We start from the raw sequence: 72,089 nt of genomic DNA on the forward strand, positions 1-72,089 counted from the left end.
GTGTGCATGCCAAACATTGATTAATAAATGAGATAGGCTATATGAATGGTTGAAACTGTTACTGTATATAGCCTCAGAGAAAACATTTGTTTGTACTACATCACACATTTATAGGGGATGTAGGCCTACAATAATTATGAGCCCCATGAGCCCCGGGGAGGGTAAAATGCGGGAGGTGGGGTGGGGCCAAAGATTTTTGGCAGGTCGAGGGGGGTGAAGGGGTAGCAATCATTTTTTTTCGGGCCGGAAATGCCAGTCTTAACTTAAAGTTTGACCTTTGACTGGCTACACCATTAATGGTGCATCACTGTAGCATGTAGGGGCTTTATCCGTCTTCCATAGGCTGAGATGCAGCGACATTTCCGTATTTTTAAACATTTTTTGGCAAGTTTGACGTTTTGACCTCCTTAACGACCTTTGACCCCAATATAAAAAAAACCCCATATACACCGAGAAAATGCATTGTTACAGTTTAAATTAAAAAAATCTGTTATGCTTAGTTATGGAGATAAAAATTCTTGAAGTTACTTAGCTTAAAACCGGAAATGACGTCTAAATGACCTTTGACCAAAATAATACAAATACCATGCATACGTCGGGTAATACTAATGCATATATGAAGTTTATGTCACTCTGGTCTGGTTACGTTTTGAGATAAAAAAAAATGAACATATTTGATGATTTTTGGTTTTTGACCGGAAGCGACCCCTTATGACCTTTGACCCCAAAACAGTAGACACCACAAAGACCCTGGTTAGTAGCAATGCATGTGTGCTAATGACAGCACTCTGCTATGTAATTTGTAAAAACAGTGATTGTTTGAATATTTTTAGCTTTCAGACCGGAAATGACCCCCTTAATGACCTTTGACCCCTTATCTGTGAACACCCTATAGACACAGACCAAAGTCAAGTCACATGACCTAAGCATGTCACCATCACATGGTTTTTGTGGAAGAAGAAGCATTTTAGAGTAAAAATCACATTTTTGCCATTGTGAGCAGGTCAAAGGTCAAATGGAGTTCAATGTCATGTCATATGTGGGGACATGGTCAGTGGTGTTTGTGACTAGGTATGGTCAAAATCGGTCAAAGCATAACATAGCTAGGGCGAAACGTGGCAAGTCACGCACGTGTTGCCAGAAGAAGAAAGAAAGAACTAGAGTCAACAGACTCTGAGTACAAGCCGCCGCAGTTGACCTTTGACCCCTAAACTTTGACCTTTGGGGTCATAAATATTATTATATTTTAACATGTTTAGAATGTCGTAAGAATAATTCCTGTTGAATTTGAGCTCGATTGGACCAATTTCGAAATTTGACCTTTGACCCTATAACTTGACCCTTGGGTCACGGATGGGGTCAACTGCTCTTGCATTGTGCTTAGGAATATTTTGTTCCTGTTTAATGTGCCGAACTTGGGGGCCAAATCAGGGAATTCGAATGTGGCTCCTCGTCAGTGATCCAGATTGCCGCATTCTGGTTTTAACCACAGATTCTCAATTTGTTGAGGATCTGTAGTTTTAGGACTCGTTTCGGTAAGAGCAGTGAAACCTGCTCTCCTGGACCAGACGAGCCTATTTTGAGCTCTATGATAATTAAAAGATGGCAAATTTATAATTGCAAAATATTTCAATACAAATAACAAATTGGACAGGAATATTTGATTAAAATTGTAGATGAAAATACGTCACATTTTATCATGTAATACATTACTGTCGATTATATTTCGCATACAAGATTTTTGGTGTAGTGTTCATTACACTATTATTGCACATGTAGATATTGATTATTACTAGCATACAGTATATTGCACATTAATTATTGTAAATTATTTTTTCTCTTTTCAGTGTTTTTGATCACAATGGTCAAATATAAAATATAAAATATAAATGTAACAAACACTTTCAGTTTTAAACAATACCATTATATACTCACGATGGAGTTACACTTTGTATATTACATAACGTTCGAACATGTCTGACATCCGTTTAATTGTACTTCATTTATCTTTATATTTTAAGTTTTCTTGTCGAGTTCATTGAGTTGATTTGATTCTGTAACAAGTAAACTTTTAATAGGAACTTGTTGGTCTCTTTTCTTTAAATTTTTGACTTCGGAAAAAAATGCTAATTCAATCGAAATATTGGTTAAAATATTAAGTTTATCATTGATATTCCATCCAAAAATTGTATTCAGTGATACATCAAAATTAATAGCGTCTTCACGAATTGATACATATAATTGGAGAATTAAACTAAAATGATTGTTTTTGTACCATAAGAACGTGTTCATTGTCTTCTATAGAATTGCAAATAACACACTTTGGAGTGTCACTAAATGATCATTTCAATTATTCCTTTACCGTTACTAGAGTTGACTGAAATCAATATGTATCCTTCAATATCAAGACTCTGAAGTTCCTAATATTTTATAGCAACAAATGTTGGATGATGGTAACTGTAGTAGGAAGTCAATACTGAAGCATTGTAGTTCTGCGGTGTTGGTTTGATATATATATGATCCAGAAGAGTTCCTTTGGTAGTACTTGGGTCTTCAATCACTTGATTGTATTGTCTGAATGCAGGAAGGACTTGCTCTTTCATCAAGTTACGATTAAAGTCTCCCACAAGGACTTTAAAATCTGTTTCTAGATTTTCAATCTGGGCTGTTACCTCATTCATTTCATCATTGAATACTCTTGAGCTTGTTGCAACAGGTTTGTATATAGCTGCAATCAGCAAGTTGCTTCTTCCTGATGTTCTTATCGCTAATACGTCGGAGTGCTCAGTTATCAATGGTAATACATTGTATTTCACACTGTTTTGAACATAGATGGCAACCCTCTTCCACTACCAGAATTGATTGATTCCAATGAGTAACCATCAATTGCAATTGTTTCAGGGTTATTGCTACTTGTCAACCAGGTTTCAGATAAGCAAATAACGTGAGCTTTTCTGAACTCGCTATTGTTTTTCATATCTTCGAAATGTCGATTTAAGCTCTGAATGTTATGATGTGCAATAATGAAATAGTTGTTGTGATTTATTTCTAATAAAGGGTTAGCCACGGAAAGATCACATTGTGACATCTTGGCAATATTGGGTGCAATAGTTTCGTCACAATAGATTCTCTTGGCATCAAAATTCATCAGATACATTCCATCAAGATGAGTGACTCGACTTAGTGCTACGTATGCCATTGCCTGCTGCAAGTATTTCATTGATATTACTGCTTGGTCCGTAGTTTGTCCTTGGATCTTGTGAATGGTGACAGCCCAGGAAAGTTTTAACGGTATCTGTTCTCTGGTTGTGGTAAACGTCTTTCCTTTCAACTGAAACGATTCCTTGCGTGGCTTTATGGGAGTACATTCTTGATAATGTGGTGGGATGAATTCTGTTATTCTTGCCTTGGCACCAATACGAGAACTATCACATTTGACATATACGACAGTTGGCATATTTGTCGAGTTGCAGAATTCGATACCTTTAAATACACCAGAAACTCCATTGCACAGACCGTCAGTCACATCAACGTTCGAGATCAGCATAACTCGGGCACCTACTGCTAATTTTAGTTCATCTGCCAAAGTTGTGCTGCGATCTTTGCGTTTTGTCTTATGTGGTTTCTCATTTATTCTTATGATACGCCCACCTGTTTGATCAATGTCAATGGCTTGTATCGTATGTATATGTGTACTCAGGGTAGCTAGCATTTTCTCATTATGTTCATCGACATCATCGTTGCGATAAAATAGATGCATTGCGTCATCGGGAGCGGAGAGTCCGTTATCATGGCTATCTGAAACTGTACGTGACTGAAGTAACTTCATATCAATATCGCTTATTTGTTCATTTCGTTTCCTTGTGCGAAGTCTGTTCAGCATTTGAGCAAAGACGACATCATCTTTCTTTTGACGCATAATTTCTGTCAGTTCAACAACATTGAATAGGTTCCAGAGGTCCATTAATATATCATCACGTGGAAGACACAATGGTGTTCTTGGAGAAATAGGCGGTAATTGATAAAAATCTCCAACTGCAAGAATTGACACATTGCCAAAGTAAGTGGTGTCTGAAGAACCTTTGATCTGTTGCAATCGACCATGTATATAGTCAAACTGTGGTACACTCACCATAGATATTTCATCAATAATGACAAGTTGTAGGTGTCGATACTTCATTCGCAACGTGTTTACAGATTCTTCTGCAAGAGACGTGTAATGATGTGATCCTTTGGGAGGTATCTTTAACCCAGTACAGATTGTTTGGCCATATATATTAAAGGCGGCAGTTCCCATGTGGGCAAGTAGTAGAACAGTCACTTCCTCAACATTTTCTGTCATTGGAAGAAAGGTTTTTCTAGCATAATACGTTATGCACTTGATCACATGTGATTTTCCAGTTCCAGCTCCTCCAGTAAGAAAAATGTGGAATGGTGATAGGGTATGGTCACTGGCCTTGTCATTGCACCACTTGGTAACATAGTTAAATAGTTGACGTTGTTTGTTGTTCAACTGTCGCATCATAGATTCTGCTTGTTCTTCTGTAATTTCAGGACGGCATGTTTCTATTGCACACCTCGGTATATCTTGATGTTGTTGTTGCGGCTGCTGTAATTCAGGAATTTCGATTTCAGCAAGCTCATCATCTGAATCCTCGTACAAATTACGCTCCAATCTATCATCCTGCTGTTGTTGTTCTGCTTGTGGATTTAAAGCATTCCATGCATCCTGAAGGTCGGGTATTTCTTGGAGTGCATCCCATGCATTATCTAGGTCACTGTTATCTGGTTCGAATTCTTTCATGTTGTGTTGCACTATTTCTTGAACTGAAACGATTTCCCCATTAATGGTTACGCGACCTTGTAAGTGATAACTTTCATACGTTTCATATGATTCAGGTTTGATTTGCTTTCTTCTGTGTGGCAGATATAGGCGTAGCATGTTCATATGGTAACGCTCTTTATCCCTATGAATTGATACTCGAGGATAACGAATGACAGCTGGTTTTCCGGTGGTTCGTTGTTTCATTTTCGCTGAGCATCCCGACAATGCGATAGCTTTTTTCTTTGGTCGAAATCTCTTAATTACTTCTTTTGGTACACTTCCATCTTCATAATCACTTTGGTCATCATCTGTCTGATCATCAGTTTCGATTTCTGTGTGTATACTTTCCTTGCTAGACACTTGATAATGGCTAGAGAAGAATTTTGCCATGCACATGTTTTCATATTTTGCTATCTTTGGTCGACCGATATACTTCTCAATTTGGGAAGTTAGCCAAACTTCTTCAGAATTTCCAGCATTCTCTTGAATTTGTTGGAGTGGCAACGATATCCTGTGTCCATCAACATCAGTTTGAACAAACACAACATTACGTGAGCTTTGTTTCAAAGGCATACTGCAAACCATGTAAATAGCACCCATTACACTGATTTCTCTGTGTTGCAAGTACACGTTACCAATTTTTCTAAGTTCTGTAAGAACATCGGTATTCCCTTCTCTAGCTTCTCTTTGTGCGTTTCTGAGCAAGTCACCCATTTCTCTTTCACACTTCGTCAGGTACGAGAGCATGTATATTGTAGCCGCAAATGGATCTAATATGTACTGTATGTCCATGTTTCCATTCCAACATCTTATCAAGTGAGGATTGTAGTTGTTTACCCATTGATCTTTGAGACGTCGTTTCAGATAGACGGTGTTTCTTTTGGCAAGTGTGCTTAAGCATGTTTCAAATTGACTGTGTGTTATTTGCATTTTCTGGAGGATTTCATCAAAATCTGTGTCATCGGTGGCTGATTCAATTTCTTTCCACATTTGCTTAATTGTCTCCTTTGCATTCTCTTCGCTTTCTTTTCTATCTGCACGCTTCACTTCCGCTTCCAGTTCATTTAGATCTAGATCGTCTATGGGTTCTGGACGTCTGGAAATGAAGGTTCCGTTCGATGGTGGCCTAGGATAGTTAAAGCGGCATATCTGACCAGTTTTTCTGCATGACCTTGTATGGGATTTAGTATGCATCTGTACTTTTGATACTATTTCATGTAATTCGACGTCATCCTCTGGAGGAAGTTCACATGACACATATTTGTCAATGAATTCAGCAATTTCCTCGTCTGATTCTCTATCGAATTCTGGCGCATCTTTCACCCATGCTATCATGTGAATATGTGGCCAACCTCTCTGTTGGAATTCGGTTCTGTAATAATAGTCTTCGACTTTTCCAATAGGATTGGCTGGAGAAAGAATCACGTCATTTATTAACGTATGAACTCTTTGCTGAAACATTCTGGCTGCTGTTGCTGGATTTGACATGATAATCTTACAATGATCTTCCCAGGTCATGTTCTTATGCTGTTCTGCAGTCATTGGCTGTTTTCCTTGTGATATTAGGATACCATTGTCTATATCAATCCAACGTCTATCAGCAGCACTAAAGGTGATAAAAAAGGTAGGAATTCCTAGTTGGCGTATCATTGCGAAAACATCTCTCTTTGATTTTTCCCAGTAAGCGGGCGTTCCTCGTATCTTGGCTAGGAATCTGTATCCTTCATCTCTTCGAATCAGACCCTTCACTTCTTCATGGTTTCTTAACATTGAAGCTGTTATCTTTCTTCCATCTGCAGTCTTGGTACTACCTCTGCGAAGTGCAATTTGAATATTGTCACAAATCTGTTGCACCTCTGTTGCATACAACGCAAAGAAGATATATTCTGGGTTTCTGGCAAACCTGTTGTCTGCTGAAAATATGCGTGCATTGAAATAGCGAGATGGGGATAATTTATCTTCTCTGTCCTCATTGAAAGTATTTGAACCATCCGGGAATTCGGCGGGAAAAGATTGCGCTTCCATTTCCAAAACCTTTTGTGGCCTATTGCCTTCTCCTGGAGCTATACAGAGGATTGATTCGTCATGTTTATCAGCAAGATAATTATTGAGAAAAATCAACCGGGTGCAAAAAGGAATACAGAGGAGCAGATGTGTTCGTAATGTGATGATCATCATTATCTTCGTCATCATTACTACAATCATCGTCATCATCATTATTAGTAGCAGCATCATCATTATTAACATCATCATGGTTGTCCAAGTCTTGTCCTTCATCGACGTATTCGGACATTTCTATGTTGTCAGTACTATCCTCATCTTGGTCGTGCATCTCTTGCTCTTCATCAATATCGATGTATTCGTACAATTCTGTGCTGTCGCTAGCTATAGATTCAGTCGCGAGTTCGCTCTCATTTGGAGAATGGGGTTCTGCGCTGATGTCATTTTCTTGATCGTGTTCGCCGGAAATCAGTTGGTCGTCTAACACAGAATCAAACTGATCAAAGTTGATATCGATATCTTCAAATACCGGATTGTTGGCTTTCAACCATTTAAGTGCTTGTCTAACGTTTTCTGGATTAACGTCCTGACACATATGATGTCCTTTGTAAATGAGGCGACGTTTTAACTTGATCCGGATAAGACTTTGTTCCGTTGGTAGTCTTGGTAAACATGCAGCGGTGTTATTAACATTAGCTTTTACGCACACGACTTGTCCATTGATACCTTTTTGAGCACCTTTAATCAATGGGATCATTTTCATAAATAGGATAGCTGGCGAAATGAGATGTCTTTCTAGCATGTTTAGTTCGGCTAATTGGTGCGGTTGTTGTACTAATGCCAATTTGTTCACAGTTGACAACTTCGGCACACGGTCTTTTAATAAATTCTCGTGGCATGCTCTGCAAATCCACACTTGATCATGAACTTCATCATTTTTGTCAGCGGGTAATGCATTTATATCGGTGTTGCAAGGTAAACTTTGCTCCAGGATAGACCGATTATAGGCGCTAGTGTACAGTGCCCTGACTTGTCTCTTGAAAAAAATACGTTGACATATCTGACACACGTATGTAAGCTGATCGTTTCTAACGGATTCTTGAAAATGAAAAATAACTGTACTAATATCCGATTTTTCCTGTACATATTTGACTGTGTTTGCTGACGTTTTTTCTCTGCATTTTCGGGAATTTCATACGATTTCTTTGATTGCTGACGTGCCTGATCACGCTTTTTCCCTGCATTATCTGGATTTTCATATGATTTTTTTGATTGCTGACGTGCCTGATCACGTTTTTTCTCTGCATTATCTGGAATTTCATATGATTTCTTTGATTGCTGACGTTTTTTCTCTGCATTTTCGGGAATTTTATATGATTTCTTTGATTGTTGACGTGCCTGATTACGTTTGTTGTCTGCCTTTTCTGGAATTTCATATGATTTCTTTGATTGCTGACGTTTTTTCTCTGCATTATCAGGAATTTCATATTTTTGACGTGCCCGCATTTTTTTATGCTCTGCGTATTCGGTTGATTCATACTGTTCTTTTGACATTTTTCGCTTCTTTTCGAGTCTTTCATTTTTTTGTTCGGTAGTCAAACTTTGATACCACTTTTGGTATTTTGAAAGTCCTTTCGACTTCGTTTGTGGTATATCTTGACTTCTGGCCCACGTGGAACAGCATGCCTCGTCGTGATTGCTATTTTCTGATAATAATTCGCTAGTCTTTTGAATATGAACCGACTGAATACCGAATATTTCAGTTGTGACTTTCAATTTTGAACATAAGACTTTCAGGTAAGAATGTAAATTGTCAAAGTCTTCAAAAACCAACAGTACTGAATGACCGTTATTTGCTGTGGGGAACCCAAATTCATCCCGTGAATGTGAATCAAAGAACATATAGCATCCGGATGCTGAATCCCTGTAAATTGCCATCATGTACGATTGAAATATCAGTATATTTAAATTTGAAACTGCAAATGCTGCTTGCAATTGTACATTGAGTGATTCTAGGTCATTACCATCCTCTTGTTCGAGTATGCAGTATCTTAAGGGTTCATAATTGATTGCATATGTTGAGTTGTCTTGTAATTTACATTCTGTAGGTAATTGCGTATTTTCTAAATAACCACTTTCGTGGAGTTCACCTGATAGACGTAATTTCTGGGATAAAGTTCTATACAGATAATCGCCATCCTTCAATATTTGATCTAAATTCACAGTATTTAATTCTCGAGAAATAAAAGGAATGCGGCAAAGATACACTAATGTATTGCAAGAGCATTGGACACCTCTAGAATGGTCACTAAATAAAAAATCACCCTGATGGAAAGTACCAGCCACTTGATTTACGTAGGCAATGCGAATCGAATCAGGATTTGGTTGAATATTATCATCGATGATTATAATTTCTTTCTCGCATTCTTCTTTGTTTTCAGATTGTATTTCTGATATTTTCTTACTTTTCCGTTTACTGCAGTTTGCTTTTGCAACACGTGATTTCTTTGATGGACGTGGCATTATTACGGTGTCTAGATAATTTGATAGAATTAATATTATGCTAGATTAATTCGAAAACAATGTTATAATAACGTCAACGAAGGTAACTAATAAAGGATATCTGTATATAAATATGTAAACTGGAAAATGTAACATTAAATATAAATACAACTAGAAAATTGCAACTTTATGAATACAACAGTAACAATAATAACTTTTTAAGAAACAATAATTATATTCTTTGAACTTGAATCAAAATGCTTTATGAAAGTTCTTGAATTCTTCAACTAGAAAATTACAACTTTATGAATACAATAGTAACAATAATAACTTTTTAACAAACAATAATTATATTCTTTGAACTTGAATCAAAATGCTTTATGAAAGTTCTCGAATTCTTGTAAATTTATGTGTAAACTGAGTTTTTTAAAGTTTGGATCACATCCAGTTCTTCACGTTTCGTGTCGTAAATGTAAGCGGGACTGCACGTAGAGTCTATCCGTTACAATTTTTTCCACAAAATCTGTTCAGATTATCAACTCGTTATACGAAATTGTGTGCAACATTTAGCGTTACCCGGGACTTGGTTGTATGCGCTTTGAACTTGTATCATGCAAAATAATGCGTTCTCTATACCATACGGAACCAGTTACACAGTAAGCCCCATGACGTTACGGTCGATTATTACGTTTAAATTATCATATGAAAACATACGTATTTAATAGTTTTTTATAATGATAATTCAGTGTTTATGTTCTTGAATTGTTTCAATATTTCAATCATGAATAATGTTTATGGTTTAATATGAATTTCTCACTACGGGAACAAGTAGTTCATACTAGTAGACGACATACTATAGAAATTCGTACTGGTACAAAGGCATACTAGTAGTTCATACTGGTAGATGGCATACTAGGAATTCGTACTGGTACAAAGGCATACTAGTAGTCCGGGCTAGTAGTTCATACTGGTAGATGGCATACTAGGAATTCGTACTGGTAGTTCATACTAGAAATTCGTCCTGGTAATTCATACTAGAAATTCGTACTGGTAGTTCATACTAGAAATTCGTCCTGGTAGTTCATACTAGAAATTCGTCCTGGTAGTTCATACTAGGAATTCGTACTGGTAGTTCATACTAGAAATTCGTACTGGTAGTTCATACTAGAAATTCGTACTGGTAGTTCATACTAGAAATTCGTACTGGTAGTTCATACTAGAAGTTCGTACTGGTAGTTCATACTAGAAATTCGTACTGGTAGTTCATACTAGAAATTCGTACTGGTAGTTCATACTAGAAATTCGTACTGGTAGTTCATACTAGAAATTCGTACTGGTAGTTCATACTAGAAATTCGTACTGGTAGTTCATACTAGAAATTCGTACTGGTAGTTCATACTAGAAATTCGTACTGGTAGTTCATACTAGAAATTCGTACTGGTAGTTCATACTAGAAATTCGTACTGGTAGTTCATACTAGAAATTCGTACTGGTAGTTCATACTAGAAATTCGTACTGGTAGTTCATACTAGAAATTCGTACTGGTACAAAGGCATACTACATGTTTATGATTTTGACTACAGAATTGTTGCACCATTGAGAGTAATTTACATATTTGCTTGCAATATTGCTTTCTAACGGTCATAATTTATTTTCATAAAATTATGACAATGACAGTTATATCTGTGTCGTTTAAATCAATTATATGTTTACATTACTGAAGCACATTTTATGTATACTAGTAAAATATTCATAGGCGAGCAATTTTTGTCTGTATTGCTGTAATCTGTATGTTTCGTCTGTATTTTATTTGTCTGAATTACCTTGGCATGTATTTCTTTTGGTATTTGTTTTATGTGTATTGGGTTGGTCTGTATGTTTTTGCATAGACCATCTAACAGAGTCTATATACTTTTTGTCTGAATAGCATTGCCTTAGTCTGTACCTTTTTCTGTATTCACCGTAGAAGTGACGTAATTAATCGGATGAACTACCATAGCAAATATGAATACAATCTTGAATATATCGCCCTTCACTACAACGTTCACATGGTACCTATATGCATTGAACCATAGATGTCAAAGGCTGATCACTCGCTCGTGTAAGATTAGAGTGGTATTGTATTCAATCTGTTTGCTGACATACACAGCTAGGTGATTAGTCCAACCTGCTTGTAATGCAGGGCGATCTATTCAAAAATTGTATTCATCTATTGCTATGGCAGTATCCGATTATTACATCACTTCTACGGCGAATTGCGTTTTGTTTGTATTTGTTTTGTCAGTGTTGCGTTTTGTCTGTATTGCGTTGGTATGTATGTTTGGTCTCAGAAAATCGTTTCTTCTGCACTGCGACAGAAGTTGATACTTTTGTATTTCGCATGTTCATTATAAAGGATACATGTTTGTTGTCCGTTCGTAAACAGAAAAGAGAAACAGTAGGATAGTGGATTGTGTTATCTTTTAATTTTAAGTTTACCATGGTAGCAAGATTACAATATCTATGTTCACCTTGAAAGATAAATGTTGCACGCTGCTTGTTTGGCTAACGGAATGTAGCACGAGACTGGCTATTTGCCACATTTCGTGAACAGAGAGTAACATTTAGCAATTTTGTTTCGTCTGTATTACTTTGGTCTGTATTTATTTCGTCTGCATTGATTTGGTCTGTATTGCATCTTGTCTGTATTGTCTTGGTCTGTATTTTGTCGGGTGAGAATTATACGGTTCTGGCTAACACTCATATGCCACTCATTTGCATTATTGGATTTTTACCAACGAGCGATGAGCCATGAAAAGTATTTTTTTTCCTTCAATTGTGGAATACGATTACATCAACAAAAGTACACCACAATAGGGAAAAATAGTTTGAGACTTTCAGACTCATTACTAATAAGAAATCCAAACGCTTAACATGTTGGAGTGTTAGTTAAACCTTGTAACTGTCATTCGACAATTTTAGTCTGTATTTAATTTGTATTAAGTCTGTATTTTGTATGTATATCAACAAGTCTGTATTTATCATTAACAAGTCTGTATTCATCATTTTATCTAGTTTAGACACGCTCGTCCAACCCAATCAAAATATACAGTACCAGAGTCGACAGTACAAATCAAATGTTTAATGCGTAAAGCGGTTGTGCGAAAGTGGCGTATAAATGGTTGAATTTGATAATTTATCAAAATTTTCTCAAATAGTATGTCAAATTGAATTAAGCTTTTTTCATTGAGTCACCTACTTTTTCTGGCGAGTTGTTACTTTTGTACTTTTTTTGCTTTCAATTTTATATTTAGGCAAAAATACTGGTTTATTGAATACTGTATATTTTGACAGATATTAAACGTGTCAAAAGATGCTTGCAACACGTACAATTTCGAAACAAGTAATGCAATATCAAAGTGGCATGTTTTATTTCAAACATAATCTTCCATGTAAACACAATAAACAAACCAATGAACATAAACTTAAATGCTTATATTACAACCTTATAACTATTATAACAGTAACTGTAAGATGATTTTCAAGGGAAAGGAAGTACAAATTGTTATACCATTGGCTATGTCCTTTAAATATCATAATTATTTCGATAAACAACATAGAATCAGACATTTGGGCCACGATATGAACAATTCTTTGAATTCATGACAATTATAAAAGGTACCGTATGAGTTTGCTCAACCTTATTACTCTGTACTATTTTTAGTAATTCAAAATCAATTTGACGTCGGACAAGTTTGCCTTAATTTCGTTTTGATGCACATCATTGATTATAAATTTATCGTTAATCCATTTTAAAATGTACATTTGTTTCTTCTTTATTATAGTACTTTATGTTAACGATTTAAGACATCAAGTTGAAACCAGCAACAGCGATGTTCAGTTACTATGCTACGATAGATACACAGTTACTAATGAGCATCGCTCAAGACTTGACTTACATTTGGGATCAATCAGCCCATTTAAAAGGAGCCTCCGGCAATCAAAACATTACGCCTTACATGTTGGAAAAAAATTATCAAGCACGAAACACATGGTTTTATTTAAAACAGACTCATATTGACCCTAAAAACGAATAAAAACAGTCGGCTCTCAAGACTGGTTATTCAAAATTCTCGCGCCCAGGAATTTTGAATATCGCGTGTTGAGAGACGGATGTTGTTATTTGTTTTTTATGGTCACTATGAGTTTGTTTTAAATAAAAGCACGTGATGCGTGCTTGATAATTATTTTTCTTACATACAAGGCATAATGTTGTGATTGCCAGAGACTCCCTTTAAATAAAGAAAGGGTCCGAGCATTTAGTAAACAGTTTCTTAAAAGACATCACTGCATCACGTTTATACAGTATAGCAATTCAGAGTGGTAGTGACATTAAAACTTGTCTCTTGGGGCTGGGGCACGCCAGCGAGTAAACAGGACGCCATAAATACGCGGCTGTGCATATATAGAGAGACATTGTTTGACGTCAATACCATATGTAGCGGACTCACTTAAAAATGGAAAAATTACATCTTTTGGCCATGCATGATGGCGGAATATACAAGAATCAGCAGGGCTTCCAAGGGCTGGAAGATGAACCGCTCACATGGATTCTGGCAGCTGTGACCCTTGATTTTTTCTGTTGAGACACTGTATCAGAAGCCGTATTGGTATGCGTAAATGGTACTTTACTTTGGAAGCTCTGTTTTTAATCCATGGGGAAAATGGAATGAAACAATCCTGAAAAAACGATGAAAGTTAAACTGGTTCCCTATTTTGCGAAATTGAATTCAGTTAAATGTTTGAAACTGAAGACAATTCAGAAAATTATGTATCAACCTGTGGAAACGTGTTTTGTGGAAAAGTCAAATCTTGAATGGTGCATGTTCACTTGTGTATATCTAAAAAAAATGTTCTAATTGAATGTTTTACATATTTCTAAAATGTTTATACAAACCTGCAACATATTAAAGTAGCATAAACACACTAAACAAGCCAATGAACAATGAAATTGAATGCTTACATTACTATGATTACAAGCGTATTTAACTATATAACAACAGCAACTGTGACATAATGATTATCAAAGGAAAGGAATTACATCTCAGGAATTACAAATTGTACCATTGACTTAAGCTTATGTACTTTAAATATCATATTTCGATGTAAACGACATAGGGGACTCGAACATTTTCGGGCCACGATATTTGAATTGTTCACTATCATAAAGGGTATGAGTTTGCTTAATCTTTTTATCTATAGTAATTTGAAATCAATTTGTGACATCTGGCAAATGTGCCTTGTGTCGTTTTTTGATGCATATATCATTGATAATAAAATCATTTATCGTTGTTATATTTTACAATGTACATTTGCTTCACATCACGATTGAACACATCAAGTTATAATCAGCAACAGCGATGTTCAGCCTACTATGCTATTGATATCAAGTTAGCAATGAGCATCGTTCAAGACTTGACTTGCATTTGCGGTCAATCAGTCTATTTAAACAAGGGGTCTGGACAGTAAGTAAACAATTTCTCATTTTTAAACAGCATAAGTTGAGCTTGATTAAAAAGGGGAACATCTTTTTCATTGTCAATAATAGCGGAATAAACATCAACGGGGCCCATAAAGGATGCTGCATGAAGCTCTTATAAGGATCCCAGCTAGCTGCTTGGATTTCTTTCCTGTTGATGTTCCCTCCCGTTAAAACTCATCAGAGTATTTCGAGGATAACCAACCAAGTCCCAAGAGACTGTCTATATGTGGCCATATTGGTAACATTCGGCAATACTTTGTAGCCTACTATGGAAAATTTATTTTTAATCCATAGGGAAATGGAATTGAACAATTCTTGGGAACAAAAATGAAAGTTAGGCTGGCCTTTTTGAAAATCACTTAGTAATTGTTTTCTATTGTAGTTTTAACATATTTTGCAAAATTGACTTCAGTTAAATGTTTGAAAGACACTTTAGAAAATTATGTACCAAACAGCGGAAACACGTTTTGTGTAAAAGTCAAATTTTGAACGATGCATGTTAATTCGTATAAAACAATGTACTACTAGTTGAATGTTTGCATAAAATGAAATTGAATGTTCACATTTTATGAATACAAACGTACGGTATAACTTCATGTAACAGCAACTTTGACAATGATTATCAAGGAAAGTGAATCGCATATTATACTCATATCTCTGAAATTACTCATTTTGAACGGTTGCCTTATGAACTTTAATTAAATACCATATTTTGATGTAAAATTGTAAACGACATAAAATATAGCTATGAGTTTGCTTAGTTCTCTTCAATCCAAGTTTAGTAAGATGAAATTGAATGTTTACATTACAACTTGCGTATATTAAACTATATCACAGCAACTGTGATACTTTATTATTAAGGGAAATGAGTCGCATCTCTTGATTACACATTTTGTACAATTGACTTATGCCCTATTTTGATGTAAACGACATAAAATCTGACATTTGGTTGTTACAATATCAAAGTTCTTTGAATTTTTCAGCAGTGTAAAAGCTATGAGTTTGCTTACTTCTTTTCGAAGTTTAGTAATTCAAAATCAATTCCGAGACGTCCGACTAGTTTCCCATAATAGCCTTTAATTTTGTGATGTATAATTTATATTACTGATTATAAAATCATTAACAAGCGAACGAACAATGAAATTCAATGCTTAAGTTACATTACAAGTATACATGTAACTTACTGTAACAACAATAATTATACGAGTTGGTCTGCTTATGTTAAATATTGATGGCATGTTGGCAACAACGTTCAATTTAAGATATGCACTTCTTTTTAGGATTTTAAGTAGAATCTGATGACTTTACCAACAATAAATAAATGGAGTCAAGAACTTTAAAACAATACGAGTGGATATTTTATCAAGATCGTAGAAGTTTTATCAAGTTCACTTGGTACCATTTCCTTCAAGTGATGAACCACTATTTCAAGTGCAGCTCCTTTGTCAAGTGATGAAACATTTCCTTTGTCAATTGATGCAGCTTGCTTGCTTATTTTCACGATAGTACGATTTTGAAGCTCAATGTTGTATACGCAGTCTTCTTCCACGTCGATTGTACCTGCTAGGGAGAACTTCAGAATGGTTTTGTTTACGTCAAGATCCAGATATTGTCCATCGTCCACAGTTTCTACAAGAACCTTCGATGTAAATTCATCAACATCTTCCACGCTGACTATTGTTGCTAGAATTTGATTGCAAGCTCCCTGTGAATTTTAGAAAAACAATTTTCTTTGTCAAATGTGGTAATTGTTGTGAACATAGGGTAAAGTAAAAAAGTACAATACATCCGACCCGTGTTAGATATCTAAACAGTCGAAGTACGTTATTTGCAGGCTATTTGGGTACGTGTCGTAAGATAGGGGAATTTCACTGCACATGCGGTCAAATTCTTCATCAACATCCAATGTCACCTGAAATCCCAAATGAAAAACGTTTGTAAAGAACTAACAATATAATTTATTTCAGGTTAACTTCAGCTGCAGACTTTTGATCATGTTTTGCTTGAAGGCATCCCGCCTATTTCTGTAAATGTATTCTTTTGTCCTTCATTTCCCAAATAGCAAGTGTAGTAAAATTATTCCTTTTGCTTCTTGTATGACTATGAGGTAAAGCTTACACTTTTGGTTAACAAAAGTCACATTATTACTTTAACATCATATTACGAATGATTGAATCAGGGGCGTAGCCAGCTTTCTTGGTCAGGGGGGGCAAAATAAAATTTTGGGGCACTGACGAAAAAAAATTGCAGTTGCATCATACAATACATAGAGACTGTATGTCTTCGAGCTTCCCGAAAATGGCCTTATTGTGATGATGTGCGCGCGTAGCGCGAAAACAAATGGTATTTTACACTATTTTCCGGCTAAAAAAGGGCTTTATTGTTACAATTTGCGCGCGTAGCGCTGAAAATTTTGGTATTTTACACTATTTTGGCCCTGAATTTTGCTAGAAAAGGGGCTCCTTGCCCTTTTTCTTTTCCTTTGCCCTCCTGATTTTCTCTCTCATTTTTTGTCAGAGGGGCACTTTTTCTTTCATTTTTTGTCAGGGGGGGGCACTCTGCCCCACCTGCCCCCCCGCTGGCTACGCTACTGGATTGAATAAGTAACTTGCAGCTCCTTGTACGAGGGGTATACTTGATAGGAATCGATTCAAAAATTGTAAATCAAATTTAAATACTGGTAAACCTTGTAATGATAGTTTTTAGAAGTTGACGTCTTACCCTTATATTTGTGACAATTAGACTGTTGACTTCTCATTTGATTGACAATTTTTGAATAGATTCCTACTAAGTCCTCCTATACAAGGTACTTATTCATTTCTGATAGGAATGTTTTTAGCGCGCAGGGGTCCAAACAGATATTGGTTACATGCGTTTCACTTTCAAAACTACCTCTTAAACAAGGATTTTGCAGTTTCATAAATCATATTAAATTGTACCGGTATCCTCTAAAAAAAGTTTTAATCATACCGTACCTCATTATGAATTTTGTTCTAACCATGTCTCTTTCTTCACTTTTTGATAGCTCCTGATATCTAAAACTTTGGTATTTGATGCTTTCAAGATATTCAAGAAAATGCTACAATTTAAAAAAAAACTGCCCCTTATCACGTTTGGCCAGATTTTGACAACATAACTAAAATCAATTTTGCACTTCGAAATAGGATACCCGTTTATCCCGATCCTCAGAAAATTAACGTTTTTTCCTTTTTTTTTGGTTCACCTGCATGTGATGTAGACTTGATCAAGTCTTTTTGACATTAAGACAGTAAAATTTAATTAATATCAATGAAAACTCACGTAGGTCTATTACGTCATGAGGGCCAGTGACATAATTATTAGGCCTATATCATATACCATGACAGTTATCAGTTACTATACATTATAGAATCATTAAAAATAGTGATAGGCTGTACAGCCATAAAAAGGAGTGATGTATCAAAAAGCTTAAATTAGGTACCAGCTGATTTGAAGCAGCCTATCCTCCTGAGCATTTTGACACCTTTAAAAAAATCAGTTAAAAAAAGGAGACAGTGCCGACCAAAAAACTACACATTAAGATTTCTAAAAGATTCATTATTTCGATTTTGTTCTTAAAGTTCAACATTCGGAATGCTTGAGGTTTGCTATTTCAAAACCCAATCATGACTCATTTTCTATTATGAAAAAAAAAAAAGGTACCAATTAACATTTAATATTGAGAGTGACTATTAAAGATGATATAAGATGAGTTAAAGTGGATTAGATACAGTTCAAATGCTATTTCAATACTTGTTCCGTGTCAAATATATATATATATACAAAATTTAGGTTTTTTTCGCAACCATCGGTTTCACGCACCGATGGTTGCGAAAAAAACCTAAATTTTATATTGTATAATAAGCTCTGCAAATCATGCATCAAGCACTTTTTTGCTCCATGATATAACTCTTGTGTTATATATATATATATATTCCACGGTGTTATGTGGTATTTATTGGAAAATGAAATATTTTTTCTATTTCTTTTGTTAATTTCTTTCACTATTATTGATTGTTTTATATTTGGCTTGTTAAAATATTCATGTTTTTTAAACATATCTCAACTATCTATAAGCACAATCATACATTACATTTGAATTCGGGTTACATCAACACTGCCCCCAAGTGACTAAATTTAGTTAGTCTGACCAAATTTAGTCACTTGCTGCTTTGCTGGTAGTGTTGAGGTTAACACAAATTCAAATATAATTTATGTTTGTCCTAAAAATAGACAGTGAACGTGTCCAGAAACAAGCTAACATATAAGAGTTATTTAATCTTGAAAGAAATTAAACAAAATTAACAAAATAAAAATCAGAAAAAGAGTGTATTTTCCAAGAAATAACTCTTAGCAGCACAGAATATATATACTGGAACAGAACAAGCTTTGAACATTCCAGATTAAGTCACTTTCATTCATCTTACATCCTCTTTAAAGAAATGCCAGTAAGTCTACGCATTTATCATGTTTACTCTTACCTGGATTTCTGTGAAACTAGTTGATGAGAGTGACAGTTCTTTCAGAAGGGGATTATTAACCACTCTAACTGGTGTTGCTTTGATAGTGTTGCCAATTGTCACTGGTGATGTGGATTTCTTTCCCCAAAGGGCCAACTGCATTGTTTTGTTGCTTGTTCTGTCTTCAAGAGTGACATTTCGTACCACACCTGTACTTCTTTTTTGGGGAGTTTCGTCCTGGTGGAAAGATGATACATGTAATACATTCAATTATACAATTTTATTCGAGTCATCACATTCACAATCAAGATAAATGGTTTATCTCGCTTCATATGGGGTGAAAAATGAAGTGTTTTGATCACTTTTACGTTTCAAAATTTAACAAATTGTGCGACGTTAGGTGTTCAGGTACAGTTTTTATGGCAAGTCAAGTTTCATTTACTGAAAGAGCGATTTTGGACCGTCTTTTACAGAAAAACCGAATGGACATTCACCAAAAGTTTAAGGGGCTGGAATACAAACATTTTGACATATTTTTTATGGGCCCTGAAAGCACATCAGACATATATTATATAATATCGAAATGCATTTTTAACACCAGGAATATCCTTCTGATATTAATTAATTTTGATTTTTGTAAATTTCCGAATATATATGGCAAATGATTAATAATTGATATTTTTGAAATCTAACAGTCCTCGAAATTGTATAAATCTAATGTCTATCAAAATGTTGACCTTTCGTAATTCAGGTCTTTTGGGGGGAAAATCTGTATCTAGTGAAATGTCAATATTTTCAATTGATCAGAGATGAAACAACAATAAGATTATTTATCATCTTTGCACATCTAAATTGGTGTGTTTCATACTGAATCTGCATTGCAATTGTTTCTTGATATGAGCAGAATGTCATACATTTAAAGAAGTGTTGATATTATGGTTAATGTTTGAAAAATATACTGATACCCAAAAAACCTGCATGTTTTGGAGGCTTCACATTCAAGTTAACACCATACTTAACAAATGGGTCAAAAATAAGAAGTGTGATAAATCTACAATATCTGCCACATGGAATTATTGATTAACTAAATTATACAAGAAAAATAACATCTTAGATGATACCAACAGTGTTCTTTTCAAAAAAACTACTTCCAAAATGTTAACATGAAGCCTCAGAAACAAAAAGAGCCTCATTTCATGACTTGCTGTGATAATTTACTTTTTTGTCACAATTAAGAGTCAAATTTAGACGCAAAGCATGAAAATTGATAATTGTGATATTTGTTACCAATTTTTCACGCCACGCCGGAACCTGAAATACGCCCTAAAATGCACCACGCCAGAATCGATAAGAAAAATGTGTTAATATAATTATAACATGTAAGGCCTACAAAAATCTAAGTTATTTAGTACAAATGAAAATTTGGGCATAGTGGTCCCGCGTGGCGCCATGCCAGTATCAAGCTAAAGTACGCCACGCCGGAACCTGAAATACGCCCTAAAATGCACCACGCCAGAATCGATAAGAAAAATGTGTTAATATAATTATATAACATGCAAGGCCTACAAAATCTAAGTTATTTAGTACAAAATGAAAATTTGGGCATAGTGGTCCCGCGCGGCGCCATGCCAATATCAACGACATGGCATGCATGTATTGGCAAGGTATCATTATAAAGTTTGACAAATATGATATAAAACACAACTACCTATTGGCAAATGAAAAATTGGGCAGCATGGGCCCACGCCAATAGGTATAATACATGCAAATGGCATACTAGTATCCATTGGCACATATTAATATTTTGAAAATACATCCAAGTTTTTGAACGCAATTGAAAATTTGCGCATAGAAGCACCCTTCTAGGTGCTGACCGGATTTTCAACAATACATAAAGATGACACACCCGGGTATGTATCTTTATGTATCATCACTATCTTAAAATTACAACATATAAATAAAACAATGCTTTTAGCTGAGGCTACAATGTTTGCATACTAATAATAATCATGAATAACATCAAAAGTCAGACAATATAAATAAACATATAATAAATTGTGAAAAATGAGAAAGAGAGAGTATTATTTTCCAAACGAAAATAATACAACGCGAAAATATAATAATCCCTATTAATATTATGCACAACATGCCATCTCTAATGATTAATTAAATCTAAGATCCGAATAGTATTCGGGTAAAAGCAATTAGTGCATGTACATGTATATGTGCTACTTAGTAATGCGCTGTGCGGTACGTCCATCAATCCTCACGTCCGCCACGGAGCAATCACGCAACAATGAAAACCAAATAAATTTAATTACAAAAATAATATAAGATATTAGACGAACTAAATCAGTCATTTCTCTCTTTCCGCTTTACATAGAAAATTCTGTTACGTACCAACATGAGCAGAAAGGAACGCTATATTGTTTAAAACCTATGATTATGAAATACGAACACGATAAAGCATGATTTTGGAGGTGAATTTGTAGCCAAAAACAAAAAGAAATCTGCATGATGCTCCGTATACACTCTGCAATGCTAGAATAGCGTTACTGTTGCACATACTCACTCCGCAAGAAAACTTGCACCACAAGCTGCAGAAATAGAAGATTATCAGTGCCGTAAGCGTCCATTGAAATCATCCCATGCAGGCCATATTATAAAATCGTCCTCCCTATCATGTAAATGGTTAAATTAGTTAAAAATTACCGCTATTTCTGGCTCTTCGATGCAATCCAAATCACAGAAAAATAAAGTCAGAGGTCGCCGAATTGGTGACGGCTGTGTTTAGTACTGACTGCGGGCGCACACCACCAAATCAGTCCAAGGGTATCCCTCTTGATTCAGTTTAAAGGAGTTATATGGTAGAAATATGATTTTACTACAATTACATGTAGACCTCCCTTACCAATGATGTTGCATCACTGTAGCAATCCTATCCGTCTTCCTTTAGGCTGAGATCCAGCTACTTTTCTGTAATTTTAAACATTTTTTTGCAAATTTGACATTTTGACCTCCTTAATGACCTTTGACCCCAATTTAAAAAAAACCTTATATACACCGAGAAAATGCATTGTTACAGTTTAAATAAAAAAAATATGCTATGCTTAGTTATGGAGATAAAAAAAAAGATAGCTTAAAACCGGAAATGACGTCTAAATGATCTTTGACCAAAAAATAAAAATACCGTGAATACATCGGGTAACACTAATGCATATAAGAAGTTTATGTTACTCTGGTCTGGTTACGTTTTGAGATAATAAAAAAACGAACATATTTGATGATTTTTGGTTTTTGACCGGAAGCGACCACTTAATGACCTTTGACCCCGAAACTGTAGACACCCCAAAGACACTGGTTGGTAGCAATGCATGTGTGCTAATGACAACACTCTGCTATGTAATTTGTAAAAACAGTGATTTTTTGAATATTTTTAGCTTTCAGACCGGAAATGACCCCCTTAATGACATTTGACCTCAATTCTTTTTGGCAAGTTTTAAGCACTGCCACATGTTGATTCATATGCATGAGTCACATGATCATTGCATGTAATTTGTGGAAGGAGTAGCATTTTTTGTGAAATCAACATTTTTGACCGCAAGGTCAAGGTCAAAGGTCACAGCCAAGTCAAAGTCAAATGGAAGATTTTGCCTAACCCAGTGGTCATTTGGGTCAAATATGGTTGAAATATGTCAATGCCTGGCGGAGCTAGAGCATTTTGATTGGTTGCCAGAAGAAGAAAGAAGAAACTAGAGTCAACAGACGCTGATACAAGCCGCAATATGACCCCTATAACTTGACCCCTGGGTTACGGATGGGGTCAACTGCTCTTGCATTGTGCTTAGGAGGTCATAAGAAATATTCCTGGTGAATTTCAGCTTAATCGGAACTTATACATGGATTTTGATTTTTTGAAAATTTTGATTGACCTTTTGACCCCCTTAATGACCTTTGACCTCAATGAAAAAAAAAAACCTTGTGTACACCGACAAAATTTATTGTTCAAAAAAAAAAAAAAAATTCTAACATGTTTAGTTCTTGAGATAAAAATTCTTGAAGTTATTCAGCTAAAAACAGGAAGTGACCCCTTAATGACCTTTGACCCCCAAAATAAAAAATACCATGCATACATCAGGTAACACTAATTCATGTTTGTTGGTTATATTATTCTGGTCTGTGTACATTTTGAGATAAAATTTTGAACATTTTTGATAATTTTGGTTTTTGACCGGAAGTAACCCCTTAATGACATTTGACCCCAAAACTGTAGACATCCTAAAGACCCTGGCTAATAGCAATGCATGTGTGTTAATGGCGACTCTCTGCTATGTAATTTGTACAGACAGTGATTTTTTGAATATTTTTTACACATTTTTCAGATTTTGACCGGAAATGACCCCTTAATGACCTTTGACCTCAATTCTTTTTAAGAAGTTTTAAGCACTGCCACATGTTGATTCATATGCATGAGTCACATGATCATTGCATGTAATTTGTGGAAGGAGTAGCATTTTTTGTGAAATCAACATTTTTGGCCATAAGGTCAAGGTCAAAGGTCACAGTCAGGTCAAAGTCAAATGTAAGGTTTGGCCTAGTCCAATGGTCATTTGGCTCAAGTATGGTTGAAATCTGTCGAAGCATAAGAGAGCTAGGGCGAAACGTGGCAAGTCACGCAAAATGTCACGTGTTAGAGGCATTTTGAAGGTTTTTTTGCTTATGCACCGGAAATGACCCCTTAATGACCTTTGACCCCAAATCTGTGAACACCCTATAGACACATGATATAGACGATGCATATCTGCAAGTGACGTCATTGTAGCATGTAACATGCAAGAGAAGAAGCTGGTTGCCAGAAAGAAACTAGAGTCAATAGATTCTGAGTACAAGCCGCCGCAGTTGACCTTTGACCCCTAAACTTTGACCTTTGGGGTCATAAATATTATTATATTTTTAACATGCTTAGAATGTCGTAAGAATAATTCCTGTTGAATTTGAGCTCGATTGGACCAATTTCGAAATTTGACCTTTGACCCCTATAACTTGACCCTTGGGTCACGGATGGGGTCAACTGCTCTTGCATTGTGCTTAGGATGTCATAAGAAAGATTCCTGGTGAATTTCAGCTTAATCGGAACTTATACATGGATTTTGATTTTTTAAAATTTTGATTGACCTTTTGACCCCCTTAATGACCTTTGAAAAAAAAAAAAAAAAAAAACCTTATGTACACCGACAAAATGTATTGTTCCAATTTTAATTAAAAAATTCTAACATGTTTAGTTCTTGAGATAAAAATTCTTAAAGTTATTCAGCTAAAAACAGGAAGTGACCCCTTAATGACCTTTGACCCCCAAAATAAAAATACCATGCATACATCAGGAAACACTGATTCATGTGTGATGGTTATATTATTCTGGTCTGTTTATCTTTTGAGATAAAAATTTTTTTTACTTTTTTGATAATTTTGGTTTTTGACCGGAAGTAACCCCTTAATGACATTTGACCCCAAAACTGTAGACATCCTAAAGACCCTGGCTAATAGCAATGCATGTGTGTTAATGGCGACTCTCTGCTATGTAATTTGTACAGACAGTGATTTTTTGAATATTTTTTACAAATTTTCAGATTTTGACCGGAAATGACCCCTTAATGACCTTTGACCTCAATTCTTTTTAGGAAGTTTTAAGCACTGCCACATGTTGATTCATATGCATGAGTCACATGATCATTGCATGTAATTTGTGGAAGGAGTAGCATTTTTTGTGAAATCAACATTTTTGACCATAAGGTCAAGGTCAAAGGTCACAGCCAGGTCAAAGTCAAATGGAAGGTTTTGCCTAACCCATTGGTCATTTGGGTCAAATATGGTTGAAATCTGTCGATGCCTGGCGGAGCTAGAGCATTTTGATTGGTTGCCAGAAGAAAGAAAGAAAGAACTAGAGTCAACAGACTCTGAGTACAAGCCGCCGCAGTTGACCTTTGACCCCTAAACTTTGACCTTTGGGGTCATAAATATTATTATATTTTAACATGTTTAGAATGTCGTAAGAATAATTCCTGTTGAATTTGAGCTCGATTGGACCAATTTCGAAATTTGACCTTTGACCCCTATAACTTGACCCTTGGGTCACGGATGGGGTCAACTGCTCTTACATTGTGCTTAGGATGTCATAAGAAAGATTCCTGGTGAATTTCAGCTTAATCGGAACTTATACATGGATTTTGATTTTTTTAAATTTTTGATTGACCTTTTGACCCCCTTAATGACCTTTGACCTCAATGAAAAAAAAACCTTATGTACACCGACAAAATGTATTGTTCCAATTTAATTAAAACATTCTAACATGTTTAGTTCTTGAGATAAAAATTCTTAAAGTTATTCAGCTAAAAACAGGAAGTGACCCCTTAATGACCTTTGACCCCCAAAATAAAAATACCATGCATACATCAGGTAACACTGATTCATGTATGATGGTTATATTACTCTGGTCTGTTTACGTTTTGAGATAAATTTTTTTTGAATATTTCGATTTTTGACCGGAAGTAACCCCTTAATGACCTTTGACCCCAAAACTGTAGGCATCCTAAAGACCCTGGCTAGTAGCGATGCATGTGTGCTAATGGCGACTCTCTGCTATATAATTTGTAAAGACAGTGATTTTTGAATATTTTTAGCTTTCAGACCGGAAATGACCCCTTAATGACCTTTGACCTCAATTCTTTTTGACAAGTTTTAAGCACTGCCACATGTTGATTCATATGCATGAGTCACATGATCATTGCATGTAACTTGTGGAAGGAGTAGCATTTTTTGTGAAATCACATTTTTGACCATTATAGCTAGGTCAAAGGTCACAGCAAGGTCAAAGTCAAATGGAAGGTTTGGCCTAGCCCAGTGGTCTTGTGGGTCAAGTTTGGTTGAAATCTGTCAATCATTTGCGGAGCTAGATGCAGTTGATTGGTTGCCAGAAGAAAGAAGAAGAAGAAGAAAGAATTGGAAGAAAACAGAACAACCCGACGTTCGTCGTCGGCTTGTAAGAAAGAAAGAATTGGAAGAAGACAGAACAAGCCGACATTCGTCGTCGGCTTGTAAGAAGAAGAAGAAGAAGAATTAGAACTAGATCTGGGAACAGATCTGAACCTAGCCGGGCGTTCCGGGCCGGAAAAGCTAATCTTTGACCTTTGATCCTATTTACATATAACTTGAGACAGAAAGGTACAATCACAATGGTGCATCACTGTAGCATGTAGGGGCTTTATCCGTCTCCCATAGGCTGAGATACAGCTACTTTTCCATAATTTTAAACATTTTTTTGCAAATTTGACGTTTTGACCTCCTTAATGACCTTTGACCCCAATATAAAAAAAACCCGCATATACACCGAGAAAATGCATTGTTACAGTTTAAATTAAAAAAATCTACTATGCTTAGTTATGGAGATAAAAATTCTTGAAGTTATTTAGCTTAAAACCGAAAAATGACGTCTAAATGACCTTTGACCAGAAAAATAAAAATACCGTGCATACATCGGGTATTACTAATGCATATATGAAGTTTATGTCACTCTGGTCTGGTTACGTTTTGAGATTTAAAAAAATGAACATATTTGATGATTTTTGGGTTTTGACCGGAAGCGACCCCTTAATGACCTTTGACCCCAAAACTGTAGACACCCCAAAGACCCTGGTTGGTAACAATACATGTGTGCTAATGACAACACTCTGCTATGTAATTTGTAAAACAGTGATTTTTTGAATATTTTTAGCTTTCAGACCGGAAATGACCCCTTAATGACCTTTGACCCAAATTCTGTGAACAATTATTAGGCACTGGATATAGCCGATGCATATGTGTAAGTGACATCATCGTACTATGTAATTTGTGGCAGAAGAAGCATTTTGAAGATATTTGGTTTTATACCGGAAATGACCCCTTAATGACCTTTAACCCCAAATTTGTGAACATCATATAGACACTGGATATAGCCGATGCATATGTGCAAGTGACGTCATTGTAGGATGTAACATGTAGGAGAAGAAGCATTATGAAATTTGTTGCCAGAAGAAGAAGAAGAAGAAGAAAGATCCGATATGATCACAGGACCTAGCCGGATCCCCGGCTAGGTAAGAAGACAGAACAAGCCGACATCCGTCGTCGGCTTGTAAGAAAGAATTGGAAGAAGACAGAACAAGCCGACGTTCGTCGTCGGCTTGTAAAGATCCGATAGCATTTCAAGACCTAGCCGTGACGCAAGTCACGGCTAGGTAATAGCCCTACATTTCTTCTTTTGTAGGATTTGAAGGATTTCAATATTTAGGCCCTATGTCACATGGGGGAAAATGGTAAATCACACATATTTAGCAGCATTTCTCCTCATTTTTCACAATTTTGCAGAATTCAGCAGCCTGTTTTAACATATTTTGTCGTTATTTTAGAAAATCTGGCTGTTTTTGTGTGATCTCCCATTTTCCCCCATGCGTCATGGGGCCTCTGTTCCAGATCATGATTTTACATTTGAAATCACTCGCCTTTAAAAAAAAAAAAAAAAAAAAAAAATCTGCAGGGGGGTAGGTTGGGGGGGCTGAAAATTTGAAACGTTCAAAATCGCTCATATTTTTAACCACTGGAATCTCAAGGCAGCCAATGTGTAGCATATAGCTCAATTTGGACTCCAACTTGTATATTTTGCATAGGGTTCCATGTAAAATTAAAACTTCAAATGCATTTTCTGAATTCCAAGTGCTTTTTTCCTCTGGCGTCAAAAAATTAGAATTGATTCCGGATCAAAGTTTCGCAACGAGAACGCGCATATTACTTAGGGCTTTCGAGATAAAAAAAAAAAAAAAAAAAAAAAAAAAGCCGCAAAAAATTGAAATCGAAATTTGCTCCACAGGTTCCAAAGTACACAGTGTGCCTACACTCAGTGATTTACCAGCCTACCTTGTATGTCCGATGTGTGAAATGCAGCCAATGCTTAAAGGGCTGTTCCAGTTAAAATCCTTACACCCTCTAGATGGAGGTCATGACGTCAATCTTGCACAGAGGAGTGTAAAAAAGCGGAAATTTAAATCAAATTTGCTCCACAGCTCCAAAGTACACAATGTGCTGACACTGTGATTTACCAGCATACCTTGTATGTCCTATGTGTGAAATGCAGCCAATGGGCTGTTCCAGTTAAAATCCTTACACCCTCTAGATGGAGGTCATGACGTCAATCTTGCACACAGGAGTGTAGATATCAAATGTGGTCACCCATTCAGGCAACTCCATTTGATATTCACACTCCCTGTGTGGAAGATGTCTTGCCGGGTGGGGAGTATGGAATTCAAATGGAATAGCCCAACATTTCTTCTTTTGTAGGATTTGAAGGATTTCAATATTTAGGCCCTATGTCACATAGGGAAAATGGTAAATCACACATATTTAGCAGCATTTCTCCTCATTTTTCACAATTTTGCAGAATTCAGCAGCCCGTTTTAACAGATTTTGTCGTTAGGCCTATTTTAGAAAATCTGGCTGTTTTTGTGTGATCTCCCATTTTCCCCATGCGTCATGGGGCCTCTGTTCCAGATCATGATTTTACATTTGAAATCACTCGCCTTTAAAAAAAAAAAAAAAAAATCTGCAGGGGGGTAGGTTGGGGGGGCTGAAAATTTGAAACGTTCAAAATCACTCATATTTTTAACCACTGGAATCTCAAGGCAGCCAATGTGTAGCATATAGCTCAATTTGGACTCCAACTTGTATATTTTGCATAGGGTTCCATGTAAAATTAAAACTTCAAATGCATTTTTCTGGAATTCCAAGTGCTTTTTTCCTCTGGCGTCAAAAAATTAGAATTGATTCCGGATCAAAGTTTCGCAACGAGAACGCGCATATTACTTAGGGCTTTCGAGATAAAAAAAAAAAAAAAAAAAAAAAAAGCCGCAAAAAATTGAAATCGAAATTTGCTCCACAGGTTCCAAAGTACACAATGTGCTTACACTCAGTGATTTACCAGCCTACCTTGTATGTCCGATGTGTGAAATGCAGCCAATGCTTAATGGGCTGTTCCAGTTAAAATCCTTACACCCTCTAGATGGAGGTCATGACGTCAATCTTGCACAGAGGAGTGTAAAAATAGCGGGTAATTTAAATCAAAGGTGCTCCACAGCTCCAAAGTACACAATGTGCTGACACTGTGATTTACCAGCATACCTTGTATGTCCTATGTGTGAAATGCAGCCAATGGGCTGTTCCAGTTAAAATCCTTACACCCTCTAGATGGAGGTCATGACGTCAATCTTGCACACAGGAGTGTAGATATCAAATGTGGTCACCCATTCAGGCAACTCCATTTGATATTCACACTCCCTGTGTGAAAGATGTCTTGCCGGGTGGGGAGTATGGAATTCAAATGGAATAGCCCAACATTTCTTCTTTTGTAGGATTTGAAGGATTTCAATATTTAGGCCCTATGTCACATGGGGAAAATGGTAAATCACACATATTTAGCAGCATTTCTCCTCATTTTTCACAATTTTGCAGAATTCAGCAGCCTGTTTTAACAGATTTTGTCGTTATTTTAGAAAATCTGGCTGTTTTTGTGTGATCTCCCATTTTCCCCCATGCGTCATGGGGCCTCGTAACTATGGTAAAAGTGGTGAATTCTTTTGTTATACAGAGCTGGTTCTGGTCCGGAAATACCAGAAGCACAACTTTAATCAACACATAGGAATTTACAATCTGTCATGACATTCTGCAAATTGTAAACTCCAAGCACCATCTTTTTATGCTCCTTAAAACCCATGATCTATTAATAGACCATTCTGTCATATTACAATACTTCCTGGGGGAATATTAAAAGTGATGTCATCATAATATATCCATTTCACAATCTCAGAGGTTTTCCCAATCTGATGCAACACAGAGAACTTTCTGGAATAGTAGGAACTTTCCAAGATTATTAATAACTCTGATTGAGCTTGTTTACTGTAACCAAAGGGTTTCCTCTAAAACATGTTGTAATACACAAACTCTTGTTTTTCCCCTTCTATTACTTCTCGTGACATAGCTTTTAATTGAAAACAAAGCTAAATAACCAAATTAAATTACGCAGGGCACATCACAACATACTCATATTTTAATATGTGTATCAATCAAGGTTAAAAATAAATCACAGGTGTTAAAACACATTATTTTTAACCTTGATTTTTGCCTCTTTATCTATCACTTTGTTCTGCTTTTTTATAGTAATATTCTGCTTTTCGTCTTTTGTATCTATTTTTTTTGCTTTTTTATAGTGATATTCTGCTTTTTTACAGTAATATTTAAAATTACAACCAAATCTAATTTATAATCCTTACCTGAACCATATTATAGTGAAATATTTATGTTTTCAAAGTTTGGGGAAATGATCTCTGTTTTAAAAATCTGTAAAAACACTCATCATGTTTAACACAACAAGTGTAGAAATGTTGTGGAGGTATTTTCATTATGTGTCCGTATTTTTCTTAACTAGGAATGTCGATACAGAGTAATCATTGTTTAGGATCTCAATTTTCTCGCAATGAGTGTCCAAATGCTACAGTTTCTTTGGCGGGAGTTTTGAATCCTATTGAATATAAGTAGTTTATTGTGAGGTTCATTACTTCAAATGCTAGTAACTAAAGATTGAGAGAAATGAACAGTCTTTTTACTTTGTGAAACGTTTACACTTTATGTCCAATGTGTTATTAGAAAACTCGCAGCCATAGGCCGCAAAAGCGGGGGGACACGCCCCTAAACTTTTGCAAGGGGGACGACCCTCCTAAAAATCATAATAGAAGAAAACATAAAGCAATAATTGCCCTGTGCATCTTCCTTAGTAAAGTTAGCATTTGGGGCTGAAATAATCTTATATTCATGCTCATTAAAACCGGAACAAAAGTGCTCGTCCCGACCCTTTAAATGTTTATGCTTCCGCCGCCACTAAAGAGAAGAATGGACTTGCAACAAAAAAACTAAATCCCTTGAGTAAGTTATAGCCATTGTAAAATGTAAAAATCAGGGGTAACGTTTTTCAACCGAAATATCTGAACTCATATTAAATTATCTCACTTGGTACCAAGTACAGAATTATTCGTCATGTCAATACGACGTATCTACATCTGTGAGGAATTGACAAAATACTCATTATCAAGTTATCTAGGCCTATCTGTGCAATATTTACTACTTTTCCTCAAAAGTGAACGCTTTGTCCAATATTATACAACACGGCAGCATCGGCTGTAAATAAAACAAACAAAAACGCCAAAACAAAATTTTAATGAAATTAACAGAATTAGTAGGTGATATTGTACCAATACATTACTGATCGGTACTAATAATTCTTGGACACACTGTACCAGTAGTATTATTAACTGAAATAATATGCATGACGTACAAACTAACCATGAATGCATTGTTTGTTTTCTTGCATGCCTTTCCAACACAAGCCGCAGCGAAGGGGTGTGGAAAAGGTGAGTTCTGTTTCAAGCTTCACTGGGAAATCCACTCTATATACAAAATGCCCTTATGCCACAAATAACTTAGCACAGTAACGTCACTTGCAAATGTGCACTGTGCGCATAAACCGCATGGGCTCAACATTAATTGGGTGTATCGGGAAATGGTATAAAATAATTGTTTGATAGTAAAATGTGCTTTCCATGAGTTTACATTATGGTGCTCAATACAGTGCATTTGCCTAAAATGGAGGATTTAAGGAAGCTGAATTTGAGCTTTGTGGAGGACATAATTTCGGACTTTATGCAACATTGTTCGATTATTATCAAATTTATTGGGGTTTGAGGTAATATTTTGTCAGCAATTGGCAATTGTTACAGATGGATGCACTTGTAATGTACCAATTTTTTAAAAATGGAAGGAGCTTAAAATATCAGAAAGTTTGAATGTCCCCCATTGGGGTCGAATGTTATAAACTTACGTTACAAAAACAACTGCGCGGATTCCTTGTTGTCAAATTAACTCACGCTGTTTAGTTATATACAGTAAGTTAATAATAACACTTGGCCCCACGTTTGTTTTCCAAGCTTAAGAAACTAGAGCGGTTACCGCACCATAGCTGAACCATGGGGATTTGGCAGTATATTGTGGTATAGTATTTTTATCATATTCTTTACTTCTTTCCCTTTCATTTGACACCATTGGTTCATACCTTCGTGGCATTTAAAGATATGTCCATTTCAGACCAAATGGTTGGTAAGTAAGTGAGTAAGTAAGTAAGCAAGTAAGTAAGCAAGTAAGTAAGTAACATACACTCATTGACTTTGTCATCTTTCATTTGACACCACTTGGTGGTCATATCTTCGTGGCATTTAAAGATATGTCCATTTCAGACCAACCTTTATGACCCCTTAATGACCTTAAATGAATTTTAAAATATTTAAACATGTTTAGAATGTCATAAGGGATCATTGCATTTAAATATCAGCTCAATTGAAGCATTTTCGGAAACTTGACCTTTGACCCCTTAATGACCTTTAATGAATATTAAATTATTTTAAACATGTTTAGAATGTCATAAGGATCATTGCATTTAAATTTCAGCTCAATTGAACCATTTTGAAAACTTGACCTTTGACCCCCAATTTTGTTACGAGTCGTACTAACTCAAGGCCGAAATCACCTTTTACCCAAATTCACACAAATGCACAACACAAATACACTGTTTGATTAAGCTAACAAAATCTAAGTCTTTAATTGAAAGTAAAATATGATTGGTACAATATATGACAACAAATGCACATACAAAAATCACACAATCACAATAATATTTTAACTACTCAATACTTAACCAGCAGTCTTCTTGTAGGTGATCGTAGAGTTCTTGCAATGTTCTGGACGGCTGATGTAAATGTCCTTATTCACTTGTCCTGCGAAAATCAGCGAAGTCCATTGTATACTTGCATTTATATATCCTTGCGTATAAAATCCTTACACGGAAATGATGATGCTTTCTCCAAATATTTATCTCCTTGCGCAGTTCGCCAAAGACTTAACTCCTTGCGCGGTTCTCCCAACACTTAACTCCTTGCGCCGTTATTCTAACACTTAACTCCTTGCACAGATCCCCAAACACTTTACTCCTTGCGCCGATCCCCAAACATGTAACTCCTAGCGCAGTTCTCCAAGCACATTACTCCTTCGGGAAACAGGCTTCTTTAACACTGCTTCACTTGACAGACGTGTTTTGTTTGAACCAGACTCCAGCAAGTCTCTCAAAATCTCCTTCGTTGCACATTATTGGCTATGCAAACTGGTTCAAATGTACCTCTTTTTGAAGCACAACTTTAATCAACACATAGGAATTTACAATCTGTCATGACATTCTGCAAATTGTAAACTCCAAGCACCATCTTTTTATGCTCCTTAAAACCCATGATCTATTAATAGACCATTCTGTCATATTACAATACTTCCTGGGGGAATTTTAAAAGTGATGTCATCATAATATATCCATTTCACAATCTAAGGGTTTTTCCCAATCTGATGCAACACAGAGAACTTTCTGGAATAGTAGGAACTTTCCAAGATTATTAATAACTCTGATTGAGCTTGTTTACTGTAACCAAAGGGTTTCCTCTAAAACATGTTGTAATACACAAACTCTTGTTTTTCCCCTTTCTATTACTTCTCGTGACATAGCTTTTAATTGAAAACAAAGCTAAATAACCAAGTTAAATTACGCAGGGCACATCACAACATACTCATATTTTAATATGTGATCAATCAAGGTTAAAAATAAATCACAGGTGTTAAAACACATTTATTTTTAGCCTTTATTTTTGCCTCTTTTGTCTATCACTTTGTTCTGCTTTTTTAAAGTAATATTCTGCTTTTCGTCTTTTGTATCTATTTTTTTTTGCTTTTTATAGTGATATTCTGCTTTTTTACAGTAATATTTAAAATTACAACCCAATCTAATTTATAATCCTTACCTGAACCATATTATAGTGAAATATTTATGTTTTCAAAGTTTGGGGAAATGATCTCTGTTTTAAAAATCTGTAAAAACACTCATCATGTTTAACACAACAAGTGTAGAAATGTTGTGGAGGTATTTTCATTATGTGTCCGTATTTTTCTTAACTAGGAATGTCGATACAGAGTAATCATTGTTTAGGATCTCAATTTTCTCGCAATGAGTGTCCAAATGCTACAGTTTCTTTGGCGGGAGTTTTGAATCCTATTGAATATAAGTAGTTTATTGTGAGGTTCATTACTTCAAATGCTAGTAACTAAAGATTGAGAGAAATGAACAGTCTTTTTACTTTGTGAAACGTTTACACTTTATGTCCAATGTGTTATTAGAAAACTCGCAGCCATAGGCCGCAAAAGCGGGGGGGGACACGCCCCTAAACTTTTGCAAGGGGGACGACCCTCCTAAAAATCATAATAGAAGAAAACATAAAGCAATAATTGCCCTGTGCATCTTCCTTAGTACAGTTAGCATTTGGGGCTGAAATAATCTTATATTCATGCTCATTAGAACCGGAACAAAAGTGCTCGTCCCGACCCTTTAAATGTTTATGCTTCCGCCGCCACTAAAGAGAAGAATGGACTTGCAACAAAAAAACTAAATCCCTTGAGTAAGTTATAGCCATTGTAAAATGTAAAAATCGGGGTAACGTTTTTCAACCGAAATATCTGAACTCATATTAAATTATCTCACTTGGTACCAAGTACAGAATTATTCGTCATGTCAATACGACGTATCTACATCTGTGAGGAATTGACAAAATACTCATTATCAAGTTATCTAGGCCTATCTGTGCAATATTTACTACTTTTCCTCAAAAGTGAACGCTTTGTCCAATATTATACAACACGGCAGCATCGGCTGTAAATAAAACAAACAAAAACGCCAAAACAAAATTTTAATGAAATTAACAGAATTAGTAGGTGATATTGTACCAATACATTACTGATCGGTACTAATAATTCTTGGACACACTGTACCAGTAGTATTATTAACTGAAATAATATGCATGACGTACAAACTAACCATGAATGCATTGTTTGTTTTCTTGCATGCCTTTCCAACACAAGCCGCAGCGAAGGGGTGTGGAAAAGGTGAGTTCTGTTTCAAGCTTCACTGGGAAATCCACTCTATATACAAAATGCCCCTTATGCCACAAATAACTTAGCACAGTAACGTCACTTGCAAATGTGCACTGTGACCATAAACCGCATGGGCTCAACATTAATTGGGTGTATCGGGAAATGGTATAAAATAATTGTTTGATAGTAAAATGTGCTTTCCATGAGTTTACATTATGGTGCTCAATACAGTGCATTTGCCTAAAATGGAGGATTTAAGGAAGCTGAATTTGAGCTTTGTGGAGGACATAATTTCGGACTTTATGCAACATTGTTCGATTATTATCAAATTTATTGGGGTTTGAGGTAATATTTTGTCAGCAATTGGCAATTGTTACAGATGGATGCACTTGTAATGTACCAATTTTTAAAAATGGAAGGAGCTTAAAATATCAGAAAGTTTGAATGTCCCCCAATAGGGTCGAATGTTATAAACTTACGTTACAAAAACAACTGCGCGGATTCCTTGTTGTCAAATTAACTCACGCTGTTTAGTTATATACAGTAAGTTAATAATAACACTTGGCCCCAAGTTTGTTTTCCAAGCTTAAGAAACTAGAGCGGTTACCGCACCATAGCTGAACCATGGGGATTTGGCAGTATATTGTGGTATAGTATTTTATCATATTCTTTACTTCTTTCCTTTCATTTGACACCATTGGTTCATACCTTCGTGGCATTTAAAGATATGTCCATTTCAGACCAAATGGTTGGTAAGTAAGTGAGTAAGTAAGTAAGCAAGTAAGTAAGCAAGTAAGTAAGTAACATACACTCATTGACTTTGTCATCTTTCATTTGACACCACTTGGTGGTCATATCTTCGTGGCATTTAAAGATATGTCCATTTCAGACCAACCTTTATGACCCCTTAATGACCTTAAATGAATTTTAAAATATTTAAACATGTTTAGAATGTCATAAGGATCATTGCATTTAAATATCAGCTCAATTGAAGCATTTTCGGAAACTTGACCTTTGACCCCTTAATGACCTTTAATGAATATTAAATTATTTTAAACATGTTTAGAATGTCATAAGGATCATTGCATTTAAATTTCAGCTCAATTGAACCATTTTGAAAACTTGACCTTTGACCCCCAATTTTGTTACGAGTCGTACTAACTCAAGGCCGAAATCACCTTTTACCCAAATTCACACAAATGCACAACACAAATACACTGTTTGATTAAGCTAACAAAATCTAAGTCTTTAATTGAAAGTAAAATATGATTGGTACAATATATGACAACAAATGCACATACAAAAATCACACAATCACAATAATATTTTAACTACTCAATACTTAACCAGCAGTCTTCTTGTAGGTGATCGTAGAGTTCTTGCAATGTTCTGGACGGCTGATGTAAATGTCCTTATTCACTTGTCCTGCGAAAATCAGCGAAGTCCATTGTATACTTGCATTTATATATCCTTGCGTATAAAATCCTTACACGGAAATGATGATGCTTTCTCCAAATATTTATCTCCTTGCGCAGTTCGCCAAAGACTTAACTCCTTGCGCGGTTCTCCCAACACTTAACTCCTTGCGCCGTTATTCTAACACTTAACTCCTTGCACAGATCCCCAAACACTTTACTCCTTGCGCCGATCCCCAAACATGTAACTCCTAGCGCAGTTCTCCAAGCACATTACTCCTTCGGGAAACAGGCTTCTTTAACACTGCTTCACTTGACAGACGTGTTTTGTTTGAACCAGACTCCAGCAAGTCTCTCAAAATCTCCTTCGTTGCACATTATTGGCTATGCAAACTGGTTCAAATGTACCTCTTTTTGAAGCACAACTTTAATCAACACATAGGAATTTACAATCTGTCATGACATTCTGCAAATTGTAAACTCCAAGCACCATCTTTTATGCTCCTTAAAACCCATGATCTATTAATAGACCATTCTGTCATATTACAATACTTCCTGGGGAATTTTAAAAGTGATGTCATCATAATATATCCATTTCACAATCTAAGGGTTTTCCCAATCTGATGCAACACAGAGAACTTTCTGGAATAGTAGGAACTTTCCAAGATTATTAATAACTCTGATTGAGCTTGTTTACTGTAACCAAAGGGTTTCCTCTAAAACATGTTGTAATACACAAACTCTTGTTTTTCCCCTTTCTATTACTTCTCGTGACATAGCTTTTAATTGAAAACAAAGCTAAATAACCAAATTAAATTACGCAGGGCACATCACAACATACTCATATTTTAATATGTGTATCAATCAAGGTTAAAAATAAATCACAGGTGTTAAAACACATTTATTTTTAACCTTGATTTTTGCCTCTTTTATCTATCACTTTGTTCTGCTTTTTTAAAGTAATATTCTGCTTTTCGTCTTTTGTATCTATTTTTTTTGCTTTTTTATAGTGATATTCTGCTTTTTACAGTAATATTTAAAATTACAACCCAATCTAATTTATAATCCTTACCTGAACCATATTATAGTGAAATATTTATGTTTTCAAAGTTTGGGGAAATGATCTCTGTTTTAAAAATCTGTAAAAACACTCATCATGTTTAACACAACAAGTGTAGAAATGTTGTGGAGGTATTTTCATTATGTGTCCGTATTTTTCTTAACTAGGAATGTCGATACAGAGTAATCATTGTTTAGGATCTCAATTTTCTCGCAATGAGTGTCCAAATGCTACAGTTTCTTTGGCGGGAGTTTTGAATCCTATTGAATATAAGTAGTTTATTGTGAGGTTCATTACTTCAAATGCTAGTAACTAAAGATTGAGAGAAATGAACAGTCTTTTTACTTTGTGAAACGTTTACACTTTATGTCCAATGTGTTATTAGAAAACTCGCAGCCATAGGCCGCAAAAGCGGGGGGGGGGGGACACGCCCCTAAACTTTTGCAAGGGGACGACCCTCCTAAAAATCATAATAGAAGAAAACATAAAGCAATAATTGCCCTGTGCATCTTCCTTAGTAAAGTTAGCATTTGGGGCTGAAATAATCTTATATTCATGCTCATTAAAACCGGAACAAAAGTGCTCGTCCCGACCCTTTAAATGTTTATGCTTCCGCCGCCACTAAAGAGAAGAATGGACTTGCAACAAAAAAACTAAATCCCTTGAGTAAGTTATAGCCATTGTAAAATGTAAAAATCGGGGTAACGTTTTTCAACCGAAATATCTGAACTCATATTAAATTATCTCACTTGGTACCAAGTACAGAATTATTCGTCATGTCAATACGACGTATCTACATCTGTGAGGAATTGACAAAATACTCATTATCAAGTTATCTAGGCCTATCTGTGCAATATTTACTACTTTTCCTCAAAAGTGAACGCTTTGTCCAATATTATACAACACGGCAGCATCGGCTGTAAATAAAACAAACAAAAACGCCAAAACAAAATTTTAATGAAATTAACAGAATTAGTAGGTGATATTGTACCAATACATTACTGATCGGTACTAATAATTCTTGGACACACTGTACCAGTAGTATTATTAACTGAAATAATATGCATGACGTACAAACTAACCATGAATGCATTGTTTGTTTTCTTGCATGCCTTTCCAACACAAGCCGCAGCGAAGGGGTGTGGAAAAGGTGAGTTCTGTTTCAAGCTTCACTGGGAAATCCACTCTATATACAAAATGCCCCTTATGCCACAAATAACTTAGCACAGTAACGTCACTTGCAAATGTGCACTGTGACCATAAACCGCATGGGCTCAACATTAATTGGGTGTATCGGGAAATGGTATAAAATAATTGTTTGATAGTAAAATGTGCTTTCCATGAGTTTACATTATGGTGCTCAATACAGTGCATTTGCCTAAAATGGAGGATTTAAGGAAGCTGAATTTGAGCTTTGTGGAGGACATAATTTCGGACTTTATGCAACATTGTTCGATTATTATCAAATTTATTGGGGTTTGAGGTAATATTTTGTCAGCAATTGGCAATTGTTACAGATGGATGCACTTGTAATGTACCAATTTTTAAAAAATGGAAGGAGCTTAAAATATCAGAAAGTTTGAATGTCCCCCATTGGGGTCGAATGTTATAAACTTACGTTACAAAAACAACTGCGCGGATTCCTTGTTGTCAAATTAACTCACGCTGTTTAGTTATATACAGTAAGTTAATAATAACACTTGGCCCCAAGTTTGTTTTCCAAGCTTAAGAAACTAGAGCGGTTACCGCACCATAGCTGAACCATGGGGATTTGGCAGTATATTGTGGTATAGTATTTTTATCATATTCTTTACTTCTTTCCCTTTCATTTGACACCATTGGTTCATACCTTCGTGGCATTTAAAGATATGTCCATTTCAGACCAAATGGTTGGTAAGTAAGTGAGTAAGTAAGTAAGCAAGTAAGTAAGCAAGTAAGTAAGTAACATACACTCATTGACTTTGTCATCTTTCATTTGACACCACTTGGTGGTCATATCTTCGTGGCATTTAAAGATATGTCCATTTCAGACCAACCTTTATGACCCCTTAATGACCTTAAATGAATTTTAAAATATTTAAACATGTTTAGAATGTCATAAGGGATCATTGCATTTAAATATCAGCTCAATTGAAGCATTTTCGGAAACTTGACCTTTGACCCCTTAATGACCTTTAATGAATATTAAATTATTTTAAACATGTTTAGAATGTCATAAGGATCATTGCATTTAAATTTCAGCTCAATTGAACCATTTTGAAAACTTGACCTTTGACCCCCAATTTTGTTACGAGTCGTACTAACTCAAGGCCGAAATCACCTTTTACCCAAATTCACACAAATGCACAACACAAATACACTGTTTGATTAAGCTAACAAAATCTAAGTCTTTAATTGAAAGTAAAATATGATTGGTACAATATATGACAACAAATGCACATACAAAAATCACACAATCACAATAATATTTTAACTACTCAATACTTAACCAGCAGTCTTCTTGTAGGTGATCGTAGAGTTCTTGCAATGTTCTGGACGGCTGATGTAAATGTCCTTATTCACTTGTCCTGCGAAAATCAGCGAAGTCCATTGTATACTTGCATTTATATATCCTTGCGTATAAAATCCTTACACGGAAATGATGATGCTTTCTCCAAATATTTATCTCCTTGCGCAGTTCGCCAAAGACTTAACTCCTTGCGCGGTTCTCCCAACACTTAACTCCTTGCGCCGTTATTCTAACACTTAACTCCTTGCACAGATCCCCAAACACTTTACTCCTTGCGCCGATCCCCAAACATGTAACTCCTAGCGCAGTTCTCCAAGCACATTACTCCTTCGGGAAACAGGCTTCTTTAACACTGCTTCACTTGACAGACGTGTTTTGTTTGAACCAGACTCCAGCAAGTCTCTCAAAATCTCCTTCGTTGCACATTATTGGCTATGCAAACTGGTTCAAATGTACCTCTTTTTGAAGCACAACTTTAATCAACACATAGGAATTTACAATCTGTCATGACATTCTGCAAATTGTAAACTCCAAGCACCATCTTTTTATGCTCCTTAAAACCCATGATCTATTAATAGACCATTCTGTCATATTACAATACTTCCTGGGGGAATTTTAAAAGTGATGTCATCATAATATATCCATTTCACAATCTAAGGGGTTTTCCCAATCTGATGCAACACAGAGAACTTTCTGGAATAGTAGGAACTTTCCAAGATTATTAATAACTCTGATTGAGCTTGTTTACTGTAACCAAAGGGGTTTCCTCTAAAACATGTTGTAATACACAAACTCTTGTTTTTCCCCTTTCTATTACTTCTCGTGACATAGCTTTTAATTGAAAACAAAGCTAAATAACCAAATTAAATTACGCAGGGCACATCACAACATACTCATATTTTAATATGTGTATCAATCAAGGTTAAAAATAAATCACAGGTGTTAAAACACATTTATTTTTAACCTTGATTTTTGCCTCTTTTATCTATCACTTTGTTCTGCTTTTTTAAAGTAATATTCTGCTTTTCGTCTTTTGTATCTATTTTTTTTGCTTTTTATAGTGATATTCTGCTTTTTACAGTAATATTTAAAATTACAACCCAATCTAATTTATAATCCTTACCTGAACCATATTATAGTGAAATATTTATGTTTTCAAAGTTTGGGGAAATGATCTCTGTTTTAAAAATCTGTAAAAACACTCATCATGTTTAACACAACAAGTGTAGAAATGTTGTGGAGGTATTTTCATTATGTGTCCGTATTTTTCTTAACTAGGAATGTCGATACAGAGTAATCATTGTTTAGGATCTCAATTTTCTCGCAATGAGTGTCCAAATGCTACAGTTTCTTTGGCGGGAGTTTTGAATCCTATTGAATATAAGTAGTTTATTGTGAGGTTCATTACTCAAATGCTAGTAACTAAAGATTGAGAGAAATGAACCGTCTTTTTACTTTGTGAAACGTTTACACTTTATGTCCAATGTGTTATTAGAAAACTCGCAGCCATAGGCCGCAAAAGCGGGGGGGACACGCCCCTAAACTTTTGCAAGGGGGACGACCCTCCTAAAAATCATAATAGAAGAAAACATAAAGCAATAATTGCCCTGTGCATCTTCCTTAGTAAAGTTAGCATTTGGGGCTGAAATAATCTTATATTCATGCTCATTAAAACCGGAACAAAAGTGCTCGTCCCGACCCTCTAAATGTTTATGCTTCCGCCGCCACTAAAGAGAAGAATGGACTTGCAACAAAAAAACTAAATCCCTTGAGTAAGTTATAGCCATTGTAAAATGTAAAAATCGGGGTAACGTTTTTCAACCGAAATATCTGAACTCATATTAAATTATCTCACTTGGTACCAAGTACAGAATTATTCGTCATGTCAATACGACGTATCTACATCTGTGAGGAATTGACAAAATAATCATTATCAAGTTATCTAGGCCTATCTGTGCAATATTTACTACTTTTCCTCAAAAGTGAACGCTTTGTCCAATATTATACAACACGGCAGCATCGGCTGTAAATAAAACAAACAAAAACGCCAAAACAAAATTTTAATGAAATTAACAGAATTAGTAGGTGATATTGTACCAATACATTACTGATCGGTACTAATAATTCTTGGACACACTGTACCAGTAGTATTATTAACTGAAATAATATGCATGACGTACAAACTAACCATGAATGCATTGTTTGTTTTCTTGCATGCCTTTCCAACACAAGCCGCAGCGAAGGGGTGTGGAAAAGGTGAGTTCTGTTTCAAGCTTCACTGGGAAATCCACTCTATATACAAAATGCCCCTTATGCCACAAATAACTTAGCACAGTAACGTCACTTGCAAATGTGCACTGTGCGCATAAACCGCATGGGCTCAACATTAATTGGGTGTATCGGGAAATGGTATAAAATAATTGTTTGATAGTAAAATGTGCTTTCCATGAGTTTACATTATGGTGCTCAATACAGTGCATTTGCCTAAAATGGAGGATTTAAGGAAGCTGAATTTGAGCTTTGCGGAGGACATAATTTCGGACTTTATGCAACATTGTTCGATTATTATCAAATTTATTGGGGTTTGAGGTAATATTTTGTCAGCAATTGGCAATTGTTACAGATGGATGCACTTGTAATGTACCAATTTTTAAAAAATGGAAGGAGCTTAAAATATCAGAAAGTTTGAATGTCCCCCATTGGGTTCGAATGTTATAAACTTACGTTACAAAAACAACTGCGCGGATTCCTTGTTGTCAAATTAACTCACGCTGTTTAGTTATATACAGTAAGTTAATAATAACACTTGGCCCCAAGTTTGTTTTCCAAGCTTAAGAAACTAGAGCGGTTACCGCACCATAGCTGAACCATGGGGATTTGGCAGTATATTGTGGTATAGTATTTTTATCATATTCTTTACTTCTTTCCCTTTCATTTGACACCATTGGTTCATACCTTCGTGGCATTTAAAGATATGTCCATTTCAGACCAAATGGTTGGTAAGTAAGTGAGTAAGTAAGTAAGCAAGTAAGTAAGCAAGTAAGTAAGTAACATACACTCATTGACTTTGTCATCTTTCATTTGACACCACTTGGTGGTCATATCTTCGTGGCATTTAAAGATATGTCCATTTCAGACCAACCTTTATGACCCCTTAATGACCTTAAATGAATTTTAAAATATTTAAACATGTTTAGAATGTCATAAGGGATCATTGCATTTAAATATCAGCTCAATTGAAGCATTTTCGGAAACTTGACCTTTGACCCCTTAATGACCTTTAATGAATATTAAATTATTTTAAACATGTTTAGAATGTCATAAGGATCATTGCATTTAAATTTCAGCTCAATTGAACCATTTTGAAAACTTGACCTTTGACCCCCCAATTTTGTTACGAGTCGTACTAACTCAAGGCCGAAATCACCTTTTACCCAAATTCACACAAATGCACAACACAAATACACTGTTTGATTAAGCTAACAAAATCTAAGTCTTTAATTGAAAGTAAAATATGATTGGTACAATATATGACAACAAATGCACATACAAAAATCACACAATCACAATAATATTTTAACTACTCAATACTTAACCAGCAGTCTTCTTGTAGGTGATCGTAGAGTTCTTGCAATGTTCTGGACGGCTGATGTAAATGTCCTTATTCACTTGTCCTGCGAAAATCAGCGAAGTCCATTGTATACTTGCATTTATATATCCTTGCGTATAAAATCCTTACACGGAAATGATGATGCTTTCTCCAAATATTTATCTCCTTGCGCAGTTCGCCAAAGACTTAACTCCTTGCGCGGTTCTCCCAACACTTAACTCCTTGCGCCGTTATTCTAACACTTAACTCCTTGCACAGATCCCCAAACACTTTACTCCTTGCGCCGATCCCCAAACATGTAACTCCTAGCGCAGTTCTCCAAGCACATTACTCCTTCGGGAAACAGGCTTCTTTAACACTGCTTCACTTGACAGACGTGTTTTGTTTGAACCAGACTCCAGCAAGTCTCTCAAAATCTCCTTCGTTGCACATTATTGGCTATGCAAACTGGTTCAAATGTACCTCTTTTTTGAAGCACAACTTTAATCAACACATAGGAATTTACAATCTGTCATGACATTCTGCAAATTGTAAACTCCAAGCACCATCTTTTTATGCTCCTTAAAACCCATGATCTATTAATAGACCATTCTGTCATATTACAATACTTCCTGGGGAATTTTAAAAGTGATGTCATCATAATATATCCATTTCACAATCTAAGGGTTTTCCCAATCTGATGCAACACAGAGAACTTTCTGGAATAGTAGGAACTTTCCAAGATTATTAATAACTCTGATTGAGCTTGTTTACTGTAACCAAAGGGGTGTCCTCTAAAACATGTTGTAATACACAAACTCTTGTTTTTCCCCTTTCTATTACTTCTCGTGACATAGCTTTTAATTGAAAACAAAGCTAAATAACCAAATTAAATTACGCAGGGCACATCACAACATACTCATATTTTAATATGTGTATCAATCAAGGTTAAAAATAAATCACAGGTGTTAAAACACATTTATTTTTAACCTTGATTTTTGCCTCTTTTATCTATCACTTTGTTCTGCTTTTTTAAAGTAATATTCTGCTTTTCGTCTTTTGTATCTATTTTTTTTGCTTTTTTATAGTGATATTCTGCTTTTTTACAGTAATATTTAAAATTACAACCCAATCTAATTTATAATCCTTACCTGAACCATATTATAGTGAAATATTTATGTTTTCAAAGTTTGGGGAAATGATCTCTGTTTTAAAAATCTGTAAAAACACTCATCATGTTTAACACAACAAGTGTAGAAATGTTGTGGAGGTATTTTCATTATGTGTCCGTATTTTTCTTAACTAGGAATGTCGATACAGAGTACTCATTGTTTAGGATCTCAATTTTCTCGCAATGAGTGTCCAAATGCTACAGTTTCTTTGGCGGGAGTTTTGAATCCTATTGAATATAAGTAGTTTATTGTGAGGTTCATTACTTCAAATGCTAGTAACTAAAGATTGAGAGAAATGAACAGTCTTTTACTTTGTGAAACGTTTACACTTTATGTCCAATGTGTTATTAGAAAACTCGCAGCCATAGGCCGCAAAAGCGGGGGGGACACGCCCCTAAACTTTTGCAAGGGGGACGACCCTCCTAAAAATCATAATAGAAGAAAACATAAAGCAATAATTGCCCTGTGCATCTTCCTTAGTAAAGTTAGCATTTGGGGCTGAAATAATCTTATATTCATGCTCATTAAAACCGGAACAAAAGTGCTCGTCCCGACCCTCTAAATGTTTATGCTTCCGCCGCCACTAAAGAGAAGAATGGACTTGCAACAAAAAAACTAAATCCCTTGAGTAAGTTATAGCCATTGTAAAATGTAAAAATCGGGGTAACGTTTTTCAACCGAAATATCTGAACTCATATTAAATTATCTCACTTGGTACCAAGTACAGAATTATTCGTCATGTCAATACGACGTATCTACATCTGTGAGGAATTGACAAAATAATCATTATCAAGTTATCTAGGCCTATCTGTGCAATATTTACTACTTTTCCTCAAAAGTGAACGCTTTGTCCAATATTATACAACACGGCAGCATCGGCTGTAAATAAAACAAACAAAACGCCAAAACAAAATTTTAATGAAATTAACAGAATTAGTAGGTGATATTGTACCAATACATTACTGATCGGTACTAATAATTCTTGGACACACTGTACCAGTAGTATTATTAACTGAAATAATATGCATGACGTACAAACTAACCATGAATGCATTGTTTGTTTTCTTGCATGCCTTTCCAACACAAGCCGCAGCGAAGGGGTGTGGAAAAGGTGAGTTCTGTTTCAAGCTTCACTGGGAAATCCACTCTATATACAAAATGCCCCTTATGCCACAAATAACTTAGCACAGTAACGTCACTTGCAAATGTGCACTGTGCGCATAAACCGCATGGGCTCAACATTAATTGGGTGTATCGGGAAATGGTATAAAATAATTGTTTGATAGTAAAATGTGCTTTCCATGAGTTTACATTATGGTGCTCAATACAGTGCATTTGCCTAAAATGGAGGATTTAAGGAAGCTGAATTTGAGCTTTGTGGAGGACATAATTTCGGACTTTATGCAACATTGTTCGATTATTATCAAATTTATTGGGGTTTGAGGTAATATTTTGTCAGCAATTGGCAATTGTTACAGATGGATGCACTTGTAATGTACCAATTTTTAAAAATGGAAGGAGCTTAAAATATCAGAAAGTTTGAATGTCCCCCATTGGGGTCGAATGTTATAAACTTACGTTACAAAAACAACTGCGCGGATTCCTTGTTGTCAAATTAACTCACGCTGTTTAGTTATATACAGTAAGTTAATAATAACACTTGGCCCCAAGTTTGTTTTCCAAGCTTAAGAAACTAGAGCGGTTACCGCACCATAGCTGAACCATGGGGATTTGGCAGTATATTGTGGTATAGTATTTTATCATATTCTTTACTTCTTTCCTTTCATTTGACACCATTGGTTCATACCTTCGTGGCATTTAAAGATATGTCCATTTCAGACCAAATGGTTGGTAAGTAAGTGAGTAAGTAAGTAAGCAAGTAAGTAAGCAAGTAAGTAAGTAACATACACTCATTGACTTTGTCATCTTTCATTTGACACCACTTGGTGGTCATATCTTCGTGGCATTTAAAGATATGTCCATTTCAGACCAACCTTTATGACCCCTTAATGACCTTAAATGAATTTTAAAATATTTAAACATGTTTAGAATGTCATAAGGGATCATTGCATTTAAATATCAGCTCAATTGAAGCATTTTCGGAAACTTGACCTTTGACCCCTTAATGACCTTTAATGAATATTAAATTATTTTAAACATGTTTAGAATGTCATAAGGATCATTGCATTTAAATTTCAGCTCAATTGAACCATTTTGAAAACTTGACCTTTGACCCCCAATTTTGTTACGAGTCGTACTAACTCAAGGCCGAAATCACCTTTTACCCAAATTCACACAAATGCACAACACAAATACACTGTTTGATTAAGCTAACAAAATCTAAGTCTTTAATTAAAAGTAAAATATGATTGGTACAATATATGACAACAAATGCACATACAAAAATCACACAATCACAATAATATTTTAACTACTCAATACTTAACCAGCAGTCTTCTTGTAGGTGATCGTAGAGTTCTTGCAATGTTCTGGACGGCTGATGTAAATGTCCTTATTCACTTGTCCTGCGAAAATCAGCGAAGTCCATTGTATACTTGCATTTATATATCCTTGCGTATAAAATCCTTACACGGAAATGATGATGCTTTCTCCAAATATTTATCTCCTTGCGCAGTTCGCCAAAGACTTAACTCCTTGCGCGGTTCTCCCAACACTTAACTCCTTGCGCCGTTATTCTAACACTTAACTCCTTGCACAGATCCCCAAACACTTTACTCCTTGCGCCGATCCCCAAACATGTAACTCCTAGCGCAGTTCTCCAAGCACATTACTCCTTCGGGAAACAGGCTTCTTTAACACTGCTTCACTTGACAGACGTGTTTTGTTTGAACCAGACTCCAGCAAGTCTCTCAAAATCTCCTTCGTTGCACATTATTGGCTATGCAAACTGGTTCAAATGTACCTCTTTTTGAAGCACAACTTTAATCAACACATAGGAATTTACAATCTGTCATGACATTCTGCAAATTGTAAACTCCAAGCACCATCTTTTATGCTCCTTAAAACCCATGATCTATTAATAGACCATTCTGTCATATTACAATACTTCCTGGGGAATTTTAAAAGTGATGTCATCATAATATATCCATTTCACAATCTAAGGGTTTTCCCAATCTGATGCAACACAGAGAACTTTCTGGAATAGTAGGAACTTTCCAAGATTATTAATAACTCTGATTGAGCTTGTTTACTGTAACCAAAGGGTTTCCTCTAAAACATGTTGTAATACACAAACTCTTGTTTTTCCCCTTTCTATTACTTCTCGTGACATAGCTTTTAATTGAAAACAAAGCTAAATAACCAAATTAAATTACGCAGGGCACATCACAACATACTCATATTTTAATAATTATGTGTATCAATCAAGGTTAAAAATAAATCACAGGTGTTAAAACACATTTATTTTTAACCTTGATTTTTGCCTCTTTTATCTATCACTTTGTTCTGCTTTTTTAAAGTAATATTCTGTTTTTCGTCTTTTGTATCTATTTTTTTTGCTTTTTTATAGTGATATTCTGCTTTTTTACAGTAATATTTAAAATTACAACCCAATCTAATTTATAATCCTTACCTGAACCATATTATAGTGAAATATTTATGTTTTCAAAGTTTGGGGAAATGATCTCTGTTTTAAAAATCTGTAAAAACACTCATCATGTTTAACACAACAAGTGTAGAAATGTTGTGGAGGTATTTTCATTATGTGTCCGTATTTTTCTTAACTAGGAATGTCGATACAGAGTAATCATTGTTTAGGATCTCAATTTTCTCGCAATGAGTGTCCAAATGCTACAGTTTCTTTGGCGGGAGTTTTGAATCCTATTGAATATAAGTAGTTTATTGTGAGGTTCATTACTTCAAATGCTAGTAACTAAAGATTGAGAGAAATGAACCGTCTTTTTACTTTGTGAAACGTTTACACTTTATGTCCAATGTGTTATTAGAAAACTCGCAGCCATAGGCCGCAAAAGCGGGGGGGGGACACGCCCCTAAACTTTTGCAAGGGGGACGACCCTCCTAAAAATCATAATAGAAGAAAACATAAAGCAATAATTGCCCTGTGCATCTTCCTTAGTAAAGTTAGCATTTGGGGCTGAAATAATCTTATATTCATGCTCATTAAAACCGGAACAAAAGTGCTCGTCCCGACCCTCTAAATGTTTATGCTTCCGCCGCCACTAAAGAGAAGAATGGACTTGCAACAAAAAAACTAAATCCCTTGAGTAAGTTATAGCCATTGTAAAATGTAAAAATCGGGGTAACGTTTTTCAACCGAAATATCTGAACTCATATTAAATTATCTCACTTGGTACCAAGTACAGAATTATTCGTCATGTCAATACGACGTATCTACATCTGTGAGGAATTGACAAAATAATCATTATCAAGTTATCTAGGCCTATCTGTGCAATATTTACTACTTTTCCTCAAAAGTGAACGCTTTGTCCAATATTATACAACACGGCAGCATCGGCTGTAAATAAAACAAACAAAAACGCCAAAACAAAATTTTAATGAAATTAACAGAATTAGTAGGTGATATTGTACCAATACATTACTGATCGGTACTAATAATTCTTGGACACACTGTACCAGTAGTATTATTAACTGAAATAATATGCATGACGTACAAACTAACCATGAATGCATTGTTTGTTTTCTTGCATGCCTTTCCAACACAAGCCGCAGCGAAGGGGTGTGGAAAAGGTGAGTTCTGTTTCAAGCTTCACTGGGAAATCCACTCTATATACAAAATGCCCCTTATGCCACAAATAACTTAGCACAGTAACGTCACTTGCAAATGTGCACTGTGCGCATAAACCGCATGGGCTCAACATTAATTGGGTGTATCGGGAAATGGTATAAAATAATTGTTTGATAGTAAAATGTGCTTTCCATGAGTTTACATTATGGTGCTCAATACAGTGCATTTGCCTAAAATGGAGGATTTAAGGAAGCTGAATTTGAGCTTTGTGGAGGACATAATTTCGGACTTTATGCAACATTGTTCGATTATTATCAAATTTATTGGGGTTTGAGGTAATATTTTGTCAGCAATTGGCAATTGTTACAGATGGATGCACTTGTAATGTACCAATTTTGAATGTGGGAGGAGCTTAAAAATCAGAAAGTTTGAAAAAGTGAATGTTATAAACTTACGTTACAAAAACAACTGCGCGGATTCCTTGTTGTCAAATTAACTCACGCTGTTTAGTTATATACAGTAAGTTAATAATAACACTTGGCCCCAAGTTTGTTTTCCAAGCTTAAGAAACTAGAGCGGTTACCGCACCATAGCTGAACCATGGGGATTTGGCAGTATATTGTGGTATAGTATTTTTATCATATTCTTTACTTCTTTCCCTTTCATTTGACACCATTGGTTCATACCTTCGTGGCATTTAAAGATATGTCCATTTCAGACCAAATGGTTGGTAAGTAAGTGAGTAAGTAAGTAAGTAAGCAAGTAAGTAAGCAAGTAAGTAAGTAACATACACTCATTGACTTTGTCATCTTTCATTTGACACCACTTGGTGGTCATATCTTCGTGGCATTTAAAGATATGTCCATTTCAGACCAACCTTTATGACCCCTTAATGACCTTAAATGAATTTTAAAATATTTAAACATGTTTAGAATGTCATAAGGATCATTGCATTTAAATATCAGCTCAATTGAAGCATTTTCGGAAACTTGACCTTTGACCCCTTAATGACCTTTTTAATGAATATTAAATTATTTTAAACATGTTTAGAATGTCATAAGGATCATTGCATTTAAATTTCAGCTCAATTGAACCATTTTGAAAACTTGACATTTGACCCCCCAATTTTGTTACGAGTCGTACTAACTCAAGGCCGAAATCACCTTTTACCCAAATTCACACAAATGCACAACACAAATACACTGTTTGATTAAGCTAACAAAATCTAAGTCTTTAATTGAAAGTAAAATATGATTGGTACAATATATGACAACAAATGCACATACAAAAATCACACAATCACAATAATATTTTAACTACTCAATACTTAACCAGCAGTCTTCTTGTAGGTGATCGTAGAGTTCTTGCAATGTTCTGGACGGCTGATGTAAATGTCCTTATTCACTTGTCCTGCGAAAATCAGCGAAGTCCATTGTATACTTGCATTTATATATCCTTGCGTATAAAATCCTTACACGGAAATGATGATGCTTTCTCCAAATATTTATCTCCTTGCGCAGTTCGCCAAAGACTTAACTCCTTGCGCGGTTCTCCCAACACTTAACTCCTTGCGCCGTTATTCTAACACTTAACTCCTTGCACAGATCCCCAAACACTTTACTCCTTGCGCCGATCCCCAAACATGTAACTCCTAGCGCAGTTCTCCAAGCACATTACTCCTTCGGGAAACAGGCTTCTTTAACACTGCTTCACTTGACAGACGTGTTTTGTTTGAACCAGACTCCAGCAAGTCTCTCAAAATCTCCTTCGTTGCACATTATTGGCTATGCAAACTGGTTCAAATGTACCTCTTTTTGAAGCACAACTTTAATCAACACATAGGAATTTACAATCTGTCATGACATTCTGCAAATTGTAAACTCCAAGCACCAGCTTTTTATGCTCCTTAAAACCCATGATCTATTAATAGACCATTCTGTCATATTACAATACTTCCTGGGGAATTTTAAAAGTGATGTCATCATAATATATCCATTTCACAATCTAAGGGTTTTCCCAATCTGATGCAACACAGAGAACTTTCTGGAATAGTAGGAACTTTCCAAGATTATTAATAACTCTGATTGAGCTTGTTTACTGTAACCAAAGGGGTTTCCTCTAAAACATGTTGTAATACACAAACTCTTGTTTTTCCCCTTTCTATTACTTCTCGTGACATAGCTTTTAATTGAAAACAAAGCTAAATAACCAAATTAAATTACGCAGGGCACATCACAACATACTCATATTTTAATATATGTATCAATCAAGGTTAAAATAAATCACAGGTGTTAAAACACATTTATTTTTAACCTTGATTTTTGCCTCTTTTATCTATCACTTTGTTCTGCTTTTTTAAAGTAATATTCTGCTTTTCGTCTTTTGTATCTATTTTTTTTTGCTTTTTTATAGTGATATTCTGCTTTTTTACAGTAATATTTAAAATTACAACCCAATCTAATTTATAATCCTTACCTGAACCATATTATAGTGAAATATTTATGTTTTCAAAGTTTGGGGAAATGATCTCTGTTTTAAAAATCTGTAAAAACACTCATCATGTTTAACACAACAAGTGTAGAAATGTTGTGGAGGTATTTTCATTATGTGTCCGTATTTTTCTTAACTAGGAATGTCGATACAGAGTAATCATTGTTTAGGATCTCAATTTTCTCGCAATGAGTGTCCAAATGCTACAGTTTCTTTGGCGGGAGTTTTGAATCCTATTGAATATAAGTAGTTTATTGTGAGGTTCATTACTTCAAATGCTAGTAACTAAAGATTGAGAGAAATGAACCGTCTTTTTACTTTGTGAAACGTTTACACTTTATGTCCAATGTGTTATTAGAAAACTCGCAGCCATAGGCCGCAAAAGCGGGGGGGGGGGGACACCCCCCTAAACTTTTGCAAGGGGGGACGACCCCTCCTAAAAATCATAATAGAAGAAAACATAAAGCAATAATTGCCCTGTGCATCTTCCTTAGTAAAGTTAGCATTTGGGGCTGAAATAATCTTATATTCATGCTCATTAAAACCGGAACAAAAGTGCTCGTCCCGACCCTCTAAATGTTTATGCTTCCGCCGCCACTAAAGAGAAGAATGGACTTGCAACAAAAAAACTAAATCCCTTGAGTAAGTTATAGCCATTGTAAAATGTAAAAATCGGGGTAACGTTTTTCAACCGAAATATCTGAACTCATATTAAATTATCTCACTTGGTACCAAGTACAGAATTATTCGTCATGTCAATACGACGTATCTACATCTGTGAGGAATTGACAAAATAATCATTATCAAGTTATCTAGGCCTATCTGTGCAATATTTACTACTTTTCCTCAAAAGTGAACGCTTTGTCCAATATTATACAACACGGCAGCATCGGCTGTAAATAAAACAAACAAAAACGCCAAAACAAAATTTTAATGAAATTAACAGAATTAGTAGGTGATATTGTACCAATACATTACTGATCGGTACTAATAATTCTTGGACACACTGTACCAGTAGTATTATTAACTGAAATAATATGCATGACGTACAAACTAACCATGAATGCATTGTTTGTTTTCTTGCATGCCTTTCCAACACAAGCCGCAGCGAAGGGGTGTGGAAAAGGTGAGTTCTGTTTCAAGCTTCACTGGGAAATCCACTCTATATACAAAATGCCCCTTATGCCACAAATAACTTAGCACAGTAACGTCACTTGCAAATGTGCACTGTGCGCATAAACCGCATGGGCTCAACATTAATTGGGTGTATCGGGAAATGGTATAAAATAATTGTTTGATAGTAAAATGTGCTTTCCATGAGTTTACATTATGGTGCTCAATACAGTGCATTTGCCTAAAATGGAGGATTTAAGGAAGCTGAATTTGAGCTTTGTGGAGGACATAATTTCGGACTTTATGCAACATTGTTCGATTATTATCAAATTTATTGGGGTTTGAGGTAATATTTTGTCAGCAATTGGCAATTGTTACAGATGGATGCACTTGTAATGTACCAATTTTTAAAAAATGGAAGGAGCTTAAAATATCAGAAAGTTTGAATGTACCCCATTGGGGTCGAATGTTATAAACTTACGTTACAAAAACAACTGCGCGGATTCCTTGTTGTCAAATTAACTCACGCTGTTTAGTTATATACAGTAAGTTAATAATAACACTTGGCCCCAAGTTTGTTTTCCAAGCTTAAGAAACTAGAGCGGTTACCGCACCATAGCTGAACCATGGGGATTTGGCAGTATATTGTGGTATAGTATTTTTATCATATTCTTTACTTCTTTCCCTTTCATTTGACACCATTGGTTCATACCTTCGTGGCATTTAAAGATATGTCCATTTCAGACCAAATGGTTGGTAAGTAAGTGAGTAAGTAAGTAAGTAAGTAAGTAAGCAAGTAAGTAAGCAAGTAAGTAAGTAACATACACTCATTGACTTTGTCATCTTTCATTTGACACCACTTGGTGGTCATATCTTCGTGGCATTTAAAGATATGTCCATTTCAGACCAACCTTTATGACCCCTTAATGACCTTAAATGAATTTTAAAATATTTAAACATGTTTAGAATGTCATAAGGGATCATTGCATTTAAATATCAGCTCAATTGAAGCATTTTCGGAAACTTGACCTTTGACCCCTTAATGACCTTTAATGAATATTAAATTATTTTAAACATGTTTAGAATGTCATAAGGATCATTGCATTTAAATTTCAGCTCAATTGAACCATTTTGAAAACTTGACCTTTGACCCCCAATTTTGTTACGAGTCGTACTAACTCAAGGCCGAAATCACCTTTTACCCAAATTCACACAAATGCACAACACAAATACACTGTTTGATTAAGCTAACAAAATCTAAGTCTTTAATTGAAAGTAAAATATGATTGGTACAATATATGACAACAAATGCACATACAAAACCACACAATCACAATAATATTTTAACTACTCAATACTTAACCAGCAGTCTTCTTGTAGGTGATCGTAGAGTTCTTGCAATGTTCTGGACGGCTGATGTAAATGTCCTTATTCACTTGTCCTGCGAAAATCAGCGAAGTCCATTGTATACTTGCATTTATATATCCTTGCGTATAAAATCCTTACACGGAAATGATGATGCTTTCTCCAAATATTTATCTCCTTGCGCAGTTCGCCAAAGACTTATCTCCTTGCGCGGTTCTCCCAACACTTAACTCCTTGCGCCGTTATTCTAACACTTAACTCCTTGCACAGATCCCCAAACACTTTACTCCTTGCGCCGATCCCCAAACATGTAACTCCTAGCGCAGTTCTCCAAGCACATTACTCCTTCGGGAAACAGGCTTCTTTAACACTGCTTCACTTGACAGACGTGTTTTGTTTGAACCAGACTCCAGCAAGTCTCTCAAAATCTCCTTCGTTGCACATTATTGGCTATGCAAACTGGTTCAAATGTACCTCTTTTGAAGCACAACTTTAATCAACACATAGGAATTTACAATCTGTCATGACATTCTGCAAATTGTAAACTCCAAGCACCATCTTTTTATGCCCCTTAAAACCCATGATCTATTAATAGACCATTCTGTCATATTACAATACTTCCTGGGGGAATTTTAAAAGTGATGTCATCATAATATATCCATTTCACAATCTAAGGGGTTTTCCCAATCTGATGCAACACAGAGAACTTTCTGGAATAGTAGGAACTTTCCAAGATTATTAATAACTCTGATTGAGCTTGTTTACTGTAACCAAAGGGGTTCCTCTAAAACATGTTGTAATACACAAACTCTTGTTTTTCCCCTTTCTATTACTTCTCGTGACATAGCTTTTAATTGAAAACAAAGCTAAATAACCAAATTAAATTACGCAGGGCACATCACAACATACTCATATTTTAATATAGTGTATCAATCAAGGTTAAAAATAAATCACAGGTGTTAAAACACATTTATTTTTAACCTTGATTTTTGCCTCTTTTATCTATCACTTTGTTCTGCTTTTTTAAAGTAATATTCTGCTTTTCGTCTTTTTTATCTATTTTTTCGCTTTTTTATAGTGATATTCTGCTTTTTTACAGTAATATTAAAAATTACAACCCAATCTAATTTATAATCCTTACCTGAACCATATTATAGTGAAATATTTATGTTTTCAAAGTTTGGGGAAATGATCTCTGTTTTAAAATCTGTAAAAACACTCATCATGTTTAACACAACAAGTGTAGAAATGTTGTGGAGGTATTTTCATTATGTGTCCGTATTTTTCTTAACTAGGAATGTCGATACAGAGTAATCATTGTTTAGGATCTCAATTTTCTCGCAATGAGTGTCCAAATGCTTCAGTTTCTTTGGCGGGAGTTTTGAATCCTATTGAATATAAGTAGTTTATTGTGAGGTTCATTACTTCAAATGCTAGTAACTAAAGATTGAGAGAAATGGACTGTCTTTTTACTTTGTGAAACGTTTACACTTTATGTCCAATGTGTTATTAGAAAACTCGCAGCCATAGGCCGCAAAAGCGGGGGGACACGCCCCTAAACTTTTGCAAGGGGGGACGACCCCTCCTAAAAATCATAATAGAAGAAAACATAAAGCAATAATTGCCCTGTGCATCTTCCTTAGTAAAGTTAGCATTTGGGGCTGAAATAATCTTATATTCATGCTCATTAAAACCGGAACAAAAGTGCTCGTCCCGACCCTCTAAATGTTTATGCTTCCGCCGCCACTAAAGAGAAGAATGGACTTGCAACAAAAAAACTAAATCCCTTGAGTAAGTTATAGCCATTGTAAAATGTAAAAATCGGGGTAACGTTTTTCAACCGAAATATCTGAACTCATATTAAATTATCTCACTTGGTACCAAGTACAGAATTATTCATCATGTCAATACGACGTATCTACATCTGTGAGGAATTGACAAAATAATCATTATCAAGTTATCTAGGCCTATCTGTGCAATATTTACTACTTTTCCTCAAAAGTGAACGCTTTGTCCAATATTATACAACACGGCAGCATCGGCTGTGAATAAAACAAACAAAAACACCAAAACAAAATTTTAATGAAATTAACAGAATTAGTAGGTGATATTGTACCAATACATTACTGATCGGTACTAATAATTCTTGGACACACTGTACCAGTAGTATTATTAACTGAAATAATATGCATGACGTACAAACTAACCATGAATGCATTGTTTGTTTTCTTGCATGCCTTTCCAACACAAGCCGTAGCGAAGAGGAGTGGACCAAAAGGTGAGTTCTGTTTCAAGCTTCACTGGGAAATCCACTCTATATACAAAATGCCCCTTATGCCACAAATAACTTAGCACAGTAACGTCACTTGCAAATGTGCACTGTGCGCATAAACCGCATGGGCTCAGCATTAATTGGGTGTATCGGGAGATGGTATAAAATAATTGTTTGATAGTAAAATGTGCTTTCCATGAGTTTACATTATGGTGCTCAATACAGTGCATTTGCCTAAAATGGAGGATTTAAGGAAGCTGAATTTGAGCTTTGTGGAGGACATAATTTCGGACTTTATGCAACATTGTTCGATTATTATCAAATTTATTGGGGTTTGAGGTAATATTTTGTCAGCAATTGGCAATTGTTACAGATGGATGCACTTGTAATGTACCAATTTTTAAAAAATGAAAGGAGCTTAAAATATCAGAAAGTTTGAATGTCCCCATTGGGGTCGAATGTTATAAACTTACGTTACAAAAACAACTGCGCAGATTCCTTGTTGTCAAATTAACTCACGCTGTTTAGTTATATACAGTAAGTTAATAATAACACTTGGCCCCAAGTTTGTTTTCCAAGCTTAAGAAACTAGAGCGGTTACCGCACCATAGCTGAACCATGGGGATTTGGCAGTATATTGTGGTATAGTATTTTTATCATATTATTTACTTCTTTCCCTTTCATTTGACACCATTGGTTCATACCTTCGTGGCATTTAAAGATATGTCCATTTCAGACCAAATGGTTGGTAAGTACGTGAGTAAGTAAGTAAGTAAGCAAGTAAGTAAGCAAGTAAGTAACATACACTCATTGACTTTGTCATCTTTCATTTGACACCACTTGGTGGTCATACCTTCGTGGCATTTAAAGATATGTCCATTTCAGACCAACCTTTATGACCCCTTAATGACCTTAAATGAATTTTAAAATATTTAAACATGTTTAGAATGTCATAAGGGATCATTGCATTTAAATATCAGCTCAATTGAAGCATTTTCGGAAACTTGACCTTTGACCCCTTAATGACCTTTAATGAATATTAAATTATTTTAAACATGTTTAGAATGTTATAAGGATCATTGCATTTAAATTTCAGCTCAATTGAACCATTTTGAAAACTTGACCTTTGACCCCTTTATTGGCCCCTTAATGACCTTAAATGAATTTTAAAATATTATAAACATGTTTAGAATGTCTTAAAGATCATTGCATTTAAATATCAGCTCAATTGGAGCATTTTTGAAAACTTGACCTTTGACCCCTTTATGACCCCTTAATGACCTTAAATGAATATTAAAATATTTTAAACATGTTGGAATGTCATAAGGATCATTGCATATAAATTTCAGCTTGATTGGAGCATTTTTGGTTATAATGATCTTTTTTGACCCCTGTGACCCCTTGGATGACCTCTGACGTTAGGAAATATTTTTATCATATTCTTTGCTTCTTTACCTTTCATTTGACACCATTTGGGGGTTCATACCTTCGTGGCATTTAAAGATATGTCCATTTCAGACCAAATGGTTGGTAAGTAAGTAAGTAAGTAAGTAAGTAAGTAAGTAAGTAAGTAAGTAAGTAAGTAAGTAAGTAAGTAAGTAAGTAAGTAAGTAAGTAAGCAAGTAAGTAAGCAAGTAAGTAAGTAACATACACTCATATAGGCTGAGACCATTTCATGGTTCAGCAAAAATAATCTCTATTTTGAAAATCTGTAAAACCACTGATCATGTTTAAAACAACAAGTTTTAAAACGTTGTGGATGTATTTTCATTCGTGGCATTTTTCAAAACTTCTACTAGGAATGTCGATATGATGGTTACAGAGTATTCATTGTTTAGAATGAAGGATCTCACTTTTCTCTCAATGAGTGACCTAATGCTACATTTTCTTTGGCGGGAGTTTTGAATCATAATTAATATATATAAGTAATTAAATAATATATAAGTAGCGTGTTGTGATTTTTATTATTTGAAATGCTAGTAATTAAAGATTAATCTGGTGGTGGTATAGAGAAAATGGACAGTGTTTTTACGTTTGTACAACGTTTGTTTATATCCGATGTATAATTATCAAACTCTCAGCCATAAGCATCGGAAGCGGGAGGGGTGGGGTGGGGTGGCACACACACCCCTAAATTTTTTGCATGGGGACGACTCCCTAAAAATCATATTAGAAGAAAAAGTAAAGCAACAATTGCCCTGTGCATCTTTCTTTTCAACACAAAAACACCGTCTTTTAGGCTCAAAAGGGTAAAATTGCAAAATTGTGCGCCCTTCGCGAGCATTGGCACATCAAATAGCATAAACGTATGGGGCTGTAATAGTCTTAAACTGAAATTATTTTGGCTCAGTAATACCGGAACAAACAATGCTTGTCCCCCGACCCCCTCTAAATTTTAATGCTTCTCTGCTCTCAGCTGCTTCAAAGAGGAGACTGAACGGGCAACAAAAACCCTTGACGCCTTAATGTACGATTTTCTTCAAATTCTAAATTTGTTATTCTGTACTCAAAATGCTGAAATAAACACATAACTCCTTACGCATTTCTCCAAACACTTAACTCCTTGCGCAGTTCTACAGGAAACAGGCTTCTTTTTGCACTGCTCCACTTTATTGACAGCAGATGTTTTGTTTTATAACCAGACTCCAGCAAGTCTTTCATACAATCAAAATCTCCTTCGTTGCTGTATTAAAAAAGCACATTATTGGCTATGTAAACTGGTTCAAATGTATCTCTTTTTGAAGCACAACTATGATCAACACGTACAGAGTTTACAAACTCTTATGATATTCTGCAAGGAGCAAAATAAAGCTTTCCAGTTTTATACATACAATATATTAATAAACACAGCCAAAAAAGAAAGTCTCCATTAGTTCCATCCCCATTTAATCAGAGTCTGATGAGTTTATGGCAAAATAATTTATATAATAGTTTTCTATACACTTTCCCTCAAACGTGGATACCAAATTTGATATAAAAAATTTAATCATCATAAGCATAGGAGCCGTTGTTTGGAAATTCGTGCAATTTAAAAATGACAAATTACGAATTGACCACGCAAAATCCAATGCATGGTATCAGCTTATTATGTGGCCTGAAGCAACCCGTACATGAATCATTGCACACTTGCCTGCGCACAATTGAAAGAGCGGGTTATTTGATTTGCATTTTGACATGCATGGGTAAACCTTTAACCTGCCGGCCTATTCAGGCGACGTAATTCTTGGTACTCACGCTAGCTCTGCTACGTGATACAATTCCCTATGTCATTTTAAAATTGCGCGAATTTCCAAACAACGGTTTCTATGCTCATGATGATTAAACTTTTGATATAACAAATTTGGTATCAACATTTGAAGGAAAGTGTATAGAAAACTATTATATAAATTATTTTGCCATAAACTCATCAGACTCTGGATTAAATGGGGATGGAACTACTGGAGACTTTCTTTTTTGGCTGTGTTTAGACCATTCTGTCATTCACTTCCTGAGGGAATTCCAAAATGATGTTTTTTATCCATTTCACAATCTAAGGGATTTTCCCAATGATGCAATATAGAGAATGTTCTAGAGAAGAGAGGGTTTCCCAAACAATCCAAAATTAGATATGATTCAATTTGTTTTTGATCAACTTGATGCATGGGAAGGGATTCCCAGAAATGTCATCACGCATGAAATAATCTAAACTGTAAACAAATATGAATAATCAAATTAAATTACTCAGGGCACATCACAACTGGCACGTGACCAGTCTCCGATTACGATCAATACCGGAGCATCTTTGAAGATAAAGTCCAATGAAATAAAGTTCTGCGATTGTCATGAGGATAAAGTTAACATAAATGTTTTTTGGAAAAGACAATTTGCTTTTTGGTATTGGGCCTAACTGTATTGTTTTGGATTTAATTTTAATTTCGTGCAGATTTCATTTTTCATATATATAATTAAAATTGAAAATGAAAGAAAATAACCATTCGATTTATATTTTCGAGAAAGAATTGCAAAATCATTATAAATTGGAAAAAAAATTATTACGTAAACTATGTAATAATAACATTTGGGTTATTTTCAATTCACTTTGTAGATAATAACATACGCCCTATACAGCCTGTCTCAAAAAAAATTGTGCAAGTGAAAAGCGCCCTCTTTGGCAATTAGAAAATACCGTTGTGACAAAATGCTTACATCAACGTCACGGGCGCAGTCTTAGCTCTCAAATGCCGTTTGTTCTGTTCAATTTGCTTGTTTTAATTTCGAGATATGTTTATTTAACAACGAATGGGTAAAATCACAATTGTGCCACTTTTTTATACTAGGGAAGATAGCTGTACATGTAAATCAATGATAGCTGATGCTGATGCGTCTAATGCACTCCCCCTTTCGGGGCGCATGTATTAGACGCATCAACATCAGCACGCGTGCACTATTTTGTCTAATATCTTTCCCAACAAGTAATACGCGTTCATTAACCTATAACATGTATGAGTGCGCAATATTTGCTTGTCTTTTAACATGTCTTAAGTGACTAAGAGAACAGTGTTTACCATGATAAAATCATTGACATGCACATGTATTTAATTTTTACAGCAGAATGTGAAATATTTATTTATCTTTTAATCTGTTTTAAGTGGAAAAAGAGAATCATCATTCCTGAATCATGATAAAACAGTAAAAACAGTCAACAAATTTTGTATTATGTAATTGATGCATTCTTTTGATTTCACAGAGAAACTCTTGATAAACTTGATCACTGTTACATGTAAAGTCCTCTTCCCTAGTAAAAGTGGCACAATTGTGATTGTACCCTTTCGTCTTTAACTAAACATATCTCGAGATTAAAACAAGCAAATTGAACAGAACAAACGGCATTTGCGAGCTAAGATTACGCGCTTGACGTTGATGTAAGGTATTTTCTAATTGCCAGAGAGAGAGAGAGAGAGAGAGCGCTTTTCACTTGCATAATTTTTTTTAGACAGGCTGTATATACACACACGGGGAGGTTTCTGCGTAGCGATGCGTAAGAGTGGAGCCTCGTAATGGTTGGGTGGGATTTGCCTCGGAGTTGTGTGGTGTTTGCTTGGCTATGTAGGGTTTCTCGCGCTATTTGTGATGGGTTTTGGCCTACTTATTCCTCACAGCGTTGCAGAAAATAATCGTGCTGTCTATGTAATCAGGAAACTACAGAGGCGATAGTGTACATTTAAATTTGTAATTATTACTTCATTTTAATATTCAAACAGTGATATAAAGTCGTCTTAAGGGATCCAAAATGAGCGTTTATTGCGTTTCGACAGTATTTTTTTGTGGGACATGAGAGCACCTCAGACCTATCGAATTGCATTCTGAATACGAAGCATGTCTTTCTGATATCAAATAATTTTCATTTTTTTAAATCACAATATAATACAAATTTTATGACAAATTATAAAAATTTGATATTTTTCAAATTTTTGATATATAACAGTCCTCGAAGTAAATTATATAAATCTAATGATATGTTCTTAAAGTGTATGTAGCAGGGAGGAAAAGCCGACGGTCAATTGAAAATTTTGACCTTTCATATTGAAGATATGGATTTTTTCCCAAAAAGACCTAATTTTTTTTTTGTTTTGGGAAAAAAAATCCATATCTTCAATACGAAAGGTCAAAATTTTCAATTGATCGTCGGCCTTTCATCCCACCTACATACACTTTAAGTATAAATCATCAGATTTATACAGTTTACTTCAAGTACTGTTAAATATCAAAAATTACAATTTTTAATGATTTGCCAATGATTAAATTGCGAATTTCAAAAAATCAAAATTATTTGATATCAGAATGACATTCTTCATATTCAGAATGCAATTCGATATGTCTGATGTGCTCTAATGCCCAAAATAAATACTGTCCAAACGTTCATACCCCAGCCCTTAACAAGGAATGAGTTTGTATTAAAAGAAATAATTGTTATACGACTTGGATGAACTAGAATTACTTGTATGCAAATCCGAAAATTGCAACAGATTTTTTCCATTTCTTTAAGATTTAGCGGTATTGCCAGATTTTACGTACAGTTGGGCTACATTAATAGCCTCATTATAGTTGTATCGATACTAGCAAAATACTTGCTTGTATGTGCTTGCTGTTTTATCTATAGCGTATATAATCTGTTAATGATACGATATGTAATAGGTAGAAACCTTATCAAAATAGTATTATTAGCTAATCCCATAACGAGTTACTGTTCAAATATTTATAATATGTTAACATGTTTTAATGTCAACAACACCCCTCACTTAACAGACATTAAGTCTCAATCGGCAGGATCCATAAGTGCTAAAGTAAATATATTTTCTCTTATCATGCCGAAGTTACCCCATTTAAGTACTCTCTTTAATTTACTCAAGGTTGTGTTTGTATAAATGAATTCAGTTAAGGTTATTAATTATTTTAAACTGTTGTGATTTGGTAGTTCACAGCATCTTACGAATGGTAGTGAGCTTTGGCAAAAAATGCATTGCTCAATTCATAGCAAGCGTGTAGAAGAATTAAAATATCACAGATATACTTTTATAGGAGCTGCGGTTCTTGAGTTACGTTGTGAAGACGACTGAAACAACAACACTTTTGTAAAACGTACATAACTAATTAACAACAATAAATTACTACAAGTTTGCAGAGTATACGATTTGTAGAATGCACTTTTGCAAAACATCAAGGTGTTAATTTCAATAATATATTGATCTAGATAATGAAAATCGATTTTTAGGTTGCTTCGACCAACAATACCTCGTCTACCCTTAAACAAACACAGCCTCATGACTTAGCTCATCCCCTTTGATAGATGTATCAAATTGTTAGGCCAAGTAAAATAAAAAACATGTTTCAAGTCCGGGGTTTTGATTATTAAGTTCATGTTAATTTTATGGAGAAACCCCACTTATAATTCTTTGGTGTCAGTTCTTTGATGTTTAATGCACGATAAGCGTATTTATGCGCAAACATGGCAAAAGTGGCCCAACACGTTTTCTGGACGATTTAATTAATCGGACATAACTGTTGAACCCAAGCTAGTAAAGAAACCAACTAAACGTCTTCTTTTAGCCAATATATTACTGATTGTATTGCATATAACATTTGTGCCATAGCTCTGTTAGTTTTTTCCTGAGAAGTCGAAATGCAATTGTATACATTTTATTGTTACACCCTGTATAAGCAAGGCTATAGAGAGCATCTCTACTTCCTAGACATATTTTTTGAAAAGTTATGACTGAATTTCAAAAAATAAAAATAAAATTGTTAGGCCAAGTAAAATAAAAAAACATGTTTCAAGTCCGGGGTTTTGATTATTAAGTTCATGTTAATTTTATGGAGAAACCCCACTTATAATTCTTTGGTGTCAGTTCTTTGATGTTTAATGCACGATAAGCATATTTATGCGCAAACATGGCAAAAGTGGCCCAACACGTTTTCTGGACGATTTAATTAATCGGACATAACTGTTGAACCCAAGCTAGTAAAGAAACCAACTAAACGGAACTAGCTAAAGTTCCGATTAAGAACGTGCAACTAAATATAAGTAAAGCCGAGTCCCAGGCTATTACTAAACTAAAAAAGAATCGTGACATAGTTTTGAAACGATTTGATAAAGGAAGAGGAATTTGTGTAATGTCCAGAAAGGACTATATCAGAGAAGGCACCTCAAAAAAGGAAGCGAGAGGGGACATGAAACATGTTTATTTTTATATTTGGCCTTATACGTTTATGAACATTAAGAAATAGATGTATAGAGGATGTTACGCTTATGAACATGATTTTCAACATTGTTAACAATTGCTAGTATGTCAACAAATGAAAGTTCTGTAATTTGTTTAAATTCTTCAATACTAAATTATTTTGGATGTCATCAAATTGTAAATCTCTAGTCAAATTTTCGATTGTATCAATGACGTTAACTTCATGTACAAAACATTAACGCTCTTTTCTTGTAAACATTGTATACCCATAGCTACTTTAATGAACAATAAATGTTCTGTAATTGTTCTTTATCCTTCATTTCTATTAGACTTTCAGTGTATTAGCAAGTCAAGTAGATGTATATGTATAACAGATGTTATTAGTTTGTAAACACTTTTTTTTCATAAACATCATAGTAGGATACCCAAAGCTACTTATTATGCTAACAATGAACGTTCATTGACTGTTAGGCTAAGTGAACGTTACAGGATGATACAGGGTGTCCCAGAAAAAATTACCGAGTAAATACAATTGAACGTAAGACGAGAAATAGACATCAGAATTAGAAAATTTAAAATGTAGCGCATAGCCTATTTTATTGTGCGTCACATACGAAAATTTTATTTGATTCGGTTGACTAGTTGCGAAGAAATTAACGATTACATAATGCGCCCATCAATGCAGTTCATTCCAAGTTTGATCAACAGTCGCTTTTTTCATACTCGCTCACCGCTTCCTAAAGTGTGTGTATCTCATTAAATTTATTTCGTCCATAATTTATAATCCGACGGTGTTATGTTACTCACTGCTTTCACTGAAGATGAATAACAGTTTGTCCGAGAAACCTTTGATTTCTACAATTGGAAGCTTTCCAACTTTAATTCCTTAGGTTGTGCAAATATGGTATATTTTAACTTTCTAAAGAACACTTGAGCCAAGAATGACAATGATCAAGTGCTTACAGCTTTAAGTGTGATTTTTGATCCCATGCAACATTAATGTTGAAGTTTTAAAAGATTTAAACTTTGTATTACAATTTCTTGGAAATATTCCAAAACATTATAGTAGACTTGCTAAGAGGTTGAACACTGCATTTTTTAGAACAAAGGTCCCACTTGGCATGGATGTTCCTTGGGGCAAGAGAAAAAGATTCATCCAAAGAGACACTCTGTCGCTATGCATAAAACCCCCTAATTAGCATAAATTATGCTAATTAGTACCCAAAATAAGGTATTTTGTAACTTTTGGACCATTTCACCTAAAGAAAACTATAAATAGTTGAATTTGGTTTACTTTAGGGTGAGGAATTCATTTTTTGGGGTGTTTTGGGAATCCGTGCCCATTTTGACCCTCAAATTCAAGATGGCTGCTGGCCGCCATGGCGTTTTTACAACTTTTGAACCATTTGAGCTACAAACTTGTGTGACATATCAATTTGTACTAATTTGGGGTTGGAAAACTCATTTCTGGCACTGTTTATGTGATACGAGGTATTTTGAAAAGGGTACCAGGGTTTTTAAATGTGAATTCCGAGGTACCTGTCATTGGCTATATGGTAGAAGGATGAACATCAAATTTACTTATGAATATACCTTAATTTTAAGCACCTTTGAGGACACACTTTATAATGCATATTTTTACACAGTTTTACTATTATTTTCAAGTCATTCTATTGATAGCAACAAGCGTTATTTGATTTAAAATGATCAGTATGGATACATGAGACTGAAATTTGTGTTTTATTTGTCAGTTTGTCAGCGATGAACCAATCACAGATCCCGCATCGGTAAAATTATGTGGCCGACCTAAAAAATAGAAGCTTGTTACACAAAACGGCAGAAAAATATCTCAAATCTCAGTGAGTATGGCGATTTGCCAAGCTTGGTAGTAGTAGATGGTATCTCTGGTTGTGGCGGTGGTGCGAGTAGTGTAGTAGTAGCGCCATTGCAGAGGCGCTGTCAACCAACAGAAGGTGGGTCAGACAAAGCTAATAAAGGCTGAGAGGAGTACATACCGAAACAGCCTGGTGAAAACAAAGTGAATGAGCCGTGGCATGGTTTATGAATCCCACATTGCATACCTTTAGCAGTCTCTATAGAAAGGCAGATATAGTTTGTGAAACCCACACTGCCAAAATTATAAAAAGCCTAAGGTTTCAAGAAACTTGAACCTGATCATCTGGCACTGCTTTGATCACGGGTAAATTCCTCTTCGACAGGATATGGTCAATTTGATCCCTGACATCAAGGAAGTACAAAGGTCATCTGGTTGTTGGGATCTGGTGTTTCATGAAGATCTCAGTCAAGCAGATGTTTTCAGGCTCTTTCTCAAATACCTCAGAAACAGACTCTCTTGTTTCAGCATTGAGATCTTTACTATTATGTTGTTAGATGGCCCTTGCATCGATGTCAATATACATCCTGCTTCAGATAAGCTTGTGTTATCACTGGCTTAAACTACCCGATGTTCAACGATGTATACAAAAGATCAGCAAATGCCCAGAGTGTGCCACACTATATGCGTGAAATAGAGGCCACATTATCCCTTATGATGGTAATAAAGGTATATTATGATGACGGTTATAAAGGAGAGTCTTGTTGGCATGTCGGCAGAATAAGGCTGAGCATTGATATTGCCAACTCATTACTCATTGGAAATGGGAAGGTGTTGTAGTTCTTGAAGCCACCAAAGGAGTCTTCACGACTGGCGGAAGTGACAGCATTGATTATAATCCCTCATCAACAACTGCGTCATTTCAGTTTGTTTTCCATTGGGCTGGCATCAGCATGTACCAAAAGACTGCGATCACTCCCAGTGGATGTATCTTTGCCTAAGGATGACATTTTTCATGTTCCATCACTGCATGACATTAACAGCCATCCAGTACCTGCATCCAGATCACTGCAGCAGGTCCTCCAAGATGGCTATCAGTGGTTGAATTATGTAGATGATCACTAGGAAACGCAGCTGACTAGTGACGACTGGGGTTCTTGGGCTCCCTACCACGCAGAGCGTTCATCCAGGTCCCCCCTTATTCATTTCAAAGCCCTCTATGCTCCCACTGCTGACAGAGTCAGCAAACAGTCCTATTACAAGATGCTTCACTGTATGAGTACCTCAATCCAGGACAGACACTCGTTGTGGTAGCTGATCAGCTACTGTACACACTTGCAAAGCGTTTGCAGTGAAAGTTTTCAGATACAGACATTACTGAAGTTAATTAGCTTGTCTTGTTTGAGGCCATGCACACTTTAAAAGATGTTGTGGTAAGTTTTAGGTGACAGGTTGGAGGGCACTGAGGGAACCACACATATGAATAAACAGTGGGAGAGCATACTCCTTCCTTAGTTCATCTCACATCTGCAGGACTAGATATGTGCACCAAGTATCAGGCACAGCTGTTCATTCTGATGAAGAAAACCTATACCCAATATGTTGAGTTGAGGCAAACTACTGCTACAGGCCTTGCTCCTGACTTGCCATTTGCTGCCGCTCATCAACCCTTGAAAGAGTGGGGTCAATCCTTTCCCATCCCGAAGCAAACTTCTGGTTTAAGTCTTCGTTCTGCCAGCATGTCAACAAGATTCTCCTTTATAACCGTTTTCATATGCACCTTCATAACCATTATAAGAGATAATGGAGCCTGTCGTTGACGCAGATGACGTGGCACACTCTGGGATTCGATGATTTTTTGCATACGGAGGTGTACATATTGGTTTGTGCCAGTGATAACACAATCTTCTGTGAAGAAGCAGGACGTATAGCGACATCGATGCAAGTTCCATCTAACAGCATATATAGGAAAGATTTCAATGTTGGAACAACAAAGTCTGCTTCTGAGGAATTTGAGAAAGAGTCTGAAAACATCTGTTTTTTTATCAAGAATATCCCTTCACAGAATCTTGACTGCTTGTGCCAAATAAGAAGATTTTCTAAAGTCCTTCTTGTCTCCAGATTCCCATCAATAGAAGCACCTTGTTTCAGAAGAGTCCTTATTTGCAGTTGTTGTCCCTTGGGATTCACAAACCATACCAGAGCTCATTCGCCTGATATCATTGTGTATGCTCATCTGGTTGGTAGATAAACAAGCAAAGTAGATTTAAACTATCATTCAACACAAATATATTGAGATATTTACCTCAATATTTCGATGTGTACAATACACATCTTCATCAGGAGGGATCTGATGATGAACTGATGGAGTTGAATGTCCTGCTCTCGACCTTTGATGTCCTTTCTGTTGATCGGATTAGGCATTATATAATGAAGGAAGCTCATTCAGCTATGCTATTGGTATGTAGTCCTCTCAGCCTTTCTCCTTGCTTGCCCGATTCACCTTCTGTTGGTTGACAGCGCTTCTGCAGTTTTTTATGTCATACGGTATGCTTAGTTTTCCTTGGCTCTATCTACTACTGCACTGCTCGGGCTCGCACCACCACCACCACAACCACGGATATCATCTACTAGTTCAAAGCTGGGCAAATGTCATACTCACAGATATCCGATATATATTTCAGCAGTTCTGTGTAACAAGCTTCTATTTTTTTAGGTTGCCCACATAATTTTACAGATGATGTTGGATCCTTAATTGGTTCATCTCTGACCAACTGAGAATTAAAACAAGTTCCAGTCATATGTATCCATACTGGTCATTTTAAATCAAATAACGCTTGCTACTATCAATAGAGTGGACTGTAAATTCAAAAACCAAACATGCATTATAAAGTGTGTCCCCAATGGTGCTAAACATTAAGGTATATTAAAACATAAGTTTAATGTCCATCCTTCTACAATGACAGGTACCATGGAATTCACATTTAAAAACCCTTGTACCTTATTCAAATTACCTCCTATCACATAAACAGTGCCAGAAGTGAGTTTCCCAGCCAAAATTAGTACAAATTGATATGTCACTTAAGTTTGTAGCTCAAATGGTTCAAAAGTTGTAAAAACGCCAATTTTAAAGATGGCGGACAGCGTCCATCTTGGATTTGAGGGTCAAAATGGCTACGGATTCCCAAAACAATCCCAAAAATGAATTGCTTACCCTAAATTAAGCCAATTTCAAATGTTTACACATGTCTATAGGTGAAATGGTCCAAAAGGTAGAGAATACCATATTTTGGGTACTAATTAGCATAATTTATGCTAATTAGGGGGGTTTATGCATAGATACAGAGTGTCTCTTTGGATGAATCTTTTCCTCTTACCCCAAGGAACATCCATACCAAGTGGGACCTTTGTTCTCAAAAATGCAGCGTTCACCCTATTTTCATCCCTTAACAAGTCTACTATTAATGCGTGTGAGAAATTGTTTAAACCAGCTGGAATTCTTTATGCAATAATTCTTTGTGCAGTATTTATATCAACATTAACGAAAAAAGATATTTACAAATACCGAGCATCATCTTACATGCAAGCTTTCATGTTCAATATCGTGCAGGTTTTCAAATTTGAACAAAACCTAATTAAATGTTTTGCAAGAAACAGCTTGTTTAAAAAGAACGAAAAGGATTTCACAGAACAAAATATGAACCCCATTGACAGTTAACCACTAATGCGCATTGTGTTAAATGCTATTTCTTTCAAACTTGGAATAAAGTGAATTTACGCATGCGTTATGTAATCGCTCATTCCTTCGCAATCAGTCAACCGATTCCAGTAACATTGACATATTAGATGCAGAATAAGATGGGCTAAACGCTGATGTTTAAATGTTTGGATTTTGTTGTCTATTTCTCGACTTAAGTCCAAATTCATTCGCCCGGTATTTTTTTTCTGGGACACCCTGTATGTATTCAAATTCTGCCTGAAGGTTCCTGCTTAAATCGTGTTCAAGAATCAACTAAGATTTATTTGGCCCCACCTTTTGCCAGTAAATTGGCTGTCAGTGTATTTTTACTACGTGCCCGGCCTTATCAATTGGTACACAATAGCTCACCAATCTGAAAGCCTGTTTTAATCACATGGTCAGAATCAAATAGTCAAAATGATTCGGACAAATAGGCTACACTGTCCATACACTGTACAGTCTCATTGCAAGATCATAGTCCTTGTCATTTGAGGCACGTAAAAGCATACTCATTATGATCGATGCGAATTATAGAAACAGTTCAAACAATAAAGTAACTACACCTTTTCTTCACATTTCCTCATTTGCTCGCCCTATTCCTTTTTAAAGGAATTTTTATTTACTCAGAGATCTTTTATTTTATTCCGAGTTCACCATTGAATCAGTGACGTATAAGCTGTGTGTATATCGCTATTCGTCTTACGACTGATTTATACGTCCCATCTGCTTAGAGTAGAGCTCCGCTCAATTAAAATACAGCATTGTTTGCGCTGGAATGAAATAGCAATTTTCTTCGTTTTTCTTTGTTTGGCTCGAAATTAAGGTAACCCAGGCGAGATCAGAGTGATTTTCTGTAATATTTAACCCTATGCTTTTATATTTGGTCAGCATACTACCTTAGGTAGTCGACTTCCAAAACCACGCCAAATTGGTCCGCACATGTTGTTTGCTATGGAAACGACGGCCATTTTGGATTTTGAAAGGATATAGTTCACCTCCTCAATCTAATTATTTTTTTCCAAAAATTGAAAGAATGGATAGCTAAAGACATGGTCTTGAAAGTTACAGAAAGAAAATAAGCAAAAATAATAATTTCGAGGGTGAACGACCTTGAAAATTCCTTGAAATTGATTTTTCAAAATTCATTCTGTGGGATTTTAGCTAATTTGGACATGGGGTATTTGCGCAAATTGCATTTAAAGTCTAAAAACACTGTTTTTTAATTTTATTGTGGTAATATTTTATTCACATAATTATTATTTTAGCCCAAACCACTAATAAATCAAACTTTCCCAATCATATAACCTGTTTTATTATTTTTTATTGATAAAACCTTAAATATCGCTGGGTAAAAACAATATAATACATAAGAAATACAATGCATGCGTTTGCATAGGCAAAAACCGAGAGGATCACAATTTTGCGTCACCAAACGTCCGATTGGAATCAAATAAAAAGCAAAATAAAGCTAAAATTGCAAATTATTTTATAAAAGAATAATGTAAAAATGCTCATTTTACCCATTTATACTGATTCTTCTTGCCTAGGTTACCTTAAAAGGGGACAATGTGATCAGTAAAAACTAACATTTTGTTGAAAACAAATAGGCATCTATTATTTATGCAAATCATACATTATTGCTTTAAGCAGGGGTAGGCAACCTTGCTAACTCGT

At 35.4% G+C, this 72,089-nt stretch overlaps 2 protein-coding genes across 2 annotated transcripts; both read right to left on the reverse strand.

The window, feature by feature from the left end:
• Positions 1 to 2,812: 2,812 nt before the first annotated feature.
• On the reverse strand, positions 2,813 to 6,850 carry LOC140169158 (uncharacterized). The gene has a single exon (XM_072192415.1). The coding sequence runs from the start codon at positions 6,848 to 6,850 to the stop codon at positions 2,813 to 2,815; it is 4,038 nt and encodes a 1,345-aa protein (XP_072048516.1).
• Positions 6,851 to 16,185: 9,335 nt separating this feature from the next.
• LOC140169159 (uncharacterized) lies at positions 16,186 to 22,098 on the reverse strand. The gene is made up of 3 exons (XM_072192416.1): positions 22,040 to 22,098; positions 19,349 to 19,564; positions 16,186 to 16,554 (listed from the first exon to the last, which is right to left on the reverse strand). The coding sequence occupies exons 2-3, from the start codon at positions 19,487 to 19,489 to the stop codon at positions 16,186 to 16,188; spliced, it is 510 nt and encodes a 169-aa protein (XP_072048517.1). The 5' UTR covers positions 19,490 to 19,564; positions 22,040 to 22,098.
• Between the last annotated feature and the right edge of the window lie 49,991 nt (positions 22,099 to 72,089).

The sequence above is a fragment of the Amphiura filiformis genome, chromosome 14, assembly GCF_039555335.1.
Source record: "Amphiura filiformis chromosome 14, Afil_fr2py, whole genome shotgun sequence".
NCBI classification, from domain to species: Eukaryota; Metazoa; Echinodermata; class Ophiuroidea; order Amphilepidida; family Amphiuridae; genus Amphiura; species Amphiura filiformis.

Coding starts and splice junctions, on each gene's coding strand:
- LOC140169158 (XM_072192415.1), bottom strand. CDS start 6,850: ATGGAAGCGCAATCTTTTCCCGCCGAATTCCCGGATGGTTCAAATACT.
- LOC140169159 (XM_072192416.1), bottom strand. CDS start 19,489: ATGCAGTTGGCCCTTTGGGGAAAGAAATCCACATCACCAGTGACAATT. Junction 16,555..19,348: donor CTAGTTTCACAGAAATCCAG/GTAAGAGTAAAC, acceptor TAAAATTCACAG/GGAGCTTGCAATCAAATTCT.